Below are 72,089 nucleotides of genomic sequence, written 5' to 3' on the forward strand. Positions count from 1 at the left end.
AACTTTCAAAGGTATATGTTTGTAATAAAGAACATTGTTTCAAAACTTTTTTCTATTAGCTAAAGACCTTCGCCAAGAATTAATTCTTGAAATACCTTTTATTACACAATTATATCCTTTAACAATAACTGAAAAATGATTAGCAACGGATAAAAATTTGGAAAAGAATGGATTTTTGAATTTATCTCTCAAATTTTTCCTTATAAACTTTTAGAAATAAATGTTTTGAAAAGTGAACAAATAAAAAGAAAACAAAAACAAATTAATTCTCTAAAAGAAGAAATTGATTAAAAAGGATTGAAGAAAATTATTTGAAAGAATTTTCAATTCAAAATAGAATAAAAGAAATTCAATTAAAAATTGAAAAAGAAATTTGTTCCACTTTACCAAATGGATTTTAGAAAAGAAAAAAGCACATAGTTGATCTTTCATATTCCAAATAATTCAAAGAATTGGATATTCCAATAAAGGCTAGATCGATTCAAATGAATTCAGACTTGCTAACACACTGCTGCAAAAAAATTCAAGACTTATTAGATAAAAATCTAATAAGGCCCTCAAAAAGTCCATGGTCGTGTGCCACCTTTTACATCAGCAACACCGAAGAAAAAGAGCGTGGAGTTCCAAGGTTAATAATCAACTACAAACTTTAAACAAAGTTTTGGAATGGACTAGATATCCAATTCCTAATAAACAAGATTTACTCAAAAGAATTGCAAATGGAAAAATATTATCAAAATTTATATGAAATCCGGATTTTGGCAAATTCAAATTTTCAGAAAAGATAAATATAACACTGCTTTTAGTGTTCCGTTCAGACAATATGAATGAAATGTAATGTCTTTTGGACTAAAATGCCCTATCAGAATTTCAGAAAATCATGAATGATATTTTTAATGATTTTCAAAATTTTACAATTGTTTATATTGATGATATTTTGATCTTTTCTCCAAGTATGGAAAAACATTTTAAGCATATCAATATTTTTATAGATATTCTAAAAAGAAATTGTTTGGTAGTCTCTCTCCCAAAAGTTAAATTATTTGAAACAAAAATAAGATTTTTGAGTTTTGAAATCCACCTAGGATAAATTAAGCCCATTCAAAGATCAATTGAGTTTGCTTCAAATTTTCCTTACTAAATCCTAGATAAAACCCAACATCAAAGGTTTTTGGGCTGTTTAAATTATGTATCTGATTTCATCCAAAACCTCGCGTCCATTTGCAAACCACTTTTCCAAAGGTTAAAGAAAAATCCAAAATCGTGATTTGACAAATATACCCAAATTGTTAAAAAAAATTATGTATTTGGTCAATTCAATCTCTTGCCTTAGTTTAATTAATTCAAAAGAAAACCTTATCATTGAAACTGATGCCTTTGATATGGGATATGGAGGAATCTTAAAATAATGTCTAGATAAGACCGAATCGATAATCCGATTCAATTTAGGAATTTGGAACGACACACAAAAAAATTACTCGACGATGAAAAAAGGATTACTTGCAATAATTCTATGTGTTAAAAAATTCCAAGGAGAACTAATAAAAAAAATCATTATCAAAATAGACTCAAGAGCTTCAAAATTTGTGTTAGAAAAATACGTAAAAAATCTTGTCTAAAAACAAATTTTTGCCAGATGGCAAGCCATACTATCTTACTTTGCTTTTGAGGTTACGCTTATGAAAGAAGAATGAAACCCTCTAGCTGATTACCTCTCAAGGGAGTTTCTAACTCTAAAATTCTCTTTTCTTTCTAAAAACTCACTCTCGAAAGAAAATGAGTTTGGAAAAGGGAAGTGCTAGAGGAAGAACAAACTCTACCCCTTCAAAAAGTAATCGCCTATCTTATTCTTCAAACTCTGCACCTTCACCTGTGAGTGCAGATCAATATGCGATGGTTTTAGGGTTCACTACGGTAACCCGATCCAGATGAATATCATCCGGCATGCGAATTGGATCTACGACGGACTCATCAACTCCACCTAGGCCTTTGGTCAATCTCATTTATTCTTCTAGATGAATATTGTTCAAATGAGGTCTCCTACCTCTCCTTGATCCAATAGGGAGTATTCTACTCATCCTACAATTTATTCTCAGGTTATCACTCCCGATAAATGATTTATGCCAAGACTCGAGATTAAAACTTATTTTTAAAAACCTATCGTTGTTTATGATCCTGAATATCAAAATCTCAATCTAGAAAAGACAATTTAAAATATCTTCCCTGAGAGCTTCAATTTCCTTCCAGAAGACCTCAGAAAAACAAGAAAATTTTATTAGTTTATTCTAGTATTGACACCAAGTCTGTAGAAATAACTCATGTTCCAGACAAAAAGAATCCTTCAAAAATCGCTTATTCAAAATTTAAAATTTTCAAAGCAATCAATCGAACTCATTGAAATCAAGGAATTGCAGAAAAATCCCCTTCAAAACCTTTTGTTCCTCAATTCTACTCCTACCAAGATTACATCAAAGCTTGGTTTAGAGGATTTTGGTTTTCAAAAAGGAACTACTCATGGTTAATTTCTTTTTTTCTTTTGCCAAAACTCGTACAAAATCAATTTTCCTTTATGGTTTATTCAATGATAGAATAATTTTGATCTTACGGACGATATTCTACCAACTCTAATTCAAGAATCATATTTTTATTTCTCAAGAACAACTCAAAAGAATTCTTTTCATAATTCGATGAGATTCTACCTTTATTTTCAAATCCCATGGATATTTTGTTGGAGCTATAACACAACATCATATCCTCTATACAAAATGTTGGTAAAAAATCTCTAGATCAAATGGTGGAAAAAATATAATTTTCAACATGTCACCATCAAACACATGAAAGAACGATTCGTAGACAATAGATATTTACAAGACCTTAACAAAAAAAAAAAAAAAAAAAAAAAAGAAGGCCGAGTTCTTTAATGACAAATGAAAGCTTCTTACAGCACTTTCTCTGGCCACAACTGATGCAGATTTCCAAATATTATTATCAATAGCAATAAATGCTTCTTCATCTTCAAAATCAGCATCTTCCTCCACAGGAAGACGAAGAGCAAGTCGATCCGAAATACGATCTAGAAGATCCATTGCTCGACTCACATCCTATGTAAGCTTCGAATCTAGGATTCTCGACTCACAACCTTTTTGAGCTCCGAATCCAAAAATCTGTTTCAAAAGAAAAATAGGTTCAATATAGAGTCTTCATATTATTTCTATCTAAAATTACTATATTAGTTTTATGTATAAAAAAATTTATTATAAAATAAACGAAAATTAAAAATATAAAAAAATTAAAAAAAAATGTAATGTATATTCTCATCACTAGTGTAATTGATCTTTAAACATTGTAAATATTTTAGTTTACTCTGTAAATATCGTTCTGTCATCCAGAAATGCAAGAAAAAATTACAGACAACAAGCACCAATAAAGACCAAGTCCAAGAGCTAAAACGAATTTGTTTATTTCATGTAGTGTTCGACTACGTTTAATGGTCCTGGTCGTATGTCACAATGATGAAGCACGATGAGTTTGTTGGTCAGTTAGTAATTCGTCGTAGGGAATACGATTAATGGTATACATGATTTACTACTTGTAAAAAATGACAACAAATATGGAAAAAAGCTTCAATTTCTTAATAGATCAATGGTCGACAAATCTTTATATATTTTCTCACTCATTATGTAGATAATAAACATGTATAATAAATATTTGTATAAATAAATATGCTTACTTATTAAAGTTAGGTAATAGGTTTTAATAAATATCCATTACGGATATTAAATATGTGTTGATAAGTTTAAGTTTTTCAAACTTCTTTTCCTGTTGCTTTTTGTATAAATAAATTTAATTTTTAGGATTTTAATATCAAAAAGAATCTTACCAGATAATAGGTCTTATTCAGTCTGATTCGATGTTATTTTTTTATTTTTTCTATTTCAATTGTGTTTGAAATCCGGGGTTTATAAATAGACTTTCAAGTTGTACTGCAAAGCACATCGCGAAATATTATCGAGCTCCTAAACACTAAGCTCCTAATATTCCAATTGCTTCATTCTTGTAAACTATCAATCCTACTTCTCTTTGCAGTTAGCATCAGAGGAATGAAATTATTGGATTTAGAGTTGGCGACAAACTGATCGATTACATTACGATAATATTTTTATCTGGAAGCATCAAATGCAAGCATTGCACGACAAATAATCTTTTCGCATCACTAAAGCTCCGACTGCTAGATTAGGCACCCGTAATATTAGGTTGACTAGTAAGAACTTATGAGGGTTATTTAGTCCCTACATCTTTAAGCTTATTGTTAAGAAATCAAGAGTTTTATGCTGTTATAACAAACCAAAAGTTTCCAAGTAAAAGCAAGTGAAGTATACTGTATTTTTGTCCTGAACTAGTGCATTTTTAGATTCATTTTGGATTAATCGAGTCATTTTTGTTAGTTTTGATGTTCTGTGTAAACTGTTAAGTCATTTTGGATGAAGAATCATCGTTTCATTTGTGTATTTCTCTTAATTTATTTAGGAAAGACAACTATTCTTCTTAGTTTAAGGCTTACATTCAACTTGTAATTTTGCATCTCTGGCACAATGATATCTTTACTACAATAATTTTGCTTAAAATCATATCATTGAGTTGCCTGTTTTCCATTCCCAATATTTTTTTTTTTAGAAAAATCCCATGTTGAATATGCCAATTAATATTTATATATTTTTTTCGAAGAATTGACGTTTGACAAAAAAAATAGTGAAACGCAATAAATACAATTATTGAGGGTTGGTTTTTGCTTTTGTAAAAGATAATCATAATATAAGACAAGAATAGTAGGCGTTCGATAAGACATTTAAGTCCAATCTTCTAATGATTTTGTTTTTAATTTTTATTATAAATATTAATACTGAATCCTATTAGGAAACTTTTATAAATGTAACGAACTTGCGTAACAAAATCCATAAATTTAGCTATTTTTTAAATATTCTAGATTTGCCCTTCCATCTTTTTCTTTTCTCAGCGCTTTTTTATCGTCTCCTGTACTATGCGATTTTTTTCATCTTTTTTTGTTTTTGTTTTTAGATTTGGTTTAGGGTTTTGTCTTCCTATTTCTTTCTATTGTCTAGGGTTTAGGTATGTGCATGTCTTTCTTCCTCTTTCTTCTTTTTCTTTTTTTTTTTTTCTTCATTCACTCCATGCATAGTATCGTCTTTCTTCTTTTCTTTTTTACGTTTAGATTAGGTAACCAAATCTAAATGATGGTGTATAAATAATTTGAAAAAATTGATTATGCATTTAAATTAGGGTAACCAAAACTAAAAGATGTGTATAAAGAATATTAAAAAAATCGTTTATACCAAATTTTGAAAAAAAAATTGTTTAGCCAAATCTAAACGATATTATAGTGAAATCTAAACGATTGTATAGCGAAATCTAAACGATCGTGTAGTCAAATCTAAACGATCGTGTAGTCAAATCTAAACGATCGTGTAGCCAAATCTGAACGACCGTATACCAAATTTTGAGAAAAATGGTTTAGATTTGGGGGTAGTCAAATCTAAACAATTGTGTAAACAAATCTAAATGATCGTGTAACCGAATTAATTAAACGATCGTGTAACCGAATTAAACGATAGAATTGAAAAAACAAATCTAAACGATCGTGTACCAAACAATAGTCAAATCTAAATGATCGTGTACCAAATCGTGTTATCAAATATATTACGCGCATTGATGATGGGGCACTTTTGGTATTTTACACGGTGGGCCGCTGGGATTTTTGCATTTTCGAAATTGTTCTATATAGTGTAAATATTTTGCCATTTTTTTATATTTTTGAAAAAACCCCATCCTATTATTATTATTATTATTATTATGCTTAGTTTCCATTATGAGTCATCTTCTTACTCATTCAACATCCTTGACATGTGTCTTGAAGACATAATCTTTTAGGGAGCCTTTAGGACATGAAGTGAGTTACTATAATCTATGGTCATTATAATCTGTAGGTTATAATTGTATGTGGGTTATTATAGTATGTGTTTGGAATGTAGATTATTATACTCTGTGTTATTATAAACTGTGTTTGAGTGCATATTATTATAATCTGTGTTTGTGGTGCAAATTATTATAACCCGAGTTATTTAAAAGTAGTTTTTTTTTTACTATTTTTTTGCAATACACATATTTTTCAAAGTTATTTTATTCAATCTTGTTAATTATGCTGTTCATTTAATAAATTTAATTATTATCTTCATAAAGTAATTTCCTCATTTGTTTAAGTGATCGTGTTTGAAATTATGAGGAAATGACTCAAATTTTGAGGAAATGAAGTTTGTCCCAATTTTTTAAAAACTAGTTTTTAGATTCTTATCTTACGTCAAATTTGTGTGAAATTACTAAAATAAACTTACGCAAAAGTTCCTTATCAAAATAAACTTACGCAAAAGTTCCTTATCAAAATAAACTTAAGCAAAAATTCATTTCACTCACTCTGTTTCCTTCTCTCTCTTGTTTATACTTTTTTACTTTTAGGGAATGTTCGGAGCGAATAGTGACTTATAATAGTTTAGGATATTATATAATAGTCTAGTATTATAATAGTACGTGGATTATTATAGTTTGCATTTCAGGTGTAAACTATTATAATATGAGTTTTCACTATCCTTTTTTTGTCTATAAAAAACACATTTTTTTCAATTCATTTTTTAAAAATTTGGTCATTTAGGATGTTCATTTAATAAATTTAGTTTCAAACTAGGTTTTTATCACTATCCATGAAGTACAATTTTTCTTACATGAAGTTAGTAGTTTTTCATTTCGTTATAACTATAGAACACAACAACAAACATAATCATATGGACCACACTACTTTTCCAATTACCATTGATCGATTACGTTTTCTCCAAAATAAACATGGTCTTAATTCATTTTTCATGTATAATAAAAAATGAGATACGTAAAGATGAATGCATCTTGAGATTTATCTAAGCATCCTTGTTTTTAATTTTGTCACAAAAATTACTAGAAGACCTATGTTACATCTAAACATCTTTTTCCTTTTTATTACAAACTAGCGTTAACTTTAAAGAAGTTTCATGACTATTAATGTAACTTCAAAAATATTTTTTAAACAAAATATAGTAGTACTAGCTTTTATAAAAAACTAAAATCCAAGATAATTTTTTACAATTTTGTTAGAAATCAAGACCTTTATTAGTTAAAATTAAAATATTTAGATAAGATTGATAGGAACTCAAAAGTTGGCATGCAGATTTTAGGTTTAAATTAAACTAATTTCAATAAAAATATTAAACTCAATTGAATAATTTAATAATAAAAAAAATACTCTACTTAATTAAACATAATTCAATATCAAAATTTCTTGAACGATTTTTTCATATCCCGCAATTGTTGAAGTTGAAGTAAAAGAAGAATATATTAAAATAGCAATTTTAATTTATTCCTTTTGCAAAACACTTTCTTATTATAGATCAATCTAATTGGAAAAAAGAAAAGAAAAAAAAGATTTGTTTGATGATGAATTATAGATTTCTTATTATAGGTTTTTAGAGTTTTCAATTAACAAATTTAAAACTGGAAAAGAATAAAAGATAAAAGAAAAAAGAAAGAATAGAGAGAGGGGAAGGAAGAAGAACAAAGGAGATGGAATGAGAAGGGGGATTACAAGGAGGAGAGAGAGGGATTACAAGGAGTATTAGAGAGTGTTTAAATAACCCAATTAATTAATTTAGTAGGTGGACCAAACATGGAGTGGACTAGTGGACTAATAGTCCACTCCACTAAACTCCTTAGGTCAAACAGACTCTTAGGGCCCGTTTGGTAACGTTCCTGTTTCTCGTTTCCTGTTTCTGTTTCTAATTTTTAAGAAACGAATTTGTTTGATAAAGTTTCCTGTTTCTTGTTCTCAAAATAATCAGGAACATTTCTATTTTATCTGAGAATTTGTGGGAACAAAAAAAAAACAAGTTTCTCTTGTTTCCTTCCCATCTTTATTTCTTTTTGTTTCTCTTTTCCTCTTCCACTCGTCTTCTCCATTCTCAATTTCGTCCTTCTCTCCGACTAGGCATCTCCCTTCTCCGTTTTGTCTTCTCTCCGGCTAGGTGTTCTCTTCGGTTTTGTCTTCTCTCCGGCTAGGTGTTCTCTTCGGTTTTGTCTTCTCTCCGGCTAGGTGTTCTCTTCTCCGACTACATCTTCATTCTCTGGCGAGGCGTTTCTTTTCGAATCTCCATTCTCCTTCTCCCTTCTCCGGTTCTTTGACTTAAGGTATGTATTTTTTCTCTATTTATTGATTCTCTAACAAGTCAAAATATGGCTCTGTTCGATCTCCATTTCCCTTAAAAATAGGGTTTCCATCACTTGCGTATTGTTTTTGTTGATGTGTTTTTTTTTTCTTTTCTTTTTGTTGTTGATGGATTGATTTAAAGAAAATCTAGAGGTTACCCACCGTTTGAATTTGAGGTATAATTGAATCAGGTGATCGTAGGTGAAGAAATTTATGCTTATTTGTTTTTTCTCTTTTTCTATTGAAAATTGAAGGTATATTGACTTGAAGTTTTTCATTCAAACATCACATATGAAATCTGTTTCGCCATTTTTGTTGGATAATTATTGTAATCTTAAGTTGAAGGGGTAAAAAAAGAGAAAACAGGGGATTTTTTTTATGGGTTTCTTGGGTTTTTCTGGAGAAGAGACGGGAAGGGGGGACAGAGTTCAGGGGTTGGTTTCTGCCAATTCTTCATCTTCTTCTTCATAAAGACATTATCAAGAGCTCAAAATCTCAGGACATATGAACCCCCCTACTATAGCATCAATGCAAAGAAATGGTTTTGAGCTGAAAATGACCAAAAATCTTGCTGGAGAAATTAAAGGCCATTGAGTCTCTGAGGAATTTGATTATATATTAATTCTATCATGTTTTCTTTTGCTTTTGCAATTAGCCATGTTTGAACTGAACTGATATATAGTTTTTATGTGTATTATTATGTAAATCCATAGCGTAATATATGTTGGTTTTGTGCTTGTTTATACGTACAAAGGAACCTTTTGTTGTTTAAAGCATAACAAGTATGTGAGCATAGTCTTTAAAAGTTGAAGGCTCTAAACTTCATACCCTATTTATTTGTACTAAAAAGAAATACTTATATCAATAGTGTCTTCTGTTGTTTAAATGTTCACAAATCTCAAAGGACCAAAGGAACAAGAATTAGAAGAAAAAAAACTTTGTTGTATTGTGTCTATACTATACATCGAAGTTTCCCAAATTGAAAAAATATCTTCAAGATTGTTAATTTTTTAAAAAATTATTTGATGGTAAAAACTTATTTCAATAGGTACTCATATTGTAATTCATGGTAAAAGAAAGCAGAAAACATCAAACCCTTTTTTGCTTCAGTACTGTTTATTTTCTCACATACTTTTCTTTCACTTGTCTTCTTCTCTTTGGTCCTTCTCTCAACTTTGGTTTTGACCTTATTCTTTATTATTTTAGCTCTTTTGTTTATTATAATATATATATATATATATATATATATATATATATATATATATATATATATATATATATATATATATATATATATAGTCAATATTATATTTTATGGTTTAATTGGGGATGGGACTCTGCCAATTTGGAATTTATAATTTGATCAAATAATACACTCTTTGTAATTTGATGTTTATGTTTGTTATAATTTCCATTTGTCCAACTTATTTGTACTATGAGTTATCTTTCGTGACAAACAAATTGTGTATTGATCTAATAAAATAACTCATAAGAATAATATGATTCTTCAAACGATACATAAATATTTACCTTTCAAAATATTAAAATTTATGGAATAAGTTCAAGAATCAAAATGAAATTGTACTTCCATTATTCGTTAGATTAAAACGACAATGTTTCTTTAGTGTGAGACAAAAGTGTGGGTGATATATGTGGTCCTTTACGAGCTCTTTCTAGGTCACCCTATGAGATTGTGTAGGTTAGCCCCCTCGGTGACAATTATCTCCTTTCTAATTAATTTGGAAGAGAAGCAATGTCAAAACCAAAAAGGTTCAACTTACTCTTTTAGATGTTATCGACGTTTAACTAATTAATTGTAGATATGTTGTGGGGTCTCATGTTAGGGGCGTATTGTTCTTTGCTCTCATATCGGCACACTGAGTGAGATATGGAAACATATGTAAAACTTAGCTTTTATTGTCAAAATTTCTTTTTTAGTTGTTCAAACTTTGGTTTGTAATGATTTAGTCATTTTTGTTCGAATTTTGCCATAGCCACAAAGGCTAATACAAGATTTTTAATTATGTAGAAAGGATGTGTAAACTATGAACATTCTGTTTGTTTATTTTAATTTTGCCACTAATTTTTGGATTTGTCATTATGTAGAAAGGATGTCACAAAAATCAACTGAACAACTTTGTGTCGATGACGTTGTTGAGATTGATGAATTAAAAGGTGAGGGACCATGGTCAAATAAAAGTGAAACTTTGTTTGTAGACTTAATGGATGAAGAGATTGCAAAAGGCAATCGACCAACTACAACATTTACAAAGACTAGTTGGAATTATATGAGAAGCCAACTAATTGCTAGTGCAGGATATAATTATTCTCATGATCAATTGAAAAATAAGTTTAACAAATTAAGACAAACGTACAAAGACTTCAAAAAGATATTGAGTGATATGACAGGAAATGGTTGGGATCCATTATTAGGTACCGTCAATCTTGAAAAGGAGCAATGGAATGAGCTTTTTAAGGTATAATAGTTGCAGTTTTTTTCAATTTCTAATCATCTTTAGGCGAATAAGAGAGCTAAACAGTTTTCATTTTCTATAGGTGAATAAGAGAGCTAAAAAGTTTAGAAAAAGTGGTTGCCCACATTATGAAAAGCTCATAAGGATTTTTGGAGATACTACTGCAACAGGTGTAAATGCTTGCCCATCAACAAGACTTATTTCAGATTCTGAAGATGAAAATGAAAATGATGTTGCAAGCAACACAAACGTTGGTGTTGAAGAGAATAATAAAGGAAAAAGCAAAAAACGATTTAGAAGAAAGAAAGACGAATTTGGCAGTTTCTTCTCATCATTCTTAGATGTATATGCGGAGAATGCAAAGAGAAAGAATGACATCCTTGAGAAAAGATCTTTTGGTTGTACATCTAGTTAAGTTGATGAGAGCAGAACATCAAATAAAAAAGATGATCTCCATGAAGAGTTGATGGAATGCTTAGACATTTTAAATACAATGGAGGATGTTGATGGAGAGGCTTATTCCAAAATACTGAAACTCTTGCACGGAGATCTTGTTTGGAGAAAGCTATTTTTGCGCATGCCCGATTCAAGGAAGAGAGATTTCATAAATAGTCTTTAGATGTCACTTAGGGATGTTTTAGGATTATGTCATTTACTTTTTAATATTAGACTTAAACATGGATTTTGTATGTTTGACTTTGAATTGATATGGACTTCAATTGACTTTATGGTTTGTGTTGTTTTTTAACATGGCTACGTTTGATGTATTGAGATGGATTATGTCATAAATAGTCTTTGATTTGTACGTTTTTTGTGTTTGATTTAGGGATATACTAGTGAATTGATATGGACTTGATTCAAGATAATCATTTTGATGACGGTTTTGATTCTGACGACGACGATGATGGTATTGCATCCTTTTTACTTTATTCTACATGAGCTTGCACAGGATACAATCTTCAAAACAACCATGTAGAACCTCTGCACTGAGAGGACATGATTATGTGATTGAGTTGTTAAATGGAAACGATAGTAGATGTTTTGATTGTTTTAGAATGAAAAGAATTACATTCATAAGGTTTTGTGAAGATTTAAAATCAAAGACAAATCTGAAATCATCTAGGTATCTTACCGTTCAAGAAAAAGTTGCTATATTCTTATTAATCATATCACATAATGAAAGCAATCGTATAGCAGCAGAAAGATTTCAACATTCGGGTCATACTATTTCTCTAGCTTTTAACAAGGTTTTGAGGAAAGTTTGCAAGCTTGGTGGAGAAATTATTCGTCCACCCAATATGGACACTGTAGCAACGAAGATCGTATCAAATTCAAAATATTACCCTTTCTTTAAGGTAATGCCTTAACGTTTTGATTTATTTTCAGAAATATAATGTTTTGAAATATATTTATGTTTTTTTATTATCCTTTATGATTGTATTGGTGCTATTGATGGCACTCATGTTGCTGCAAGCATTCCCCAAAATGAACAAATACCGTTTCGTGGAAGAAAAACTAACACAACATGGAATATAATGCGTGTTTGTTCATTTGATATGTTATTCACGTATGTTATGTCTGGTTGGGAAGGATCGGCCAATGATTCTCGTATACTTCAAGAATGTATCAAGAATCCCGAGAATAAATTTCCTATGCCTAAGAGAGGTAAGTAATTATGTGTTTTTCAAAACTTTAATTCCATATTTGAGTTTATGATAATTTTTTATTTGCTTTATTACATGCAGATCAAAGATATCATTTCCGAGATTTTAGAGAAAGGAGACATCGCCCTCGAGGTAGAGAAGAAGTGTTTAATTATCGACATTCTTCACTGCGAAATGTCATCGAACGTTGTTTTGGTGTGCTGAAGGCTCGATTTCCTATTCTTAAGCAAATGCCTCCGTACCCGATCAAGACACAAAAATATATACCGATAGCATGTTGCACAGTTCACAATTATATTAGATTGAATGATCGTCAAGATGATCTTTTCAATTACTTTAGCAATGAATTAATGATCGTTGAAGATACACATAATTTGTCGGCCAATTTGCAGAGTGATATAATTGAATTAGATGTGAGTCGACAGCATCTACGAGAAATGGCCCGAGCGAGAGATGATATTGCGAATCAAATTTGGGTAACATTTGAGGGATAGATACAATTTTATGTTTATGTTATTTCTTTTATTTGTGCACTAGGACTTTTTTGTATTAAATGATATAAAGTACTTTTGATAATTTTCATTTTTATGTTTAATGCAGGACATAAATTTTAATTTAATGTGTAATTGAATTACATGTGAATAAAATAAAAATAAATCTTGAAGATGAGCAATCAAACAAAACTATTAAATAATAAATAATAAAAATAGGAAACAAGAAACAGTTACCAAACACATTTTCTGTTTCTGTTTCTTTTTTAAAATAAACAAGAAACAGAAACAGTTATCAAACATGTTACTGTTTCTTGTTTTAAAGAAAGAAGAAACAGGGAACAAGAAACAGGAAACAGGAAACAGGAAACAGGGAACAGAAATGTTACCAAACACAACCTTAGTGACTAAGTACTTCGCTAACAATCCACAACTTGTTTATCATTTTTCCTATAAATAGAGGTCTTTAGTGGGTTTGTAGAAACAAACTCGTATTGGAGCAATTCCAAATAACTTAGAGAAAATGAGGAAATTTGAGTTTTTTCATTATCTTTATTTCTGTTATTTTTGTTATTTTCTGATTTTTGTTATTTATATATTATATTATATTTATTTTTAATATTATATTTCTTGATATTCGTGTTTTGGTTGCGCGTTGTTTGTACAACACGTTATCAGCACGAGCTCCAGTCATCTCTTTCTTCGACTAAATTGAAAGAAAGGTATTATTTCATGTCTTATTGTTGTCGAACAAAAAATAACGAGTTGTTCATGCAAAATCATGAATCCCGACCAACTAGAACAACACTATTTCCTGAAGCGAATTGTTGTGAATTTTAATCGAGGACAAGGTCGAGCTCGTGGTCATGGTCAAGGTAGAGATCGTGGAAGAGGAAGAAATAATTATTATTTTCGTGGTAGCCATTTTAATAATCCAAATTTCAAAAGAACCACACAAAATAATGATCATAAAGGGAAAGCTCCACAAAATAAGAATTCAAAAAGTGACGAAGAAATATGCTACCAATGTGGTATGGCTAGACATTTGTCATGTATTTATTTACATCAAAACACTTAGTTGATTTATATCAAACTTCCCTACAGAAGAAAAAAGGAGGAAAATGTAGAAGCCAATTGTACCTATCAAGATAATGATATATTCAATCTATCCAACCTAACTAATTTTGATGTTGTAGATTACTTTGAAACTTCTAAATAGAAGTTCATTACAGTTGATGGAACAACGAGTGTTTCTTTTGACTTTGAAAATATCTAAAATAATGTTGTTATTTTCTTATCTTCATGTTTTTTTTTAATTAATATTAAATCTTATACATTCTAAGTATATTTAACTTATTGTAATTATTTCCTTTAAAATGAAAAAATGTACGAATCATTTTCATACGTTGGGTGATTCATAAATGAAACAAAAAAAATCTATGTCTGGCAAATAGTGCAACCACACACATGAGGCTTACAAATAAAAAGTATTTGAAACATTGAAAACCGTTCCACAATCATTAAAATAAGAAACACATAACCCATGCTTTGAAACATATAGTCTTCTTATGTAAATCTCTTTTAAAACATTTATAATTTGAAGCCATTATTTCAAATCAATAAACAGTATATCTAAATAGTTTGAAATCATATCAATCATTTGGAAGAAACACTCACTCTACTTACCTAGTTGAAACTTCAAGGACTTTCCTTCTTCCTCTTCTCACGTAGGCAAAATGGTGGCACTTTAACCATTAAACTTTCCTTCTCAATTAGGCAGAATAACAACACTTGAAGGTCTGAGCTTCTTCCTCTATTTATACTTCTTCACAGTAGAGCTTAGTCATCCTTAAATCCATAATAACTTGTTGGCGCTCTTGCTTCTTAATGGTACATATGTAAACTTTAAAATTTAACCTAATCATGCTTAGCTAGATCTCTACACATGGTCCACTTTAACATTTAGGAAATTTCATAAATTTTCTTACTTCTTCTTGCCAAGTTCTTCTACTCGCGAAGAGTCTACTCGCCTAACCTTTTCTTCTCGCGTAATGGCTTAAACGCCAAAAAATCCTTATTGTGTAACTTCACTCAAAACACCTTCGTTGTCCAAAACACCTAATTTAGAACACTTGGACATTTTTTTTTTACTTCTTAACTCTGAAATCAAGTGCAGGTTTCACAGTTATCTCCGATGAACAATTGATATAGGAAGTTTTATTGAAACAAATCAAATTTTAACTTAGTTTTGTTTTGCAGATTCTTGTTATTTATCTGATCCACACAAAACTAGATTTGAAATATGTTATCTATTCACAAATGGAGGAACTCCAGCAACCCGAACTTTTGAGCTAAGTAAAGGTCATTACTCAAAGACAAATAACCATTTACACTGTCTTGAAAAGAGAACTAATTTTTTTTAGAAAATTAATTATCAAATAAATGCTCAAAAGACATAAAGTTTACAAAACAAATAAAAATAATTTTAAAACGTGCAAGTACTAACAATTTAGAGAAAGAAAAATACATAAATAAATAAGATAAATCTTTAAATAAAATGTCAAAATCAAAATACTAGAAAACTGATAAATAGACACGGAAGCTGAACTAAGTCCCCATATGGCATTTCATGAACCTTTCCTGTCTCTCGCCCATTATTAAACATAGAAAAGAGTGAGTATATAAAATATGCCCAATAAAGGACCCACTACTAGTTCCATTAGGTGATTTGTTAACTTCCCATTAGAAACATAATAATAGTGTCGTGTGTCCAATGGAGTACACCTAGGAGAGTGAGATTGCACGAACACCCTTAATCGTGTGAGTGATCTCGTAGGAACACCCCTAGCCGTACGAGTGATCGTAGATACACACTGAGCGAGTGAAACCGTATGAATACCTCTAATCGTGCGAGTGACACGTAGGAACGTTCCTAGTTGTGCGAGTGATCATAGGTACACACTCTTAAACATGTCTGTGATACGTAGGTACACTTCTAATCATGTAAGTGGTCTTGTCAAAATACTTCTAGTCGTGTGAGTGACCTTGTATGGATACAGTATAATTGTCCCCTGACCATGCATGTGATCTGTAGGTACATCCCTAATCATGCAAGTGATCCCGTAATAACACCCCTAATTGTGCGAATAACTCGATAAAATGAACACAATAAAAGAGGGGTATAACCTTAATAGCCAAGGCTAACAGACACACCACAATCGAAAAACATGTAATAACAATCAACATAAACATGACATGAATCATCAGTCACAACAGTTCATAAAGCAGAACATTCCATAAAGCATGGAATCCATAAATCATGCTTAATCATCATATTACATAAGTCAACATTTACTCAAACCAACCATGTATTTTAGCTATCCTCAATGCATAATCCATAAACACATGCAATCTCTTAAATTTAATTCGAAGGTCTAGTAGTAGAATCTCTTACCTCGAGATTAGTTAAAAGTTCAATCTTAGTTGACAATCAATCTTTCCAACTGGGAGATCCTAAACAGTAAAGGAAAAAATTAATAACTTGGTTAATAAAATTAATTGGCTATAATCTTCAAAGTTCGTCCAAATCAACTTACCCAAAGTTGAGATCGAAACCAATTCAACATTGATTAGGAAAAATTCCACAAATTAACTCTTAAAAAACATAACCAATTGAACCTTGAAGGAAAAAATTCCAAATTAGATCTAAAACTAACTTATTTAAAGTCCAAAAATTAACCTTCGATGGATATACCCAAAACCCATTTAAAACTCATCAATAAATGGATCAAAATAAGTGAAAAGAGCACTAAATTCTGCTGGACAACTTGGCAAAAGGGGACGACTCATTATAGCTTATTAAAGGTAGGAGGGGATGATGTGCCTGTGGCTCGCAGGTCAGCTTGAAGAGGACCGACTCAAAATCACTTGGAACGGGAAGCTGCCGCGTGACGACTGGATGAAACTCTAGTAGTGGGCTTCGATGGTGGCAAGATGAGGTATGGAGAGACAGCTCGCGCATGGAGGATTGAACGAAAGTTTAAAAAGATGGACAACTTTCTCAGATCGGAAAGCTTTGCAACTCAGCTCGGCTTTACCAGATATGACAAAGAGCAGCAGTGTAGCTCGAATCGATTGCGAGAAGGACAATCCGATGAAATGAAAAAGTTTGGACGATAGTGGGATTAGGTTTCTTCAATTAAGAAGAGAAACTTTTCTTCTTTGTTTGGTTGCACGTAAGCCGAAATCCAATATAAATAATAACAATGATAATAATAAATATTACTATTATTATAAATTCCTTTTTCCTTTTCCTTTTTATTCATTCATTTATTTTCCAAAAAAATCAAATCTTTCTCTTTTCTTAGTTAAATCCATCCATCCAATTTTATCTTTTTCCAAAATAATTTTCTTTCTCTCTATTTTTTAGAAAGAATAAAAAGGTTAAAAGACATTTTTTTTAGCATGACGATAAAAAAAGTAGCAAAAAAAAAGAAAATTTTCTTATGCAATTTTTCTTTCTCTTTACATTTATAAAAGAGAAGAACAAACATAAGGACTCAATCTCGAAGGAAATTGTTTGTTGTATGAGGTGCGGATCCTTGGAAATAAATCCCTACCTAATGTAACCTCCAACTAAGTTTTTCCTCTTTGGGATTAGATTTAGGGTAAAAAAAAAGACATGTAAATAAATAAAAATGAAAATAACGCATAAAAAAAAAAGCGAAAAGAAGTGATAACCCACCTTTTTTAGAGAAATATGTATCTTCAAAAAAAATTCTGCAAAGATTCTCTAAGCAATAAAAAAAGTTGTTCTCTTGTAGAGATTCTTCCTAATACACTTTTTTTTTCTGCCCCTTTTTCCAAATGACAAAGGACCCTATTTATAGACTCGGGTGTGCCACAAATTAGGAAAATTTAATAAGTATAAAATCAAATTAGATACTATATAATTTTATTAATTTTCTTTTTTATAAAATAGTAAAAATATGATATTAAAAGATTTTGTCCCAAAATAATACTTATTTGTTTTTCCTAAAATGATAAATCAGAAAATATTTTGTATTTATCTTTTTTCTAAAATGATAAGTAAAAAATGATTTGATTTTTTTTTAATAATAGATATTCTCATTAATGACTCTATTTTCTATTTTAATAAAAAGATTAAAAAACATAAGATTTTATATTATTACAAAAGATTTTACCCCCTTTTTTCTTAAAAAAAAATGAAATCTTAGCCAAAATTACAATTACTATATATTTTAAAGAATAAAAATAAATGTAGGATGAAATTAGGTGGCTACAATTACCTTTTACTTTTCCATAATAATTATATATGCATAAATATATAATTATCAAATTCCAAAAAAAAAAAATGTTTCTCGCCAATTTAATTAAATAAAACCCAAAATTATTTAATTAATTTCAATTTCCATAAATATAAATAATTCACACTTAAAAAATTCCAAAGAACACCCAACAATATAAACTTGATTAAATAAAACTAAGACAATTAACTCCAAAATTATCTTAATTTTTGGGGCGTTACACTATATCCCAACAATTAGTGAAACATACCATAATAGCTACCACCTCAAATCATGCTGAAATCCTTGCAAATCATGAGGCTAGCCGAGAATGTATATGGTTAAGATCAATAACTCAACACACTTGGAATCATGTGGTTTATCTTCTAGTAAACTCCTTCCAACAACATTATTCAAAGACAACACAATATGTATAGCCTAAATCAAAGAAGGATATATCAAAGGAGACAGAACAAAGCATATTTCACCAAAGCGTTTTTACACCCATATAATCTGGCGAACATATTTACAAAGGCTTTATCAACTACAAGTTTTGAAACATTTGTACACAACATAGGAATGTGGCAGTTTAGAGATTTCAAGTGATATTTCCATGAGGGGGAGTCAAATGTATTTTAGTAAGTGTACAATTATATGAAATATGTACTATTTTCCCTTTATTAGGATTTTTTTCCTATTAGGTTTTTTCCTAATAAAGTCTTGACGAGACATATTTAATATAACTAATAGGCATTTAAGGGAGAGTATTATAAATATTAATATAGATGTCAATTATTATGCTTAGTGTCGTCCATCATGTGTCACCCATTACTCATCCAACACCCACGACAAGTGTCTGGAAGACATCATCTCTTAGTGGTTAAGTGATCCATAACCTACTTACCATTTTTCCTATAAATAGAGGCCTTTAGTGGGTTTGTAAATAACTTGGAGTAAGTGGGGAAATTTGAGATTTTTCATTTTCTTTATTTTTCTTAATTATTTATTTATATATTTTATTTTATTTATTTTTAATATTATATTTCTCGATACCTGTGTTTTGATTGCTTCTCGTTTTTACAACAATTTTTAAATTTATAACGACCTTTTCCAGTAGTTTTCATACATCATGAAAAAAAATACTTCGAAATTTTAATTAAATTCTGGATACAAGAATAAGTTTTAAAATTTTTCTTTTTGTCAAAATTTGACGTTGTTATTAAAAGCATTTGTAAAAATGGACAACAAAATAAGTAATGTCATGTCAAAAGCGTTTACAGGCTTAATTTTGAAATAGTAAAAAACTAAAAGTCAAATATTTTATACTTTAATTTTTTGTGTATGACTTTGGAAATACTAACCTTATGAGCACCACTTCAATATGGAAAATTTGCAAAAGTAATACACTTTTGGTTTTATATTTTTAAAAGAGTAGCACACTTTTAAAAAATCTTCTAACTTTGTTTTTCTCGATTAATTTCGATCGACCTCGACGCTAAGATTCTTTTTAAATTTCAAAAAATTGTTTTGATACAATCCATCTTGGCTGAACTCGGCACCAAGATTTTGGGTTCTGTTTTTTAATTTCAAAATAAAGGATATTCTCAAATGACCAAAATACCCCTGGATGTCCAAAGGTTTGATATTCGTAAACGCTAAACCCTGTGCTCATTCCGACCAAGACATTACGTGTTTGCTAAAAAAATTAAAGAGATTTGATTGACCCAAATTTGAAGAACTCATCCTCATACTTGAATATGTGAAGGTAATTTACTTTAAATAATTTCATAGTTTAAAGCTAGATTTTAATTTCTATTATAATGTTTTTGGTGAAATCTAAGGTAGACGAGAAAATATGTAGTTGGTTTTCTATTGTAGTCGAATATAGAACTATATTTTAAGTTAATGCAGGTGGTTTTGTTTGATGAATCTCGACAATTTCATCAATTTGGACTTATGTACGTAGATGAAGAATCTTAGTTGAGATTGATGAAATTGCCTCGAGATTTGTTTAATGAGTTTCAAGATTTGTTGCATTTCATATGATTTTATGGGGTAATAAAATCCTTAACAGTTGCAATGTTGCCTGAGTTCCTTTGTTAATCATGTTATTCTCGATCGAGATTACCTTGAGTTTTAGAATCGGTTGTTGATTTTGTTTTGTTTTGTGAGTTTTCTCATTGGCAGATGCCTCTTGTCACCAAAATCCACATTGACTTCTTACTTGCAAACTTGACAGATTTTCCCACCTAACGAAGACCGTCCTTAAACGTTAATAAAAGGTTAACACCTAAGTATATGTATATGTTTAGGAAAACCAAGTTTGGACACTATTTAATGTTAAGTTTGTTTTCAATTTACCCCCGTGAGATTATATCTTGCGTAGAGAGGTTGAAATAAACGAGAGGATGTTATTAGCCTTAAATTACTAGCGAGAAGGTCTTCTTTGGGTGAGAAGATTTTGACATATATCACGAGGTTGAGGTATAGGTCAAGACGTGCATTTTGAACTTGATAAAGCCCTTAGACTGCGACGGTAATATTTGGGCGATATGACAAATATGAATGGTGCTGAATTGGATAAAGATTACCAACCTTGAATTTTAAGAGTGACAAGGATGCGGTGAAGATAACTCTATTTTATTTTTCAAGCTGGCGATGATGGGGAGGAGAGGAAGCAACACATTGATTGGACCATGTTGGGCCTCACAAATGAATTGGAGGACTTCATTAGTTACATTTGGGGTGAGATGATATGAGTTAAGTCCCTTGGTATGTAGCTTGAAAGGTGCACTAAATGGAAAATAAGAAGTCCTTATAGTCCTATAGCCTATATGGATTTTCCATCACCTTTCAGGTTAGTAATTTTATGGTTTTCCACGTTTTTATTTTTTAATAGTCGATAATTTTGTGCTTATTTATTCTTTTGTTAACGTTGTTGTTGCATTTTAAGGTTTTGTCATACGCGAGAGTGTCGTCCATAAGTGAATGGGTAGCCAATAAGGGACTTATTATTTGTAAGTTTTTTCTTATGCATGAAACCTTTTCCATTTAGTGCCCTTTTCAAGCTACCCAGGGTCTTAACCTGTATCAACTCACCCTAGTTTTATCTGACGAAGTCCTCCAAATTGTCTATGATGCCTTACATGGTCTAGTCCATGTGCTGCCTCTTCTCCGTCCCCATCATCACCAACTCGATGAAATTAAAAAGGGATATCTTTATGGCATCCTCGCCACTCTTAAAATTCATGGTCAGGTAATATTTATCCAACTCAGCATCGTTCATATTCTTCCTCTCACCCAAATATATAATTGTCGCAGTCTAAGGGCATTATCCTGTTTAAATTCAGCACGTCTCGACCTATACCTAAACCTATAATAATGTCAAAATCTTTCCGCCCGAAGGAGACCTTCTTACCTTGTAACTCAAAGCTAATAATGTCCTCCCATTCATCCTCAAACTCCCTAAGCAAGATGCAATGGCACAGGGGTCTATTGAAAACCAACTTAACGTCCAATAGATGTCCAAATATGGGTTTCTACATATATATCTACCTAGGGGTTAACTTTTTTTTTTTTTTTTTTAATGTTTGAGACGGTCTTCACTAAGTGTAAACAATAGGTCTTAAGTTTGCAAGGACGAAGTCTGCAGTACGAATTTTGGTGACAAAAGGCATCTGCCAATCACAAAACATACATAACAAAACAAAATCAATAATTTGTCCTAAAACTCGAGGCAATCACAAGACGCTCACGACTGAGAATACCATGAATTAAAAATGGATTTTGTGATATATCCCGACCCAATCTCAGGTGAAATCGTCTCCGAGATAATCCAAAATGCATATGAAACGCAACAAATCTCTGGACTCATATAATAAATCTTTGGATAATTTCATCAATTTTAGCCGAGATTCTTCATCTACATAAGCCCAGATTTATGAGTTTTTGACAATTTGAGAAGAGTCTTCGTTTCGTGGTCGTCTAAAATTGATCGAGAAAACAAGTTTATGTGCTTTTTGAAAGTGTGGTACTTTTGAAATGTAAAACCAAAAGTGTGCTACTTTTTCCAGTTTCCCCTTCTATATCTATTAAGGTTCTTTATTATATTTTTCATCCACTTTTTAGAAATATTTTAAAAGACCAATGCAAGTTTTTTAAATTGAAAAAAAAAAAGAATACGTAATGTTAAAAACTTATATTTTCCTTTAATTTAACTTCTAATACATAAGAGGTTTGGCTTACCGAGTGAAGTTCAAGTCAGGAGACTAGAGTTAATATATTACTAGCAGTAGTAGTTTTAACTATCAACTCAACTTTATTTATCAGTTTAACAAAACACAACTTATTTTATTCAAAGTTATATTAAGTTTGTGTTTAAGGTGTATAGTTGTATGATGAAGTTTTTCAGTTCTTATAGAACGTAGATTCAGAGGAAAAAATGGAGTTTCTTAATAAATACGAAAATATAAATATGAAAAAGTAAAATAATTACTTGATAGATTTTGTTGATGCACTTCGGTAGAGCTAAACTTTTTGGTGAGAAAATATGCAAAACAGAAGCACGTTAAAACAGGGCGAGTCCTGGATCTCGCTCTCTTTAAGTTATTTTACGGATCTGCTACAATGTGAATACAGAATTTCACGTGCCCTGTTGTCCACGAGATAAAACAACCTCTGTTTTTGTCGGTATGAACTACACTGGAACCATACAAGAACCCCAACACTCGATACATACTTTTATGCTTGATAACCAAAAATAAAAAACAAAAATAAAGACAGAAAATTTGGCCGATAGAGAGGGCTAGTAGACGAAGAGAGACAAGAGAGAATTTGAGAGGAGAAAAATGTTTGTTGTGTGAAATGAGAAATGAAATGGGGCATAAATATAGTAGATGAGGAGTGAGGATCCAACGGTCAATTAATGACAAAAGAAAACCGTTCAATGGTTAATTCTTTTTATGACAGTCAATATAACAGTTCAACGATAATGTAACAGTGAAAATGATCGACATTATGGTTCATAAAAAACCCAACGGTTTTTGGAAATATTTTTAACATAAAAAGCGGTTTTGAAAATTTAGAATAAATTTTAGCAAAATATATTATATTATTATTTTACTTCCACGCCATGTCCGACTAACCGGATGAATGACAGTGGCAGCGTGCGCGTATGGAGATATCGTCAAGCCCACTTTTGCCTATCTCCTCTCCCCTTCCAAAACTTACGTACCCCTTAGAGCCTAAATCCATGAGTGAATGTATGGTTTTATAAAGGGAATTTATAGCAATGTGGAAATGCATGTTTGTAATAAAATAATAATGTATATGCTTTCTCAAATTTTCCATTTAACAATTCCCCACTTGAAAATTTTTACTTACATAGTGCCCCACTCGAGCAATATCTATCTGTGTAACACTTTGCTTAAGCAAAGGTGTCTGACGACTTGAACCTTTACTTACTAACAATGATTTAGAATATTGTAGAGTAACCTTTGGTTTTGAACTTTAGCCCTAACAACATTGAACACACGATATTATTCACGTGAAGTTCTAAATGACTATGCTTTAAGGCCCTGCACATATATCTCAGTTTAGTGGATGCTTTAAAGAATTTGACTAGAATTCCATAAGATGCGACCCTCACTTCCACATCCACAATGGTGAATCTATCAAGAGTACTTTTATCGCTAGGTACCCTACTTGATATCAAGTATAGAATTCATTAAGAAAAAAGTTCAACCTTTTCATTCGCCTTAGAATATTATGCTAATCACTCAATCATAAGAATGGAAGTCATAGGTATTTTAACATGATTCTTTTCATGTCACTTGTGATAATTTATTATCCATTGAACTTGCTTCTTGGGATCTCAAGTTTTCAAGTTGCGTTTACCTTACCAGTGATCCAGTTTTCTAAAGTTTTGAGTCTCATTCTTTCTGAGGTTTTAAAAACCTTCTCTCCAGCTAGTCCTTTCCTCAAAGGATCAACAAAGTTATCATCAGATCGTACATTATCCACTATCACTGCACCAGTAGTGAGAAATTCTCTAATGGTACTATATTTACGACGTATCTAACGTATCTTGCCATTGTAATAACGGTTCTGAACTTTTGCGATATCTCCAGTACTAATGCAATGGATCAATATGGCTGGAATCAGTTTTTCCCATGTTGAAATCTCTTATAACAAGCTTCGAAGCCAACTAGCTTCTTCACTAGTAGTAGACAATGCTATCATTTCTAACTCCATCATTGACTAGGCTAAAATGGTCAGTTTCTTGGATTTTCAAGCAACAGCTCTTTTTGCTATATTAAAAATATAGCCACTTGTAACTTTTGAGTCATATGAGAAAGAGTTCAAATTAGCACCATTATAACCTTCTAGTATAACTGGAAACTTTTGGTAATTTAATCCTATGTTTTGGGTTTTCATAAGATATCTCATTACTCTTTCTAAAACATTCTAGCGTTCTAGACTAACTCTGCTAGTATACCTACATAGTAACCTTACAACATAAGCCATGTCTGGTCTAGTGCAGTCAGCAACATATCTAAGACTTTGTATGATGCTTTCATATTCAAATTGATTAACACTATCACCAATTTTATTGAACAACTTAACACTATAATCTTAGGGTGTACAGGCTGGTTTGCTATCAAAATAGTTGTATTTCTTTAGGATCTTCTCTGATTAAATGGATTGATATAAAAAAAAACTTCCTTTTTAATTCTAGTAATTTTGATACCTAGGATTACATTAGCTTTTCTTAAGTCTTTCTTGTCAAAATTTGCATTTAGCATTGGTTTTACATCGTTTATGACGTGCACGTTTGATCTAAAGATTAACATGTCATCGACATATAAGCATATGATAGTGCATAAGTCATTTGCAGTCTTATAGTAGATTCATTTATCACACTTATTTACTTTGAATCCTTTAGACATGATTAGATTATCAAACTTTTTGTGCTATTGCTTAGAAGCTTGTTTTAAGTCATACAGGGATTTATCTTATTTTCAGACTTTAGATTCTTGACCACGAACTATGAAACCTTCAGGTTGTTCCATATAAATCTCTTATTTTAAATCACCGTTTAGGAAGATAATCTTAACATCCATTTGATGTACTAAGAGATTGTTCAAGAAAGCTGCATAAATTAACATTCTAATTGAGGTGATTCTAGTAATTGGAGAGAACGTGTCGAAAAAACTTTTATACTTATTTATTAATCTATCAAGTTTGAGTTTATTCCTTAAAATCCATTTATAGCCTATTGCTTTGTAGCCAGGGGGTAAGTCAACTAGGTTCCAAGGCCTGCTTGATTCAAGAGAGTCCATTTCATCATTGATAGCTTATTTCCATAAGTTGACATCTACTGAGGGTAAAACTTATGTTAGATCTTTATAATCTTCTTCTACATTGTACAGTTCAAAGTCTTCTAAAAAGTCTTTGATTGTTTTCATTATTTTGCTTCTTATTGGTTCAAGATCTACTTCCTTATCTTGGGGTTGGATCCTAACTGAAAGTAAGCTACTAGAACTTGAGCCTCAATTAGTTTGAGTATTTAGGCCCCAACTATTTCTAGATTTGTAAGGAAATCTATCTTAAAAAAAAAAAAAATCGACATCGTTTCATTCTATGATTACCATATTGTAAACCTTGAATGTTAGGAAAAACCTAAGTCTTTTGAAGAGCTTGAAAGAATAAGAGTTGAATGGGATGAAGGTTAAAAAGTAACTTAAAAGTATCATTAAAGGTGTGTCGTGGTTGTTGGAAACCAAGGAAATTTTGGCTGAGTGTCAAAGGTTTTTATACTAGGCGCTTAGAGGTTATTTAGTCGTGTGTATACCACCAAAAGGAAAATAAATAACCTCTAAAGAGGTTATTAGGTATTTGGACATGTCTAGGCAGGCAACACTTGTTGGGAGGACACTAGACGAGAAGAACCTCCAAATGATTAGTGTCATGAGCGGCCAAACTTGAGTGTGTGCTTGGCTAGGCGAGGAAAGCTTGTCAATTAAAGGTTATTAGGTGTTAAAAGCCTAGGTGAAAAGGCTAAGACATCATGGTGTTGGTCGAGGAAGTGACACTGATGTAGAAAATCAAAGGAAAATAATAAAAAATCTAAAGTGCTCATCTATGGAAAATTTTAGATGGTATAAAGATATGTTCTTAGTAAGAATTTATATCTTCAAAGATTGCAATGTTAGACACTGGAAAGAAATGTTCATTGATGGACTTTCTAGCTTTATGGCAGAACGTGTCTACAACACTCTTAACAAAGCATAATCCGAGCAAATACCTTGGAAAAACCTTACTTATGCTCAATTAACCTCTAAAATTATAGAGTGTGGTTTAGATATCTGCAACGAGATAAAAATTCAAACCAAAGTTCAAAAGCATTCAAATCTTCATAAGAAAGAAATGAAGACTTTGTGCTCTCAATATGGATTTGAGAAAGTCAAAGAACTAGGTTCATCTTAAAAAAAATCGTCCAAAATACTATAATATGAAACCCACATATTATAGAAAATCTCGAAGGTATAACAAACCGTACACTCCAAAGAGATATCACAAATATTCAAATTATAAAAAAACTGTTGAAAAACAGCAAAAGGAAACTAAAAAAGGAGCCAAATCAAATAGAAAGATTTTTTGCTACAAATGCATAAAAAAAGGACATTATGCCAACAAATGTCCCCCAAAGAGGAATCCATGAGATAAATGAAGAAGAATATTCTTCAAATTCAACCGATATTTCTGACTTTAATTTGCAGGAAATTGTAGATGAAACTGATTCAGAAGTTTCAAGCCAATCCTCCTCAGATGAAGGACCAAGACCATGCGGTTGTATCAAAGACCCATGTAAATGTGTTTTGAATGAAATAAATGTTTTAACTTCCAAACAGGATTTGTTATTTCAAACTATTAACCATGTTTCAAATGAAGAATTAAAAAGAAATATTTTAGAAACACTCGGAGACTCTCTAACAAATGAGTCATCTTCAAAACCATTTCCAAAAAGGAAAACAATTCCTGAAAAAAGTCTTTTTGAAATTTTAAAAGCTCTAAAAGAAGAAACACCAGTTTTTATTGATGATTTAAAATTTGAAATCAATTGCTTAAAAAGAGAAATTTCTCAACATAAGTATGAAATTTTAGAAATAAAAAAAGAGATTTCTCAAATGAAACAAAATGATAATCTAAGAGATTTAGATGTAGGAAAATATTTCTTAAGTAATTTAAATTCTGAAATCAATTTAATTTCAAGAATAAGTTTTAAAAAATGTTATTGTCTAATTACATTAAAAATTAAAGATTTGAAAATAACTTTAAAGGCATTAGTAGACTCAGGTGCTGATCAAAATTGTGTTTAAGAAGGTTTAATTCCTACAAAATATTTTGAAAAAACCACAGAGGTTATTATCGGAGCAAATGGAAAAGGATTAAATATTAAATTTAAACATTAAAAAGTACATGTTTGTAATAAAGAACATTTTTTCAAAACTTCTTTTCTTTTTGTAAAAGATCTTCACCAAGAATTAATTCTTGGAACACCTTTTATTACACAATTATATCATTTAACAATAACAGAAAAAGGTTTAGTAACAAAGAAATTTGGAGATGAATTAATTTTTGAATTTACCCTCCAATTTTACCTCATAAACTTTTAGAAATTAATGTTTTGAAAAGTGAGCAAATAAAAAGAAAACGAAAACAAATTAGTTTTCTAAAGGAAGAAATTGATTACAAAAGAATTGAAGAAAATTTGAAAGAATTTTCAATACAAAATAGAATAAAAGAAACTCAATTAAAAATTGAAAAAGAAATTTGTTCCAATTTACCAAATGCATTTTGGGAAAGAAAAAACACATAGTTAATCTTCCATATTCAAAAGAGTTTAAAGAATCGGATATCCCAACAAAGGTTAGACCAATTCAAATGAATTCAGACTTACTAACACATTGCAGGAAGGAAATTTTCAAGACTTATTAGATGAAAATCTAATAAGGCCTTCAAAAAGTCCATGGTCAAAGTCAATGGTCATGTGCTGCCTTTTATGTTAACAACGTCGCAGAAAAGGACCGTGGAGTCCCAATGTTAGTAATCAACTACAAACCTTTAAACAAAGTTTTGGAATGGATTAGATATTCAATTCCTAATAAACAAGATTTACTCAAAAGAATTGCAAATGCAAAAATATTTTCGAAATTTGATATGAAATCTGGATTTTGGCAAATTCAAATTTTCGAAAAAGATAAATATAAAACGACCTTTAATGTTCCGTTTGGACAATATGAATGGAATGTGATGCCTTTTGGGTTAAAAAATGCACCATCTAAATTTCAAAAAATTATGAATGATATTTTTAATAATTTTCAAGATTTTACAATTGTTTATATTGATGATCTTTTAGTTTTTTCTCCAAGCATTGAAAAACATTTCAAGCATATCAATATTTTTATAGATATTACAAAAAGAAATGGTTTGGTAGTCTCTCTACCAAAAGTCAAATTATTTGAAACAAAAATAAGATTGAGTTTGAAATTCATCTAGGTAAAATTAAGCCCATTCAAATATCAATTGAGTTTGCTTCAAATTTTCCTAATCAAATTTTAGATAAAACCCAACTTCAAAGGTTTTTGGGCTGTCTAAATTATGTATCTGATTTTATTCAAAACATCAGGCCCATTTGCAAACAATTATATCTAAGGCTAAAGAAAAATCCAAAACCGTGGTCTGACAAACATACACAAACTGTTCAAAAAATTAAGTCTTTAGTCAAATCAATACCTTGCCTCAGTTTAATTAATTCAAAAGCAAATCTTATTGTTGAAACTGATTCCTCTGATATCGCATATGGAGGAATCCTAAAACAGTGTCTAGATAAGACCGAATCAATCATTTGATTTCATTCAGGAATTTGGAATGACACAAAAAAATTACTCAACAGTAAAAAAGAAATTACTTGCAATAGTTCTTTGTGTTAAAAAATTGCAAAGTGAATTAATTAATAAAAAAATTCATCATCAAAACTGATTCGAGAGCCTCAAAATTTGTATTAGAAAAAGATGTAAAAAATCTTGTCTCAAAACAAATTTTTGTGAGATGGCAGACCATACTGTCTTGCTTTGATTTTGAAGTTGTGCCTATAAAAGGAGAACAAAACCCTTTAGCTGATTATCTCTCAAGGGAGTTTCTAACTCCTAAAATTTCTCTCCTTTCTAAAAACTCTCTCTCAAAAGAAAAATGAGTTCAGAAAAGGGAAGTGCTAGAGGAAGAACAAACTCTACCTCTCTTCAAAGGGCAATCGCCCATCTTCTTCTTCTAATTCTACACTCTCACCTATGAGTGCAGATCAATATGCAATGGATTTAGGGTTTACCACAGTAACCCGATCCAGATCAAGATCGTCCAGCATACGGATTGAGTCTTCCACAGAGTCATCAACTCCACCTAGGCCTTCGGCCAATCTTATCCGTCCTTTTGGCGGAGCCGTTCAAATGAGGCCTCCTGCCTCTCCTTCATCCAATAGGGAGTCTTCTACTCCTCCTACAACTTATTCTCAAACTGTCACCCCCGATAAACGGTTTGTGCCAAGACCCGAAATCAAATCTTATTTTCAAAAGTCTATCGTTGTTTATGATCTTATCATAGAACCTGAGTATCAAAGTATCACTTTAGAAAAGACAGTTTCTAAAATCTTTCTAGACAACTTTAATCTTCTTCCTGAAGACCTCAGAAAAACAAGAAATTTTATGAGTTTATTTTAGTAGACACAAAGTCTGTAGAAATAACTCATGTTCCAGACAAAAACGATCCTTCAAAAATTGCTTATTCAAAATTCAAAATTTTTAAAGCAATCAATCCAACTCATTGGAAACAAGGAATTTTTACAGATCTAAACCTTTTGTTCCTCAATCCTTCTCATACCAAGATTATATCAAAGCTTGGTATAGAGTATTTTGGTTTTCAAATAGAAACCACTCATGGTTTATTTCTTTTTTGCCAAAACGCCTACAAAATTAATTTTCCATTGTGGTTTATTCAATGGTGGACTAATTTTGGTCTTACAGACGACATTCTACCAACTCCAATTCAAGAATCATATTTCTATTTCTCAAGAACAATTCAAAAGAATTCTTTTCATAATTCAATGAGATTTTGCCTCTACTTTCAATTTCCATGGATATTTTGTTGGAGCTACAATACGGCATCATATCCTTAATACAAGATGTTGGTTAAAAATCTAAAAATCAAATGGTGGAAAAAATATAATTTTCAGCATGCCACCATTAAACACATAAAGGAATGGTTCGCAGAAAATGGATATCTACAAGACATTGATCAAAGAAGAATGTCGAGTTCTTAAATGACAAATCAAAACTCCTTACCGCACTTGCACAATCCACAACTGATGCAGATTTTTAGAGATTATTATCAACAACAGTAAATGCTTCTTCTTCTTCTAAGTCACCATCTTCTTCCATATAGAAAGACGAAGAACAAGTAGATCCAGAATATGATATAGACGATCCATTTCTCAACTCACAACCTATGTGAGCTCCAAATCAAAAACTTGTTTAAAAAAAAAATAGGTTCAATATAGAGTCTTCTGAAAGAAGATTTCTATTCAAAATTACTATAATTACTTTCTGTATATATTATATCTACGAAAAAAAAACGAAAACGTAAATTCTCATCCTTAGTGTAATTAATGAGTAAACTTTTGTAAAAATTCTAGTTTACTCTGTAAATATTGTTCTGTCATCTAGAAATCCAAGAAAAAATTAAAGACAACAAGCGCCAATAAAGACCAAGTTCATGAGCTAAAATGAAATTATGTATTTCATGGAGTGTTCGATTATGTTTGATGGTCTCGACCGTAAGTTCGCAATTAAGAAGTGCGATGAGTCCGTTGGTCAATCAATAATCTTACATAGGGAATACAATTAATGGATACATGATTTACTACTTGCAAGAAAGGACAACAAATATGAAAAAAAAATTATTTAATTTTTCCATGAATCAATGGCCAACACAAAAGCTTATATGTATTCTTCACTCATTATATAGATATTTAATATGTATAATTAATTGATGTATAAATATTTCTTACTTATTAAAATTTGGTAATAGATTTTAATAAGTATCCATTATGGATATTAATGTATGGATAAACATTAGCTTTGCTTTAGTTTTGCAACGACTTTTCATTTTCTCTTTTTGTATAAATTTAGTTTTAAGTATTTTAGAAAAAAAATTATATCGAATAAGGGGTCCTGTTCTATCTGATTCGATCTTATCTTCTTTAAAAAATCTTATTAGATAAGGGGTCCTATCCTGTCTGATTCAATTTTATCTTTTAATTTTTCAAATTTCAATTGTGTTTCAAATCTGGGGTTTATAAATAGACTTCCAAGTTGTAATACAAAGGCACATCGCAAAATATTATCGAGCTCTAAAATACTAAGCTCCTAATATTTCGATTGATTTCTTCTTGTAATCTATCGATCCTGATTCTCTTTGCAGTATGCATTGAGCAATTGATATCAGAGCCACAATAAAAGTTTAATTTCCTTTCAATTTGTTTTCAAATTTCATTTTTGGGGGAGAAGAGTTTGAAACAGTAAAAAACGTTATAACGTAAAAGTGACTATTTCATGGTTCTGTCTTATGTAAACCTTTTACATAAGATACCCCCACTTTCATATATCTACATGAACGATTCAGGATTCATCGTTTGTATTAACTACAAAGCGGGCCGGATCCATAGTATCTCTGAATAAGGCGTCCAACCTTTATTTATATACTATAGACTATTTAGGCTATTTACTCGAACGTAGTCCATATTTATGTCTTTACATAAAGTTCAAGTTTACTCAAAATAACCTTGAAATCTTAGTTTATTGGATTTAAGATTATAGTATTCAATTTCTCAATAACGACTTTATTGAATAGAATATGATTACAAACTACGAATTTTATGACATAAATTCCAACACTGAGCACATTTATTTCTGGGAACATAGGTACTAAGTCCTCTTCTACCAGGTTCGCCTAGATAGCAGGACGATTTCATTTCTACAATTTCTAGCTAAATTCTAGCTTTATTACAATTATAACACACAAGTTGTATCGTACTTGTGGACTAGGGTTTTTTTAGAGTATTTCTAGTTGTTGGGACCTCTGTTCTGAAGCTTCATTTTGTTTCCTTTCGGTTTCAGGTCTGGCTTCATAACAATAGTGGAATTCTTCTTAGAAAATAGCATTCACCTCCTCCTTTTGGTCATGCTTTCGGGCCTCTTCCTCAATCCTTAATCGAGTGACTAGACTCTCCAATGAGAACTCCTTCGTCTTGTGTCTTAGAGTGCTCTTAAAATCCTTCCATAGAGAAGGGAAATGGGGTGCATATGTAGTAGATGGGGAGGGGGGCTCCAACAGTAACATAATTATCCAACAGTTAATTATTTTTATGACAGTCAATATAACAGTTCAATGGTAATGTAATGGTGAAAATGGTTGATGTTACGATTTGTAATGAACTCAACAGTCGGTTACGGTTCATAATAAACCTAGCGATTTTTTGAAATGTTTTTAACATAAAAAACAAGATTTTGAAATTTTGAAAAAAATGTAGAAAAAAATATTATATTATTATTTTAATTCCACGCCACATCACGCCACACCTAACTGACCGAAAGAACGATAGAGACTGGGCAAATATGAAGATATCGGCAAATCTACTTTTGCCTATCTCCGATTTTCAATTTCAATAGTTTTTAGTTGCCTATCCCAGCTCAAAAAAATTGGTGGGAGAAATGACAACTGAAAGGTTTTACTAATTATGGAAAAGACAACACTATCACAATCTATAAAATAAATTATTACACTTAAAAAAATCAAAAGAATATCAACTAGACGTTAAAGTCGATAACTTTCCACTAGCTACGTCCAATATCGTCTTCAAAATCCCCAATAAATGATTCTTATAAAGCTTGTGAGGAAGGATCTTATACATATCTTCGTAAAACGAAAAGAGGTAGAGAGAAAAAGAAAAATGTCATTTCAAACAATTGCATCAGAATCCGAGGCACCAAATAAACTTACTTTAAGCGACAATGGTGTTCTTCGTCGCACTGAATACCATCAACCAAGTGCTTGGGGAGATTATTTCCTTTCCAATCTTTCCAACATTTTGGTATATTTTCGTCGTTTAATTACTGTTATTGTTTCAATTGCAATTTCTGTATTATATGTCTTGTTGTTATATGTTACATCAAGGTTATGAATATTCAGGAAGAAGATTCGGTCCTGAAAAAACTTGAAGAACTTAAAGAAGCAGCGAGAAGCATGTTTGTAGCTGCTGAAAAGCATTCAGACAAATTATGTTTGATTGATTCAATCCAATGTTTAGGTTTGTCATATCACTTTGAAGATGAAATTAATGAAATACTTGATCAAATTCAAAATTCTGCCCATGTTGATGAAGAAGATGAGGAGGATCTTTACATCATCGCTCTTAAATTCCGATTGCTTAGACAACAAGGTTTCCCTGTTTCTTGTGGTAAATCTCTCTCATTCAATTAATTTTACCATCTACTAATGTTAATAAAAGATTGTGACATTTAAACTCAATTTAAATTAATTACTTTTTTATAAGATTTTATAACGTTGAAATTAGTTTAAAAGAGGTATTCCTAGAGATAAAATGTATGGTTAAGAAAGAATCAAAAGAATTTATATAACCAATATCTATACCAACAAGATGCATTATTGGTGCACTATTTTTCTCTATGTTTAATTATATAAAATCTTTTATAATTTTTATTAATATTTTTCATAATTTCTGTAAACCATTTACTTAAGAATTAATGTTTTAATCTTTTATTTGTATAGTTATACTTATCGAAGTGCATGGACTATAATTTTCTAAAAGAGGTTATAACATAACATTGTAAATTTCAATAGAGATATTCAATAAGTTTACAACTGAAAGTGGAGATTTCAAAGAATCGATTACAAAAGATGAAAAAGGTTTATTAAGTTTGTATGAGGCATCTCACTTGAGAATGAAGGGAGAAAGTATAATGGATGAAGCATTAGAATTCACAACAACTCAACTTGAAGCAATGGCCATGGATTCCACTTCTCCATTCTCACAGGAAGCTAAATATGCATTAAAATGGCCAATCTATAAAACTTTGTCAAGGTTCATGACTAGGCACTATATCTCTCTCTATCACAACAATCCAACGAAGAATGATAATAATATTTTGCTCACTTTTGCAAAGTTAGACTACAATTCTCTTCAAAAGCTCTACCAGAGAGAGCTTGGTGAACTTTCAAGGTATCTTTTTTCAATAAACTTCCTATACTCTCTTTGAACTTTTTTATTTTTTTTAATGTTCTTATAATTATGGATGTATATGTAAATATACAGGTGGTGGAATGATTCGAAGTTAAAAGAGAAATTACCATTTGCAAGAGATAGAGTGGTGGAGAGCTATATTTGGGCATTGGGAATATACTATGAACCAAAGTACTCTAGTGCTAGAACACTATTAGCCAAAATTATTGCTCTCATAACACTTATTGATGATATGTATGATTGTTATGGCACACTTGAAGAACTTCAACTATTCACCAATACAATTGGAAGGTTTGGCTCTTCAAAACTCTTAGTTTTACCATTTATTAATTTAAAAAATATATATTAATTAAAATAATCAACTTTATATATCTCAATTAATATTGATTTTCCATCTAATAGTTTGAAATTTTTTTTATTAAATTTAAAGGTGGGATATGAATTGCATTGAGGAGCTCCCAAATTACATGAAAGTTTTGTATGAAGCTATACTTAAAATTTATGAAGGGACTATACAAGATATGTGCATGGATAACAATATTCCATATGCATTTGATTATGCAAAAGAAGGGGTAAAACATTTCTATGATATTGTAATAATATGGTTTCATGAAAAGAGGACCCCACTTTCTAATATGTTATAGGGTTTTGGGGACAGATAATAAGGCAATGCAAACTTTATATGGTGGAAGCTAAATGGTTCAATGAAGATTATGTGCCAACAATAGAAGAGTACATGAAAGTTAGTGCCACTTCCATTGGCTTGTATGCTGTGGCTTCAATTGCCTTCCTATCTATAGGAAATATTGTTTCAGAAGAGATTTTCCAATGGGTTCAAGGTAACCCTATGCTTCATAAAGCTAGTGAAGTTGCTAGTAGACTTGTGAATGACATAGTTTCCCACAAGGTACGCAGACAAATGTCGAATTGTGTTTTAAATTCAAAAATAAAACGAAAATTTGAAAATATTATTGTAGAAAGTAGATAACTAACCATCAAAATTAGTTATTATATTAAATGATAAAAAAAAAAACTTATAACTAAATGGTTTCCAAAGGATTAGGACGGAATTAATAAATTTTTGTTTTCAGTTTTGAAAATCAAGTCTACTTTTAAATTTATTCTTTAAAAGAATCAGTAACATGTCTTTATTTTTAGTTTGGACAAGAGAGATGCCATGTTACTTGTTCGATTGAATGCTACATGGAACAATATGGAGTATCAAAAGAGGTAGCCATAGCTGAACTAAAAAAGCAAGTGGATGAAGCACGGAAAGAAATAATAGAAGATTACATAAAACGTGGCAAGTTTCCAAGAGTGATTCATGATTATGGGCCGAATTTTGCTCGAGTTACAGACTTCTATTATAAGGAACGAGATGGTTTCACTTTTGCTAATACAGAAACTAAACATCTTATCGCCCTAATACTTACAGATCCTATGCCAATTTGAACCTATCTACAGTCTACTTATTTAACTTGTAATGCCTTTAATGTATAAAAGGTATAAGAATGCTTTGCAATTAGAAGTTAAAATGTTTTCATGTACTTTTTTATGTGTGTTCTATCGAATGAAAATATATATCTTTTTATATTTCAAGATTATGGGATTAGGACTGCATGTGTTGGATCTTGGAGATGGATATAATTTATTCTATTATTATAAGACCAATGTAGGATTTGTGTATGGATGTAAGCTAAAATTACCACTATATTAATGATGGAAATTAGTGGCTCTTAGAAATTTGAGTTTAATAATAATTTGTAAATTTGTCGCACATCTTCTCCATTTTGTAAAAAACGCAAAATATGAGTCCATTCCAAGTGATATACCTAATATGTATTTAATGCATTTGATGCACCGACCAATACACATACTTATATGTATAAATATTGAAAACGACAAAATACTAAAGATATGTAAGTTAATCGCAATTAAGTGAAAGGTAAATTATAGTTGGTAACTTTTTTTAGAATAATATATATATGGTTTTAAATTTTGTAAATGCCGCAAAATTCTCACTTTTTAAAATATTTTTCATCTTAAATTTGTTATTATTCTCTAACTACCCATCAATAATATATTTTTTCTCCAACTTTTTAAACGAAAATTTTATTGGCTAGTTTTTGTAGAATAGTATATAGAAAATATGGCGCTCAATTTCATTTTTTAAAATATTTTTCTTCTTAAATTTGTTATTATTCCCAAACTATTCATTCAAGGTATTTCTTCTCCCACTTTTTTAAGAGTATTCCTTCTCCCACGTTCACTTACTATTAACGCCTTAAAAAATAAGATAATTTTGAAGTTAATAATCTTCATTTTGTTTAATTAGATTTAATTTATTGGACGTTATTTTAAATTAATTTAATGAGAATTATTTGGTTTTGTGGGAATTGGAATTAATTAAATATTTGTTGGATGAATATTTAATTAATTATAGGTTTTCGAATGGTGTTTGTTGAGATTTGGATTAAATGGTAAGTTAGGAGAATTAAGTAAAGTTGTGAATTTTCAGTGTTGTTGAAGTTGAATTAAATTAAATAATTATGGATGTTATTTAATTAAATTTTAGAGTAGAAAGCTTGCTGGAGATTTGATAATTATATGTGTATGTGGAAATATATATATAATTATTATGTGAAAGGAAAAGATATTTATATTTGTTGAAATAAAATTATTTAAAGAAAAAATAATTGTATTTTGAAGAAAGGATTTTTATTAAGGGAGAAAGGATTTTGAAAAAATATAATTATTCGTAAAAGGATAATTATTTTCGATAAAGATAAATAATAATTAATTATTATGAAAGATAATTAATTATTTTCAATAAAGATAAATAATAATTAATTATTATGGAGGATAATTAATTATTTTCGATAAAGATAAATAATAATTGATTATTGTGGAAGATAATTAATTATTTTGCAGAAAGATAAATCCTGATTTTGAAGTAGAGTTTATGGTTGGGTTAAGAAAATTTAGTTTCCCTCTTTTCAAGAAAGTGTCTATTGTTATTGTTTCTTTTTAGTAATGACCTCAGCTTAGTATAAAGAGTTGTGTCGTTACACTTACGTTCTCCACAATTCGTTCTTTATCGTTTTTCCTCATTGATAGATTTCAATTGGTTTATAAAATTGGTAAAGGCATCTTCATTTGGGAATCGTCTGTCAAGTCGTTTAAAGCACATAAGAAGATGAATTTCTGATTTTGATTTCACCCTTCATTATTATTGATTTTAATTTTGTCCTTGTGGTCTTAGGAGTTCAATTTTTGTATTTTCAACATTTGAACAAATTTTATAAAGTTTTATTTATGGTTCTTCTCTCTCTTATGGTTTTGAAGTAGATGTATAGCCATTAAGCATCTACAAATTCTTCTCTTTTCTATTGTATTAATATTGATTTTAGGTCATCAATGGTATTTGGATATCAATAGTACATTAATTAGAATATGGTTATTTGTTTGCGGAATTTAACTTCGTATATATGTGATTATTTTATACTAATGAAGAGATTTTGACTCTAACAAGTCCCTTTCTCTATAACTAACTCGAGTAGCAAACTCTTCATATACATATATATGGTTGTTCAAAAGAAATTCAGAGAGTTTGTGATAAATTTGTAAAGAGAGAAAACATATCTTACTTAGCCTTCAAAGGGATAAAATTCTTCTTTCCCGTAGATGTAGGCCATTGTTTTGCCAAACCATCCATGTACGTAGCTGTGTTCCTCTTGTTCTTCTTCTGCTTCTTCAATTTGTGCATGTATCATTCTTCTTGCAAACTCATAAAGTCATTACAAAGAATTCATTATTCAGAAGAGATGGTCTGAAGCTCTGAGATAGAAGAAAGAAAAAGATTAAAGTCCGAGAAGAATAAGAGAAACAATTTGTCAAAATAACTTTTTCTTTCAAAACCAATTTTACTTTTTGTTTCCCTTTTCTCTCACGCACATGTTACAGGTGCCAAAAATAGAAGTGGTTATTTCTTCTCCACTTATTTCACCCAACCCCAACATTTGGGCTTTCTCTCGTTTTGATTCTTTCAAGTTTTTTGGGCTGAATTTAAATCGCATCTCAACAAAAGTGGTGTCAGAGTAGAAAAGATATTCAAGAGAGTAGTTGTCAAAGAATCAAGATTTAAACTCAGATTATCAATGGCAGTATCAAGGTTAAAATAAAGAAATTTAATGGAAATGGTGATTTTAGCTTCTTGGAAGCTAAAATCAAAGTCATTATTGTTGAAAGCAATTAACAACAACCCGAGACTTACGTGGAATTCCGAGAACCGGGAGAAAAACCACGATACTTTAGTTTTTATTATTTTTCTTATGAACGAATACAATACGTACAAAGGGAGAGAATAAATAGAGTACAATAGGAGTAAGAAAGGAAAAGATCTAGAAAATATTTATGAAATAAAATCTTATATATTATTCTTTCCAAAAATACTCCAAGGGCAAAACCCTACTAATTCTAACACTCTCCCTCAAGTTGGAACGTAAATATCAATGAGTCCCAAGTTGCTAATGCAAAGGTCGAAATGTGGTATGAGAAGCCCCTTGGTGAGAACATCAGCAACCTGTGTTGGCTTGAAGGAATGTACGAAATGCATATGCTTCCATTGTCAAGTCTTTCTTGATGAAATGTCAATCAATCTCAACATGTTTAGTTCTATCATGTTGAACTGGGTTGTTAGCAATACTAATTGCGGCTTTATTATCACAAAAAAGCTTCAATGGTGTCTCACATACCTGATGAAGATCTGACAAGACTTTCTGGAGCCAAATTTCCTCACATATTCCCAAACTCATAGCTTTGTATTTAGCCTCAACACTGCTCCTGGCCACATCACTGTGCTCCTTACTCCTCCAAGTTACAAGATTGCTCCAAACAAAGGTACAATAACCGGAGGTAGACTTTCTGTCAATAACAGATCCTACCCAATCTCAGTCAGTATATGCCTCAATAGTCTTTCTATTTGTTTTTCTAAACATCAACCTTTTACCAGGTGTATTTTTCAAGTATTTCTGGATTCTGTTAACAGCTTCCATATGTTTCTCATAGGGAGCTTGCATAATATGGCTGACAACACTCAAAGCAAAGGAAATATCAGGACATGTATGGGATAAGTAAATTATTTTACCTACAAGGCTCTGATATCGTTCTTTATCAACTGGAACTTGATCATCAGAGTTTCCTAGTTTACAGTTAAATTCAATAGGAGTATCAGCAGGACGACATCCCACCATACCTGTCTCGATTAGCAAATCAAGGGTGTACTTTCTATGAGACACAGAGATACCTTCTTTAGATCTAGTCACCTCCATTCCAAGTAAATATTTCAGATTTTCAAAATCCTTGATTTCAAATTCATCACCATTTCTCTGCTTTAGTTGACTGATTTTTGTTTGATCATCTCCAGTCAAAACAATTTCATCCACATAAACTATTAGAATAGCAATCTTCCATGTCTTGGAAACCTTTATAAATAAAGTATGGTCAGAGTGCCCTTGACTGTTCCCTTAGGACTTGACAAAGGTAGTGAATCTGTTGAACCATGCTCTCGGAGACTGTTTCAAATCATATAGGGTTTTTTGGAGTTTACACACCTGCTGACCAAATTGGTCTTCAAATCCTGGCGGGGGCTCATGTAGACTTCCTCTACAAGGTCTCCATTCAAAAAAGCATTCTTAACATCCAGCTGGTATAGAAGCCAATCTTTGTTCACAGTAACAGATAGCAGGACTCTAACAGTATTCAACTTAGCAACTGTCGAAAAGGTTTCTGAATAGTCAATACCATAAATCTGAGTGAATCCCTTCGCAACTAACCTTGCCTTGTATCTATCAAGCGTACCATCTGTTTTGTATTTGAGAGAGAATACCCATTTGCATCCTACATTTTTATGTCCCTTGGGTAGAGCACATATCTCCCAAGTTCAATTCTTTTCAAGAGCCTTCATCTCTTCTGTAATAGCATTCTTCCATTCAAGACACTCTAGAGCAGTGTAGATATTTTTTGGTATTATGGTAGAGTCAAGGCTTGCTGTAAACGCTCTAAACTGTGGAGAGAGATTATCATACGAAACATAGTTGCAAATGGGATATTTAGTGTAGGATCTTGTACCTTTTCTCAATGCAATGGGAATGTCAAGAGAGGGATCATACTCATCAAGTTTTCTTGTATGACCCTGTTCAGCTTCATTGTTACTGGTTTCTATTCTAACCTTAGTCTCATCACCACGGTTGTTTTTTTTTTTTCCATATTTTCAAGAATAACAACAGTCAGACCTATCATTCGCACTCATTGTATTATTAGTACAAGGTTATGTAGGGTTTTCCATACCTTGGGAGGAGGTTCCAAATCTTGGACTGGAGTCGGTGGTTGACTAGTAGGGGACCCAACTTCCTTTCTGAGATTCCTCCTGTAATATGATTTTCCAGGAAACTTGGTTTGTGGGTAAGATTATGGGATGAGGATCAATGTCTGATACGGTACTAGGAGTAGGTTCAATAAATTCAAAGGTGCTGTTAGACTTTTCACTCACACTCTCCCCCTGAAGATGGCTAACGGGAAAGTAGGGTCGATTCTCACAGAAAGTAACGTCCATAGTGACAAATTATTTCCTAGACGGCAGGTGAAAAAATTTATAACTGCTCTAGTGAAGGGGATACCCAACAAACACACAAGCCTAAGCCCGATAGGTAAATTTGGTCTGATTAGGTCCAAAATTATGGACATAAGCGGTACACCTAAACACACGAAGAGGAACCTCAGAAACAAGGCGAGTAGAGGGGAAAGACTCTTTAAGACAATCTAAGGGAGTCTGAAGGTGGAGGATACGAAAAGCCATTCTATTGATTAAGTGAGCAATTGTAAGAATAGCATCTCCCCACAAGTATGATAGAAGGAAAGTGGAAGGCATAAGTGAACGGGCTACTTCCACAAGGTGAGGGTTTTTTCGTTCGACCACTCCATTTTGTTGAGGAGTGTAGGCACACGAGGTTTTGTGAACAATCCCCTTAGAGGATAGAAATTCACTAAGGTTCTGGTTTTAGAATTCCCGACCATTATCACTCTGAAGAATTACAAATTTTGTATGAAATTGTATTTTAATAGTCTGATAGAAGTTTTAGAAGATGGATGGAACCTCGGATTTATCTGTGATAAGGTAGACCCAGGTAATACGGGTATGGTGATTGATGAAAATTACAAACCACCGCTTTCCCAAGGAGGTGGTGACCTTGGAAGGACCCCAAACTTCACTATGGATTAGGGTAAACGATTGTGTAGGTTTATATGGTTGTGAGGGAAAAGAGACCTGATCTTGTTTAGCCCAGATACACATATCACAAGATAGAGAAGAGACATCAAGTTTATAAAAAAGGTGAAGTAAATATTAAATATATGTAAAGTTTGGGTGGCCCAGTCGAAAATGCCACAATATACAGTCTTGTTCAGAAGTGCTAAAGTAGGATGACAATAAACTAACCTTAGACAAACTATTACAGGAGGTATCATCATCAAGGATGTAAAGTCCCCTACTATGCCGGACAGTGCCAATCGTCCTCCCCAAGCTCATGTCCTGAAAATAAACTGATTCAGTTAAGAAGATAGCTTTACAATGCAACTCACGAGTGATCTTGCTTCTAGATAACAAATTGTAAGATAATTTAAGGACATGTAAAACATTCTGGAGAGCAAAACCGTCAAAGGGAACTATTTATCCTTTTCCAGCGATCAGAGCTAGAGAGCCATCAGCTATTCGGATTTTTTCATTACCGGCACACGGAGCATATGACATAAAATGTTTCGAAGAATCTGTCAAGTGATTTATAGCCCCCGAGTCTAAGATCCAGGGATTCTTGCCATCAACCCTAATAAGCCCAAGGGACTGAGGCATACCTGACTGAGCAATGGCATCCAGAGTCGGAGTCTTAGTCTGGCTCGCAGTAGGATCAGTTGATTGAGAAGTGCTTGCACGTCCTGCGTTTTGTTTCTCGTTGGACGACTGTTTCTTACCTCCTTGGGGACGACCGTGGAGTTTCCAGTACTCATCTTTGGTGTGCCATTTTTTCTTGCAGTGCTTACACACAGGACTTGACTTCCCATTATTCTTGTCATTGTCATGATTTGAAGACCGAGTGCTAAAGGCAGCGGAGTCAATGGTAGGGGTAGTCATTCCACCCATGGCATTAGTGCGATCCTCTTCCAGGTAGACTTCAAAACAAACTTCCATTATAGAGGGAAGAGGTCTTTGTTCGAGTATACGACCACACACAGTGTCAAATTTGGGATTAAATTCTGCAAGGAAGTCGTATTCACGGTCAACCTTTTCAAGTTTAGCATATTGTGTACTGTCATTTGGTGTGTCCCAAACTGTCTCTTTGCACAAATCCATCTCTTGCCAGAGGAGAGAGGGCTTGTTAAAATAGGTAGTCACGTCCAGGATCCCTTGTTTGCAATTATGGACCTATTTTTGCAGTGTATACAACCGAGAGGCATTCTGTCATTTCGAGTAAAGGGTCTGAGTTATATCCCACAAATCTTTTGTTGTGGCTGCATATAGTAGAGGCTTGTCGATCTGTGCTTCCATACTATGAATCAGCATGGACCAAATAAATGAATCCTCCCCTTTCCAGAGTCGTTCCAAGGCATCTCCTGGTGGGAAGACGTAACGCCTCTCCAGTTAAGAAGTCGAACTGGTGGCGACCTTCGAAGAACATCTTTATTGATTAGGACCAAGAAAAATAATTTTGTCCATTTAATTTTTCACCTGAAAAATTCCCTGTAGACAAACCGAAAGAGCCAGTTATATAATTTGAAGGTAAATTAGGGAACAGAGTTACCGAGTTCTTGGAATACATCGGCAACTCGATTGATTTAGAATGCATCAAAGACTCACACGCTTTAGTGTCCGATCTGTTCTGGGGTTGATCAATTCCGTTACCAGAAAATAACGATTGTTGTAAACAGTCAACGTACAGTGGATGCTTACTGTACAGATTTGGCAGATTTATGGTTGAGGGTTACTGTCCGGAGCTCATAGGCGGTATGTGAGGATGCGGATGGCCGAAAGGGTTTGACGGTTGGACATTCGATGGTGCGTAGAAGGGAATGAGTTGGGCGGTGAGATGAAAAGACGACGGCGCGTGGGTCCACACACCGGATAGAGGCAGCACGTGAGGCATCTTCTTGTCAGACAGCGGCGCGTACGGTTGCGAAACCACTCTCCTTGGATAGATCGGCGGTTTCTGTAGGTTATGGAGTAGTTTCTCCATGGTAGTGGCGACGATCCCGACGGCGGCGACGATGACAGTGACGGGTTCAACTTTAAACTGGGTTTCTCCTAGGTTATTTTCTAGGGTTTCGTTATTGCTTTGCTCTGATACCATATTGAAAGCAATTAACAACAACCCGAGACTTACGTGGAAACCCGAGAATCGAGAGAAAAACCATGGTACTTTAGTTCTTATTATTTTTCTTATGAACGAATACAATAGGTACAAAGGAAGAGAATAAATAGAGTACAATAGGAGTAAGAAAGGAAAAGATCTAGAAAATATTTAGGAAATACAATCATATATATTATTCTTTCCAAAAATACTCTAAGGGCAAAGCCCTAATAATTCTAACAATTATGGCAGCAAAAGGCAGCCAAGCCCCTATTAGATCCATCAATACTTCCTGACATAGTTGTAGCACAAGGGAAAGAAAACTCGGAGCTAACTACATACGATACCTTAGTTTGGAATCTCAGTGATAATGTACTTAGTCAAGTTAGTGATCAAGATACAATTTTCAAGATATTGACTAAAATATGGAAAAGTTATTTGCCACTAAAAATCTTCCAACAAGATGTACACAAGGGAGAAGTTTTTTACATTTAACATGGATCCATCAAGATCTTTGTCTGAAAATCTTGATATATTCAAGAAGATTGTTTATAAATTAAAGAAACTAGGTGATGACAATGGAGCATATATGCTTCTTAACCCTTTATTAGAATCCTACAAAAGAAGTAAAAAAATGCATTAAAGTGTGAGAGAGATTCCATATCCACATATGCTTTAATTTCAACCTTGAGAACCCAAAGAAAACTGAATTACAATCCACTAAGAAAGAACAATCTAGTAGTAAGTGATTGTTTGTGAAAGGAAATTTTAAACCTATCTACTTAAGAGGCGGAAAACAATAACACAATGATGAGAATAAGCCTAAACAGAAGCTGAAGGAAAAAAAAAAAGAGAAGGAAGCCAAAGGAATACAGGCTGAATTATCAATTATAGAAGGTTTCGTTGTGCTTTCTATTGCACTAGCCTCAACTCAAGACAGGGTCAATAACATTAATCCCCTCGAAAAACATGATTGGGTGTTGGACTCCGGATGCATCTACTACATGACACTTATGAAACATTTGTTTATCACCTACAAGGAGATTGGTGGAGAAATGGTCTACATGGGCAATAATCAAGCCTACCAGATAGTTAGGATTGGATCCTTTTACATGAAGCTAAAGGATGAGATTGTGAAGCTCCTAAGAAATTTTTGACATATGCCACTTCTCAAAAGAAACTTGACCTCTTTGGGTATGCTAGATGTATTGTGTGTGCATACAAAGGTAAGGGAGAATCATTTGAAGTCATTAAGACTGTTAGGTAGTTAGAGGAGTCGAGATGATAATGGAGCCTATGCAGTAACTTATAATGACTTGACAGAAGTATATATTTGGCAAAAGAGCCTCTCTCACAGTCTAGAAATTCTATCAAAACAGGGTATTTTACCTAAAAGCATTTGTGATCAGTTTTCATTTTGTGAATAATGTGGCAAAGCCACAAGGCACAGTACTTTCTCTAAAGTGCAACATTCAACAAAGGAAATACTTGATTGCATATATATTTTGATCTGAGGCCAGTTCCAACTCCATGCTTAAGTGACTCAAGATATCTCCTATCTTTTACTGATGATTACTCAATAAAAGTTGGGTCACTTCCTTAAAACTAAAGATCAGATGCTAGAAAAGCGTTTAATGAATAGAAATTAATAATAGAGATGCAAACCTTTAAGGACATTAAATACCTAAGAACTGATAATGGGCTGGAATTTTGTAGTGAAAAGTTCAATCAATATTCTATAGAGAATGGGATCACTCGACACAAAACAATGAGATATACACCTTAAAAAAATAGGGTACCTAAGAGACTAAACAGAACTATCATGGAAAGAGTTATATGCCCATTGTTTGATGCCATTCTAAACGAGAAATATTGGGCTGAAGTTGCTACCTATACTATCTATATTTTAAATAGATGCCTTCACACTTTCCTAGTCTACCTAACTCCTGAAGAAAAACGATCTAAACATCAACCAAACCTAGATAACCTAAGGGTATTTGGTTGTATTGGATATAGACATCAAAGTCAAGGTAAGCTTAAACCTAGGGCAGGGTAGTAAAATGTACGTTTGTAGGTTTTTCAGATGGTGTGAAGGATTTTACGATCGGGGCACCCTTTTGAAAAGCGATTCATAATGAACAAGGATGTTACATTTAGAGAAAATGAAATGTTCATGCAGAAAAAAGAAGGGATGGTGGAAATTTCTAAGACTCCTACCACTAGAATAGAGATGGAGAATTTTAAAGATTCATCAACAAATTATAATCCCAAAGTAGAAACATAAGAAGAAGAGGTTACAACAAGTAAGCAAGTTGAAAATGTTGAAGTTCAACTGATTTGAGTGATTACTCATTACTTAGGGATAGGCAAAGAAGGGTGATTGTTCCTCCAAATAACTACACTGAGACTAAATACATAAACCTAGTTCTTAATGCTACTGTGGTCCCAAATGACCCATAGCCAACTACATTTGAAGAAACAATGAGCTGCTCTAAAGCTAGAAGTTGGATAGAAGCAATGAATGCAAAAATGAAATCACTAAGTGTGAATAACACATAAACTGTAGCTGCTTTTCCTAAAGGATGCAAGCCAATAGGATCCAAGTGGATCTACAAGTTGAAAGAGGGGGATTTCTAATAAATAAAAACCTAGATATAAGGTTAGGTTGTGGCCAAGGGCTATGCTTAAAGACAGGGGATTAACTACTCTTAAATTTTCCTTGAAGTGATTAAGCAAACATCTATAAGATTGTGAGACCCAAGTCCGGAATAGAATGGTCATTTTGAAGTAAGAATTTTTGGAAGACAAGTGTTTTGAAGTGGGTGTTCTAAGTAATAGTTCGCATTAAAGTTAGGCAACGCGATGAAGGAAATTTTGATCAAGAGTAATTAGGCATTTTGGAGTTTAACATGAGATGAAGCCAGACGATGAGAGTTAGGAATTTTCAAGTCGCATTCGCGTGAGCCACACAAGATACAAGATGTGTGGCGAGGTTGGGCATGACGAAGACTCTTGCTATCCCTAGTTGCTAAAAATAACTTAAAGTTGGATCAACTTGATGTCAAAACAGCCTTCTTACATGGATATTTAAAAGAGACTATCTATATGTACAACCTAAGGGGTATGAAGAAAAGGGAAAGAAGACATATCGTTTGTTAACAAGTTCATCTATGGACTGAAACTATCTCCACAATGTTAATGTAGGAGGTTTAATGAATATATACCAGCCAATGAGTTCAAATGAAGTACTTACTGTAATTGTGTGGATGTGAATTCTAAGTCCTAAAGGGATAATGTCTTTCGACTTCTCTATGTTGATGGCATGTTGTTAGCTGGGAGATCTAAAGAAGACCTAACTCAAGTAAAAAAATCTTCTAAAGAAAGAATTTGACATGAAGAATTTGGGTGATTCTAAAAAGAAACTTGGGATTGACATCACTAGGAATAGAGAATAATCACTACTATACGTCAATCCAACAACCTTACTGTGAGAAAGTAATCAAGAAGTTTCACCTAAGTGAAGCTAAACCAATGGCTACTCCTATTTCTAATCGTTTTAAACTTTCAGTAGCCAACTCTTCTAAAGACTTACATTGAGTATAACAATCAAATGGTATCTACTAGACCAGACTTGTCGTACACAACTAGCTTGGTAAGTAGATACATGGCGAATCCTAGAAAGAGAAATTGGAAAGAGCCTAAATGGGTACTAGTGTATCTAAAGGAATCAAGTCTATCTGCATAATTGTCCTAACTCAGAAACAAAGCTATATTGCTATGCGGATTCCTACTATGCTAGAGATGATCTAGACAAACGAAGGTCCCTATTAGGCTATTGCTTCCTAAATGGTTCTAATCTTCTAAGTTGGGAAGCAAATCTACAATTAGTAATTGCTTTATCCACCATATAAGCTAAATTCATAGCACTATCAAAGGCAATCAAAGTAGGCTTATGGCTAAAAGGTCAATTATTAGATTTTGGTGTACAATAGAAAATTTATAAAATATAATGTGATAATCAGAGTACCATACATTTATCAAAGAATCCTCAATTTCATAACAGGACTAAGCATATAGACATAAAATTTCACTTCATTCGTGAGATGATAGAAAAGGAAGAAGTGGAAGTTCTAAAAACTCATACTTTGAATAACGCAGTTGACATGATGACAAAGCCTTTGCCTAAGCTCAAATTTCAAAAACGCTTTGAGCTAATGGGGTTTGACTTACTTGTAAAAGGTCGAAAAAATGTTAGATTTAGAAGTTAAAAGTTTGTCGTCGTTGGACTCAAGGAGGAGATTTGAATAAATTTTTACTCCAATAACTACCTTTCTCTATAACTATCTCTATAACAAACTCTTCATATACATATCTATGGTTGTTCAAAATTAAATTCAGAGAGTGTGTGAGAAATATGCTAAGAGAGAAAATTTATCTTTATTAGCCTTCAAAAGTAAAATTCTTGTTTCCCGTAGATGTAGGCTATAGTTTTGTCGAACCACAAAAATATAGTTGTGTTCCTTTTCTTTTCCTCCTTCTTCAATTTATGCATGTATCATTCTTTTTGCAAATTCATAAAGCCCTTAAAAGAAGTTTTCAAAGTCAAAAAGAGAGTTCGACAGTCCGAGAAAGAAGAAAGAAAAAGATTAAAGTCTGAGAAGAAGAGAGAAAAATGATTTGACAAAATAACTTTTTATTTCAAAACCAATTTTACTTTTTGTTTCACTTTTCTCTCACCCACGTTTTTCAACTTCTAAAAATAGATGTGGCCATACTCTCATTTTGATTCCTTAAGTTTTAAGGCTAGAATTTAAATCACATCTCAACATATACATATATTTCCATGTGAGTTAACTAGTTTTATTCTGAGCTCCATATGCTCTTAATTGATGAGTATATGCTTCTTATAAATGTAAATTATACTGCAATTATGAGTACTTACATATTTCTCTTTATTTACTTGTATCGGTTTGTATATTTATCTTTTCATACTTCTCATGGATAATATAGATTAAAAGATATCAATAAAATATTCTTCACATGGTGTCGGAGCCTAAAAATTTAACCTAGCTTCCCCCATGACACCGTCAACTTTATGCCAAATTTGTATCAGTCGTTGTCGATTAACACTGTACTAGATTTTGTTGACCAGTCATGCCATGCACATCGTTGGCCAGTCATCTCTCGCATCCATCAGACACTACCGGCTAGTCCTCTCCTAGATCAATTAGACACAGTCTGGCCAAACTTCTCTAACCTGCTCAGATTTGCTCCTTTCGACCTGCACCTATACCCACTCCGGCCAAGCTTCTCCGATTGGCTCAAATTTGAACATCAAACGCTTAGTTCCTTACATCCTTAGACCCATAATTATACAAATTTTGGCCAAGCTCCTCGGATCTAACATTATCCTCGATTGCTTCTTTAATGTGACTCTTTGATTCCCTTCGGTCCATTCTAGCTTAGTCGCTTCATGGTTTTTCCATAGATCTATAGTACCTCTTTGCTCGAATTCAAATTTTTTCTTCGTGGAATTTAGCTTTTAAGTCCTAAACCACTAAGACAGCTCTAGCTTCAATGGAGAAAGACCATATTGTTCGTCCTATTAGCATAATTCTTGATAGGACTAATTATCTCACTTGAGCAAATTAAATGAAAAGCTTTCTAATTGGACTAAAACTATTGTGTATTGTCAATAGCAATATTATCAAACCAACAAAATCTGATAAGAAAGATGATAGTAAATTTATCGAACTTCACAAAGAATGGGACATTAAAATTCACCAAATTATCACCTAGCTTGGTAAGGCATCGATCCTTGCTATTCATACATAATTTGATGCATTTGATAGTGCTAAAAAGTTTTGTGATTTTTTCTCTATATGCTTTAAATCTATGGGATTAGCTAATTACTATCAATTGCAAAGTACCATCGTCAATCTTAATTAAGATGTTGGTTAGTCTGCTAATGAATATCTAACAGTTATTCAACCTATCTAAACTATGCTTAATCAAGCCAAAATCAGTACAAACCATCTTCTACATCGCAGTCCCTTGTCCTCATTAGGTATGAGTTATCCAAGAGATTTTATTTCAGAAAAAACATCTTGGCATCATTCCTTTTTACAATCAAATGTTGTTCTTGCAAGCACTTATCCACTTAAGGGAGCGATAACCACATTCTGTAAGTGCTCTTGTCCTAAGTTTATTAATTGATTGTCCTTAAATGTAGTGCAAGTACTGCCATACCATGGTCATATTGTGGATAATTGTCCCACATAACCACCTCGACCTGAAGTTTATCCTACAAAAGCAAGGAACTTTAATAAATCAAATACCTCATATGTTGTTGCTGCTACTGCCTCAGATGATTCATCCTCCTTCAATCTTCAAATACGTGATCATCAGACCTTATTAAATCAATTAATTTCATCATCTTTCTATGCTCTTGCATTCTAACTAGTAATCGATGGCTTCTTGACTCTACTTTTTGCAACAGTATGACATCTGATATTTCTCTTATGACTATTTCTAGTTCTTCAAAATCTTGATCTCTAATTTATGTTGTTGATGACAACTGTATGAAAATCTTTCATATTGCCACCAATAATACTCCCAGTCTGAGTCTTCCTCATACTTACTGTCCCAAACTTAACCTTTAATCGTGTGTCTGTTGGTCAATTGTGTGATCTTGATTTAACTGTTTCTTTTTTCTCCCAATGTTTGTTCGGTTCAGGATCCATAGATGAGACAAACAATTGGCACGGTTGCAAAGTGGGAAGATTGTTTGATCTCATATCACTCCAACTTCCTTCTCCTTCATCTATCTCTGCTCCTGTCACTAACTCTAATACATATCAGTGGCATTTTTGTCTTGGTCATGCTTCTTCTGAAAAAGTTCGTCATTTGATTTTCGTTAACAATTTGAATTAATGCTACTAAGTTTGTTACTTTTAATTGTTTAAATTGCAAACTCATTTAACAACCTACTTTATCTTTTTCTCAATCCACTTCTATATATGATAAACCATTTGATTTAATTCGTTATGACATTTGGGGTCTTGCCCCTACTACTAGTGTCCATGGTTATTGCTATTATGTTTTGTTCATTAATGATTACTCTTGTTTTACATGGATTTATTTTCTAAAACATCGCTAGGAATTATCTTGCATTTATATTGAGTTTGCTAACATGATCCACACTCAATTCCCTCGTCTTATCAGCACTGATAATGCCTTGAAGCATAAAGACTTCACTCTTATTTAGTGCTCTTATCCCCACACCTCTCAACAAAATGGGCATGTTGAGCATAAATATCACCACATTCTTGACTCAGTTTGTGTCCTACTTCTTTCTGCCTTTTTGTCTTGAGAAATTTTTGGGTGAGGTTGTTCCTACTTTAGTCTATACTATCAACTTTCTTCCTTTTTCTATTCTTTATTGTCACGTCCCGCCCGACATCCATTCTTCAACTAGTCGTATGAAAGGAAACGTGATTTAAATACTTTGAACCATTAACCATATTACCATGTAAACTTAACAGTAATAACGACATCTTAAGTAATGAAACATAACTCTTATTTATTTAAATCCAGAAATCACTACAACAGTACAAAACAATATACCACTACTACAAAAATTGGATTACTTGACGTTAAGACAGTGTCAAGTAAACGTTTACTTGACGTTTTTAAAAGCGTCAAGTAATTGACTGTCAAGTATAGTCCGATTACTTGACACTAAAAAACCGTCAAGTATATGTATACTTGACACTACAAAACCGTCAAGTATAAGTATACTTGACACTTAAACACCATCAAGTATACGTTTACTTGACACTAAAACACCGTCAAATATACATTTACTTGACACTAAAACACCGTCAAGTATCCGTTTACTTGACACTAAAAACCATCAAGTATACGTTTACTTGACACTGTATTAACGTCAAGTAATCCATCAAAGTTCACCTTTTATGTGTCAAGTAATCTTGTATAGTTGACGCCTTTTACGTGTCAAGTAAACATATACTTGACGTTTTTTAATGTAAAGGAATATCGTATACTTAACATATATTTAAACGTTATGTATAGTATTGTTTATTAATATATATTAAATATACAAATTTTTCATTTTCTGGTTCTTGCATTAGGTACATTTGTTTCAATAAAACATATCCATCAACAAAATAAACTTTTCAAAACCAGTATAGTTACACAACAAGAAAATGACAAAATAATTAAGTAAACCAACAATAATTTCATTTGTTTTCATCAATGTCATCAACGATTACAGAATTCCAATCCAAATATAGCCAACTAAAATATCCTATCTGTGGCCTATTCCAAAATCAACAATAATAATAGCTACCTCTTATATAACCAATAATAATAGATATCTTGTATACCAAAACTAATGCAAGTTTAAATTGATAAAAATTATACTTACCCAGGATTATAAGGAGCAACAACCAATTGATCTTGTTTGGAAGTCATTAATCTACTACAAAAGTTTCGAGCTCTAATCTCTCGTGTACTATGGCCAGCTGAAATAAGAGATGGATCTACAAAAACGTACTTTGAAACCTTCTTTAAATCAATAATGAGTGAGTATAAGTACCTACAATAAATTGTGAATATATATATATCATGAAGTAACATTTAATTGCATACATCAACTTACTACTAACTAAAAAGTGTGAATATATATATCATGAAGAAGTAACATTTACTTACGCTTCACTTACAAGCCTTATAGAGCTTCTCTTTTAAGGGTGACAACTTCTTGACCCCATATGCCCATACTTGTTCTCCTTTTTGGACACGAATGATTGAAGTTATCTCGTCAAGGTGAAGTTTGTGTTCAAACTTCTCCTTGCGCGCGTTATCCATATCTTTCCTACTTGCCCTCTGTGTAGCTTATGATATACACATGCCATGTGATGAAAATAACTCAGCTAACGCGATAAGAAATATAAGTCAACCTTCTTATCAAGAACTTATCATAAATCTAAAACTATATATAACACAAGGACTAATTAAAAGAAAGAGATTGAGGATTAAAACTGGTATAAATATGCAATGTACAATATGAACAAGTACATTACAAAGAAATACAAAGAATAGAAATGAAATTACACGGTAGGAGAAGATGGGGATCGGATTTTCTTTACTCATCCTCAAGCTTTCACTCTTAGACTAATCGAAGAACATGAAGAAATGCTTTACGGACCTTGAAAAGGTTATTCCTTCCTACCACTCTCTAGGGTTTGGTCCCTTTCAACACCTTGGTCCATTTAGACCTCATTTTCTTCATGGAGATGGAGTCCTTTATGTAGGCATATTAAGGCAGAAAATTTAATTTTCTGAACATGTCGGCGCTGAAAGCAGCCTTTGTGTCAAGTCACATCAACTCCAACTACCACTTCTGTCTTCTAGCGAACCTTTTCTTGCCTACTGATATGGTCTTCTCGCCTAGTCTTTCCACAAGTTCCTCTACGATTCTCTAGCATCTTTTTTTGTTCATAATCCTTCTTTAAGACACTAAAAACAGGGTGAAACAGGCATAAATCCTTATGTAAAGTGTATTTTCAAATATTTATGAATTTACAACATAAGCTACGTGTTTTAACACATTTCTTATGTGTTTTGGTCTCATTATTCTATCTAAAAGACTACAATAACTTGTATTTCTACAAGTTATTAGTGAAGACAAAGCATGTTGAAATAACGTTGAGTCTGAATAGATGTAAGAGAATGTCGAGACTCATTAGTTGTCAAATTTGAATTCTGGATCTTGGGATTAGAGTGCTTTACATATGGTATTAAAGTGAAATCGTTTCTAGTATGATGTGGTCTGGGGACGACTGTTCGCACGATATTTCTAAAGAAATTTAATTTATGGAGTTGAACTTGTGTTGATGTTGTCTTTATGTTGATTTTATGCGATATGATTCAATCTCTAGTATTTGATCCTCTGATTTTCTCTCGGTTGGATGCCTACACTTGATTTGAGGAAGCAGAGCATTTGATGTTCTTGAAGTAGGAGTGTTAGAAGAAAGCTTGTATATTCAATGGAATTTCAGTCTTTGAAGGTGGTTGACTTTATGATTTAAAGAGTTTTCTGGTTCTTGGGAGAATTCTCTCTAAGACCTTCTGGAGTAAAAAATTTCTTTCCCCCACAAATAAAGAGAATTACTCTATTTATAGAGTTCTTTGGTAGGCTTTATAGGCTTGGACCAAAATTATTAACTTGATGCAACAAGCATAATGAAAAGATCTCATCAAAATTAGCCAATTTATGCCTTCAATTTTAATTTGGAACACATGTAAACTTTTAATTAGTCCCAAATTCAATTATTTGTATTTTTTCATCATTAATTTAGTATATGACGTGGAAATTTGTGATTGGTTCAAAAATTTATTATTCAACGACAGACTAAACGAACGTTGGTGAATATGTAACACTGATAACTTATAGAAATACATGTTATTGTGGCATTTTAAGTAGAATAATGGAGTCAGAATGCGGGATAAAAGTGTTAAAACATGTAGCATTCGTCGCAAATTTATAAAGATAAGAGAATAAATCTTACATAAGTCTCAATGTATGTTTTACCATGCCTTTTGTGTTTTATCGCAAGATTTTAAAGAAAAGAAGAAATATAGTGAATCGAAAGAGGAACCCATGCAAAAGCTTGTGCGATAGGAAGATTGCCTAGCGATTAACATCATGAGGCGAGATGCCACATTATCACGCGAAGAGATTCACTAAAAAACAAGAATGGTAGTTGGGGTTGATGTCACTTGTCAAGGCAGCATTTGGCACTGACATGTACAAAAGAAATAGAAGTTTTCTGTCTAAAGTAACCTATATAGAGCCTCCATCCCTACCATGTAAAAGCGGTAAGGTCTGAATGGACCAAATCCTAGAGAGTTCCATAAGAGCCGGTGGAAAGGAATAGCCTTTCCACCTTCTGTAGAAATTCTTCTTTTCCACCTCTTTTCCAGTTAACATTCTAAGTTAGAGCTTAATGAGAGATTAGAGAGAGAAGCCTCCTTCCATCTCCTCTAACTTTATGCGGTTAAGATACGCGGTAGGCCTTGATACGAAAGTGTAATGACCCAACTCCTTATACTAATCCGAGGTCATTATTAATTAAAAGATAAATAAAATTTCTTAAACTAAAAATAGAATATAAAACAAAACCTCAAACTATTCATTAAAATCATAAACAAATGTATGTAGAAATAAATTTAAGTGAAATCCTAACTAATTTTAAAAGGATAAAGTAATAAAAACAAACTCATAAATACTGAAATATGAACAATTAACATAAGGAGGAAGCAAAAGTGTTTCCTATGGCTTTCCACGGTCACTTCTTGTCATTTGCCAACGTCCCTCTGCTCTTACCTCTACCTCTACCTGTAAAGATAAGTAAGAAATAGTGAGTATAAAAATATACTTAGTAAGGGACCCATTACTAGTCCCGCTAGGTGCCTGTTAACTTCCTATTAGAGTCCTGTAAAGTGGTACCCTTAAACTGGCACGTTCCCGAACACATACAATCTGTGATATCGTAGGAACATCTCTGGTCTTTGGTAAACCCAAAGGAATACCTAGGACAAACTGGTCTTTGGTATACCTGGGGGAAATACTAAGACAATTGGGCTATGATGATCTTGTCAAATCACTCATAATCATGTCTATGTCATACTGGACTGGTGATCCCGTCAGACTACACAGTCATAAAAATGTGGCAATCCCGAGGGACACCTATTTAGGTACGACTCTAATAGCCAAAGATAATAGTACACCCTATACATAGCATGAACATATCATCATCTCATCATAAACATGACATAAGTATCAATCATAACATTCGTATTCAAATATTATCATCATAACATATGTCAATCAGGTCTACCAATCATCATAACTATGGAATAATCCTGACTATCAATCACCATACACACAATCATATTATGCATACCAGCTACATCACAACATAATAGAAGAATTTCATACAAGCTCTCACTTCAATACGAAGGTCTAGTAGGAAAATCTCTTACCTAATTATCTTAATAGTCACGGTCAAACTTTTCAAATAGTCCAGTCCTATAAAACAAGGGAACCCAATAACTAAAGTAAATAAATTACTTAACAGTTGCTTAAGGATCAAATTTCAATTATTTCAACTTACCCAAAGTTAAGGATGAATTCAAATTTATCCTTGGTTTAGGAAAATTCTACAGTACAACTCTCACTTGATCTATCATGAAAAATAATTTAATTAAATCCATAATTAAATTATTTAGGGCCAAAAATTGATTTTTATCGAGAATTAACCAAAACCCAGTCAAACTTACCAAAAATATAGGTGAAAAGGCCAAAATAAGCTTGGCGGCTAAAAAATGTTAGGCGACTCGGCTCAGCTCAGGCTAAGACTAGAAGCGGTTCAGATGGCTTGCACGTAGCTGAAGGGAAAGAGTGGCTTTGGTGGCTGGGAGACGTGACTTGCATACACGCATGCACGGCTCGGGTGGCTGGGGGATGGCTCGCTATCGGGTCGACTCGAATCTACGGCACCTGACAGTTCGTTGACGAAGAAGACGAAACGAAAAAGACGGCGATCAACGAACGGGAAAGGCCAACAACAGACAAATGCGGTGGCTTGCATGGCTTGGCTGTCGTTCGACGATCGATGGACAAACTGAACGACGACGACGGTGCTTTACGAACAACGGAGGCGGAGACAAACGGAGACGGAGACGGACAGAGGCGGACAGAGGCAAACACAACTCAAGTGAGGGTCGACGATCGGCTGGCTTACAAACACACAACGAAGAGGATGGTTGTCGGCTCGATGCTCTTTGTGGCGATCGCCGGATAAGTCAGACGGTAGAAACGGCGAAAAGAATGACTAGGGTTTCTTGGTGGTGGATTAGGGTTTCTTTGAGAAAGATGATGAATGGTGATGTTCCCAAGGCCTAATTAATAATAATAATAAATTATTATTCTTTTTCTTTTTCTTTTTCTTTTTTTTATTTTCCCAATTAAACCAACCAAATTTTCTTTTACTTCATTTAAAATCTATCAATCCCCCCTTTTAAAACAAATATTCTCCCTCTCTCCAATCACATCAGTTTATCTTCCCAAAAATATAATAACCTTAAATAATTACATTATCTTTATAATATAATTATTTTATCCTCAATTCACTTCATTATACCCTTAAATAATTATATTATCCTTATAATATAATTATTTTAACTTCACAATCAATTAATTATACAATCAATGTACAATTAATCAAATTTCCACAAATACCACAATTGGATATTTTCCATAATATCTAATAAGTTCCCATTTCTACCAATCAAATATTTCAAGAATTAAATAACACCCAAAAATTCAAAGATTAAACTTAAGATAATTATAAATAAATTACCTTAAATTTGTGGCGCTACAGAAAGAGAGTAGTTAACTATCTTTTAATTAAGGCAAACACCTCTCAGTGCTTTAAACGACACACTTGCTCGCCTCTCGGGATGAAAATGATAAAGCTTAGTTAATTGACAATTATCTATAAGTTGTTACTTATAAGACTCATTGTGTCTCTTTTAAGGGTGACAACCTCTCATCGCTAAGTTACCACACTCATTCTCTTTTTGGGACACAAATGATGGAGGTCTAATCGCCAAGGTGGAGTTTGTCTCCAAACTCCCTCTTGAGCAAGTTAGCTCTGTCTTTGCTACTTACTTTTTCAAGTAGTTGGCGAAAAACGTTGGCCAAGTGGTGGAGTATAATTCAACTAACTCGATAAACCTTATGAGTTAGACTTCTTATCAAGAACTCATCACAAGTCTGGACTATTAATAACACTTTGGCAGATGAATAGTAAAGACATGATGAATTGAAAAGGAATAAATCTGTAATGTATTAAAGAATGTAAGACTTCGACCACTGTACAATATGAACTCACACATTACAATGAAATACAAAAATGGAAAGTAAGAAAGGAGATGAGTTGAGCCGCTGAATGCCTAAGCATTCCTTGTTTCTCTTACAAGTTAGGAAGAAGAAGATGGTGGTTCTCTTTCTAATCTCTATCTAAGCTATTACTTACAAGATTGACTGGAGAAGAGGATGCAATTCTTTACAGAAAGTGGAAAAGACGACAATTCCACATGCTCCAATAAAGCTCTCTGGGTTTTTGTCCATTCAGACTTGACAATGTACATGGTAAGGATGAAGGCTTTATATAGACTACTTTTGGTGAGAACTTTTATTCTTCTAATCATGTCAATGTCAACTGCAGCCTTGTCAAGTCACATCAACTCCAACTAATACTCTTGCCTTTTAGTGAATCTTCATTGTGTGCTAATGTTGCTCCTCGCCTAGGGATGTTTATTCGCCAGACGAGCTTCTTATCGCGTAGCACGTGCTCTTCTACGAATCGCTATATTTCTTCTTTTCTTTATAAACCTACGATAAAACACTGAAAACAAGGTAAAATAGGTAAGGAAACTTATACTAGTTGTATTTTCTTATATTTATGAATTTACAATAGAAGCTACACGTTTTGACCCTTTTAACCCCGCTTTGGCTCCATTGTTCTACCTAAAAGGGCATAATAACTTGTATTTCTACAAGTTATCAGTTAGTAGCTCTAGACGTTTCTCAATCTTTTAAGATTGAAACCGACGAATTCGATTTTAGTGTTTGTGTTGTTCTTCTTCAATCAAATTAAAACATCCTTTAGCTTATTTCAGTCGTGTTTTATCATTGCAAGATCATGTGAAACACATTTATGAAAGAGAACTTATGACTATTATTTTTAGCAGTTCAACGATGGCGTCCATATTTGCTCGGCCAGAAGTTTATTTTTCAAACTGATTAACTTGTTTTAAAGTTCTTATTAGAACAACGCGTAATTTAACCACAACACCAGAAATGGATTGCCAAATTATTGGGTTATGATTTTGGAGTTTGCTATAAGCCTGGCCCGGAGAATAAAGTATTTGATGCTTTATCTCGAATTCCTTCATTGGTTCACTCAGTCCATTTGTTAGCTTCTTCCGTCTTTATGTGGACATTATTAAACGAGAATTTCTATCGATCCAAAGTTACAGGATGTTATTCAAAAGTTGCGAGACAATGAGTTTAGTGTTTCGTGCTTTTCTTTTTACACAAGGGGTTCTCAAGTTCAAAGGGTGGTTAGTTTTATCGAAATCTTCTTCCTTCGTACATACTACTTTACATACATACCATGATTATATTTTTGGTGGCCACTCTGGGTTTTTGAGGACTTATAAACGACTTAATGGGGAGTTGTATTAGGAAGGGATGAATAATGAGGTTAAAAAATATGTGGCGAAATGCTTAATCTGTCAACGTAATAAAACTTTAGCCCTCAATCTAGCAAATTTACTTCTTCCTTCAAATATTCCAGAGGTTGTTAGGATGACATTAGTATGGATGTTATCGAAGGGTTTCCCAAGGTTCATTGTTTCAATGTGATTTTGGTGGTTGTGGATCGTTTAAGTAAGTATGGTCATTTTATGGCATTAAAGCATCCTTTTACAACTCGTTTTATAGTCAAGTTTTTGCCAAATAGATTGCTCTATTGCATGGTCTTCCAAAGTCCATTGTATTCGATCGTGATTAGGTTTTTATGAGTCATTTTTTGGCAAGAGTTATTCCTTGCTGCGAGTATATGTTTACACCATAGTTCAGCTTATCATCCTCAACCTGATGGTCAAATAGAAGTTGTTAACCGTTGTTTTGAAGCTTATTTGCATTGTTTTTGTAGTGAGCGCCCTAAGGAGTGTTTGATTGCATTTGGCGAAATATTAGTATAATACCACATACCATATTTCTACAGGGTTGACTTCATTCCAAGCGGTTTATGGATCGTCACCTCCTTTGGTTTCTTATGGTGTATCAGCCACTTCTGATTTGACTTTAGATCAACAACTTTTGGATCGTGATGTGGCTTTATCAGCTCTTAAGGCAGACCAGAAATGACGTGATGTTGAGTTTGTTGTGAGGGATTGGGTGTTTTTTAAATTACAACCTTATCAACGGCATTCTTCACGCAAGAAGCGAAATGAAACCTTTTCACTAAACTATTTCGGACCTTATGAAATTGCTATAAAGGTGGGTCTATTGGCTTATTCACTTTTATTACATCCAGAAGCTTCTTTTCATCTTGTTTTCCATGTCTCTCAATTAAAGAAATTGTCAGGTTTTACATCAGATTCTTCATCCTTCACCCTCTAGTTTTTCTGATATGCATGAATGAGTAACTGAACCTATATGGGGGCTTATGGTATCATAAAAAAATCCTTCAACTAATATTTGGGAGGTGTTGGTAGTGTGGAAAGGTCTTCCTTAACATGAAGCTACTTGGGAGGTGATAGATGATTTGCAACAACAGTTTCCAACATTCCAACTCGTGGACAAGTCAAGTTTAGAAGGGGTAGGTAACGATAAGCCTCTAATTATATTTTAATATTATCATAAGGGTAAAAAGGGGAATGTCTATAATTATGAAAAAAGGGAGTCGTCTAATATAGTAGTATGGATAGAGATACCTAGTAGTTAGGAGGAGTTAAGAAGGTCTTGGAAATTATCTACAGTTATTTGAGTGGTTATTTAATACAAGTTATATATATGCGTTAAATGTGGTGTAAGGGTTTGGGAGTACAATCTTGGTTCTCTCAAGAGTGGGAGGACGGGTATTGTATATTGTAATTTACTGTCATATAACCATGTTAAATAAATAAAAGAATATCTTAATCTTTTGGTTCCTATCATTTGCACTTCAAATACATAATATAATAATCTAGACTACAATACTGTGCACCCCAAACACAAATTATAATAATCTAGACTATAATACTCTACATCCAAACACAGACTATAATAATTCACAGATTATTATAACACAAAGACTATATAATAACCACAAATTATAATAATTCATTTTGCGTCCCAAACACCTCATCAATGTCTATCAGTATCTATCATGATGAAATATAAATTTCATTGTATTTCGTAGATATTTTGTTTGATTACACTATATTTAAAAATGATATTTTTATTTTTCTATAATTTAACATTTATATTACCAATTTTGTAGAGCGAAGTGTTGGAATATATTGTCTACCACGTGCCATAGGTAACGTACGCTGTCGTTTTGTTTTTTGTATGGCTGTAAAATTTCTGGAACTTTGAAATGTGAGCTCTCATAAATAATTCGTTGTTATTTTATTATTATAAAGAATAAAGTGTTGTATTTGTTTATTACATTTATGATTGACTTGAAACATCCCATTTCACTTCATTTAATTCATACATTATAAAATTAGTGATTCCTTTCTTACATCTCTTACAGTAAAGAGTAGTTGGATGTTCTTGAAATTCCCATTCTTATCTCTCAATTTGTCAAACCCCCCTTTCCCTTTCTACATCTTATTTCAATTATTCACTCTCTCAACATTGTCAATTTGATTTGATTTATATCCTTTCATTTTCAATCAATCTCATTAACCAAAAAAAAAACAAAAAACTTTCATTGATTCAACTCAATGATTACTCTAAAAGCCATGCTAATCTTAGTTGTATGTTCCAACAAGTTATTTATTTCACATTAATATTGTGATAAGACCATTACATTATTGAAATAAGCTCATTTTATCACAAGAATGAATAATTGGTTATTTAAAATATAATTACAGTTTAGAAATTGTTGTATCATACAGTAGACTTATTAAAGTATTGAAAGTTTCTGGTATAATAAGCAAAATTGCAATTGTACTGAAAAAAATTAGTGAATCATAAGACATAACAAATGCTAATCTATTCAATACATCAATCACACACACACTTACAAACAGGGACTGTGAGTTAATAACACAAACACCTCCTCTACATTATTTGCACATTTTTCCCCTAGAGACCATAATAGTGTGATGACACCGATAGGTTTGGAAATTTCTCCAAAACTTGCAAAGCTTCTTTCATGGATGGTCTCTTTTGTGGGGCAGGAGATGCACAACTATATCCTAATTTAAAGCAAGACAACAATGCTTCTTCTCTTCCCTCCACATCAGCTCGAATTGCCATGTCAGCCATTCTTAGGGTTCGGCTCTTGTCTTCCACAGCAAGCCCAAGGCCTTGCCCCAACTCATCCAACACTATGATCTTTCCTGTTAGTAGTTCAAGCAATATCACACCAAATGAATACACATCCCATTTCGAATTGGGCTTCAGACTTCGAAGTGACTCTGGTGCCAAGTACGGTGACACCCCACTGATCGAGCTCGGGCTAGGTCCTGGACTCGGTCCAGTGACGTAATCTTGGAAGCTATCTCGAGACGCAGTAGACCTTTTGCTTCCGAAAATTCTAGTGGAGCCACCTGGTTTGTAGCAGGAATCGCCTAAAAAGAGTTTGTCGAGGCCGAAATCGCCTATCTTAGGCTCCATATCGAAGCCCAAAAGAATGTTGGTGGGCCTTAAGTTGCCATGGACATGCTTCTTGTCGTGGAGATAAGAAAGGCCACGGGCCACTCCTTTTGCAATTCTCAATCGGGCTTCCCATGGAAGATGACAAGGCGAAGACCCCACTTTCCCTAAGAATACGTAAAAAAGGCAATAGCATAACATAACATTAAATTAGTAACTTAGTAACTTAGTAGCTCTATACCGACAAAGCTCGTGAATTTTCAAGAAAAATAAAATCTTTGCTACTAATAAATAATGTAAGAGTTTGTTCTCTGTATGAGTCATGCAATTTAATGATGTGTTACAACAGTCTAGAAAAATGGTTGACTTCCCAAAGTGTCATTAAAAACAAACACTTTCTGTTACACCTACTCCACCGTCAACCATTTACTTCCTCAATCAAACACCGTGGACGCCAAGTTTCTTAACCAAAAACAATATCAAAATTCACGAAAAATGCCAAAACTTTAGAAGAATTCTGATGACATTTCTAACAATTATGAACACTGAAAACTCATAAGAACAATACACAAACATAAAAAGAGTTAGAAACTTACTGTAACGAGCATTTGCAAGGCTACCATTAGGAACAAAATCATAAATAATGAGCTTTTCATCAACACCCCAATAAAATCCACGAACTCGAACCAAATTTGGATGAACTAATTTAGCCACACCACGAATCTGATTCTCGAAATCTTTATATTTTTCCACTCCGCCGTCCCCGATTCTTCTCACTGCAAACGCCGTCCCGTCTTCGAGCACCGCCTTGTACGTAATGCTCGATCCGGTGGCGCCGAGAATATACGCTGATGCTTTTAGGAGAGTATCGAGTTCGAGCTGCTTCTCTCCACCGTCAACTGTTACTAATGTTCCTCTTTTGTTGGCTTCTTCTCCTTCTTCCGCCGTATCATGGTGGCCGGAGAATGATAGGACACTCGCTTGGTCGGAATTTGCCTCTTCTGGATCCCCTGTTTTTCTCAAACAGGACCATCGGGAAAATCCTCTGGATTCCGATGAGGATGTGGACCAACTGTCTTTGGCTAAATTGGCTTCATTTTTCAAATGGGTTTCGACGGCTTTGTTTTTCTTCTTCAAATGGAAGACGTAGAAGAACAGGAGGCATAGAATTGCTAATCCGACGATGTCTCCTAAAACAATGGCAACGATTGTGGAAGGTTTAAACCCTGTTTCGCTCTGTTTTTCCGGCGAGGTTGTTTCTGGAGTACTTGGGTCTAATGGAATGGCGGCGATTGCTGGCGGGAGAGACGACGGCGATGAAGTAATTGGGCATGGGGTTTTCGTTAACTCACCGCAGAGTTGACGGTTTCCGGTGAAGGAGTTTGCTTCTTGATTCATGAACACGTCAGAAACAGGGACTTCACCTGTGAGATTGTTGAAGGAGAGATCAATTATGGCATTAGCCGGAATTTTATGGGCGAAATCCGGCGGAATTTGGCCGGTAAGTTTGTTGTATGAGATGTTGAAGTAATGTAAACTATCGCCACCAAAATCAGCCGGCAAAGACCCATTAATCAAATTGGAAGACAGATCTAAAACCTCCACCGTCTTAAAGTCACCGGGAATTTCACCGGAAATGTAATTGTTCTTCATAGACACTACCGTGAGATTCCCCAAATTCACGAAATCACTCGGAAACTTCCCGAACAGAGCATTGCCGGAAAGGTTAAGAACTTGAAGATTCGGAAGGCTACCCACCGGCGAAGGAACCTCACCGGAAATTAAATTATCCGACAAATCAAGAAAGCGGAGCATGGTGGCATTGAACAGAGACTGAGGGAGAGACCCATTAAAAGAATTATTCGAAAGATCAACCGTTTGAAGATTTTGAATCAAACCCAGATCAGAAGAAACAGATCCCATTAGCTGAGAATTGGGAAGGGACAAACCTGTAACTCTAGAACCACCGGAACCATTGTCGGAACATTGAACTCCTTGCCATAAACAAGGAGTTTCATCGGAGTAATTCCAATTCTGAAGAACAAACAGAGGATCATCCAAAACAGAATATTTAAATGAAAGTAAGAGAACCCCATCAAAATTGAGTCCATAGCAAGAAGAATGAAGAAGAAGAAGAAGAAGAAGAAGAAGAAGAAGAAAAGCAAAAATGGAGGTCATGATTCATTGCTGAAACTGAAACATAGAGAGAGAAAAAGGAAAGAGAAATGAGATTTTATTCAGAAGACATGTGAAAGAGAGAATATTAAGGAAAAGAAAATTGAAAAAAAGAGAAAAGGAAAGAGATTGATTCACAGCTAAACCAATATGCTCATGCTTACCGGATCTCTACAACCTATAAATTCTTCTTGTTCTATAATGATTCATAATGCACATTATATGCTCTTAATTAATAATTTTAATCAAAATTATACCTAATTAATTAAATATTTTTATATTTATATATATATATATATATATATATATATATATTAATCCTTGAATCCTCTTCACTTAGATTTAAGAAACATATTTAGAGAGATGGAAATGAAGAATAGGCATCTTTATGCTAAGTGACATATGATAAAGTCCAAAGGTGCAGTGAAGATGTTTTTTTTTTTTTTCTCTCTCTCTAAGCTTTTGACTTATGGAAGCAATTAAATTCTCTATGTTTTCAAAATCAATAATTAATTTGTGTTTTAGATATCAGTAATATATTGAATTTTGTATATTTTTTTGGTTTCAGATGTTGTTATTATTATTTTTTTAATATAGAAATGACAATACATGCATCATGAAACTGCTCTCTATTCCTCCTTTCATTATAGCTGCTTATTTGTACTCTTTTTTTTTTTTTTTCTTTTTTCTTTCTATTTCATGATTGCAAAAAAAAAAAAAAGTTCTTTTTTTTTATAATATATATATTGATTTTTTGTATGATAAGATGTGGGGAAATATATTGTTTAATGTTTAGTTCCATCAAATGGTAAGGAAAAAGACATCAATAAGTGTGGAAAATAACTTCAAATGTGTGGTGATGCCAATTGTAATAGCAGTGCCATAAAATATGATCTCAAATTTGGAACACTAGTTAATAATATATACCTAACAGGACCATTCAAATGGTTTGTTAGACAAATTTGAGTAGAATATGTGGAAAAGATTATCAATACATCTGCAAAAAAAAAAGAGAAAGATGAGAAGACAAAGTTTCTCGACAAATATACAAATTTTAATTAGGAATATTAGAATTAGTAAACTTTATTATTTAATTAAGATATTGCCGGATCAAACACCTTTTTAATATTACACAGTAAAATGTTTTTCTTTCATCAAATTCATGAGATAATAATCATCTTTCGTGAATATCTTCAAACAAATAAAAACAAAATAAAAAGGAATTTTAAGGTTATATAAATTAGAATTAAAGACATTACATGTGATGTAGAAAACCATTCATATGACATATATAGTTGAACATTTGGAGATGTTTGAGGATTCAAAATTATGATGTTTGTTTTGTAGTAATTGCTAATTAATTTCAATGAAGATAATTGAAAGAAGTTTGTTATTTATTTTTGTTGTATTTGTTAATGATGAAACAAACCCATCCATTACAATTATTTCAATAATATCTTTTTCATAAGTTTATTATTAATTAATTCGATAAATTTAAATCAACATTATATCTCTCATGAATCTTCTTAATGTGAATTATTTTAATAATGCTTCAAATAATCAACATTCACTTTCTTTCAAAGACTAATTTAACAATAATTGAGATTTCAAAGTATATAAGATATTGGATTAATGGAGTACCCAATAATGATTCAAAAAATAACATTCAAATCCAAATTTGTTTTTTCACTTCCAAAAGTGCTAAAGATGTAATTAATTAGTATTCAAATTATGTGAGAGAGTACTTTACAATTACTTAAAAGAGGGTTACTATTATGACTTTTAGGTCAGTTTCAAAGTTCAAAATTTGTTAACCTCTATCTAATGTTTTATAAAGCAAATAATAATAATAATAATAATAATAATAATAATTAAGCATTTAGTATGAAAGCATTGGATCCATAAAATTAGGTTTTACATTTCTATTTATAAACAATCTAAAAACATATGTATCACTTTCAAGGCAATTCTATTCTCATACAATCTTTTTTCATTCTCCAATTTTTTGTATTTAAATGCCAAAACTATTTAACAAATATATAAAATTTCATTTCCCTTTTCTAATAAACTATGCTATTTATGTATTGTGGTCCTTTTTATTTTTTATTTTTAATGTAATTTTCACATTTTAGTCCATTTATCATTTAAATAACTATCAATGATTAAGAAGCCTTAAGTTATTTATAAGAAATCATATATTGTCAACTATTTGCCAACTTTTTTTCATTTCATTTTATTTATTGAAGTGATTGATGTAGTTGAGAAATTGTAATGCATTAAGACCAAATTAAAGTAGTTACATAAAATGGTATGTCCTTTATTCATTCCTCATAATATAATATTCTAAAAAAAAATAAAAAATAAAATAAAAATCAATTCTCACTTCCATTCTAATAAGTTTTTGATTGAAAAGTTGTGAATTTTTGTATTCTTTTACAAAATATAGATGGTTAATTAGTTTATGAATAAATGAACCATTGTGTAAAACTTTATATTATTGAAAATAATGTGCTTTTACAGTATACCTTTTGTTAGAATTAGAAGATAAATTAGGGAAAAGTAAGTAGGGAGCAAAAACCACAACATTTGTGTAGGGTTCAGTTTGATTAAAATTGAAAATTTTATAATGAGAAGTAAAGGTTGATGTTAGTCTGTCATTAGGGCTAATCAAGGAAAGTTAAAGATATAAATTCAGACAAAAATTCTTACAACTTTTTCAGCTTAATCTATTTTTTAAAAAAGAAAGCACACAACACAACTGATGATAGAATATTTTAAAGAGAATCTAAATAGTTCCTTCTGAATCTAAAGCATATAGTGGAAGTATAAAACAAACATATTATAGATCAAGTGATCAGATCTAAGTATTTTAATATTTGATAAATATTCATTAATTACCTACTTTAATTTTTCAAGGAAAATTTGCATCTAATGTTAAGGCACATTTTAAAGTGAGCCCAATATAGAATATATAAGTCATGTCTGATGTTGTAACAAAATAATCAGCAAGAACCTACCTTGATGCCCTACAATCGTGGAAAATTTGCCAAAATGAGTTGGGAGATGAACTCTTGATGCCAAAAACGTCAATGGGAGTTTCGTTGGGAAATATTCTTTGTCGTAAGACTATATCTCCCAACCCTCTCAAACATCAACTGTTGGAAGCCTATATACGACATCGTGAGTTAAGGATATCCTGGCAGCTATTATACAAGCGTCGGATGGTCTTTGATCTTCTAACGATTGATAAAGGTTGTCGGGAGTTTGGTAAATTTTTTTTTAAAAGAAAATATTTCCATTATTACTTTTAATTTTTTTAATTTTGATATTTGTAACCTAAAATTTAGAACCCAAAATCAATAATAATGAACAAAATTGTTTTCATGCATTCAAAACAAATTGGTTAAAAATTTTGTAACAAAGCACTTACAGTTACCATTCAAGAAAGCACCTTATCAATCACGACTTTGCAAACACAATCAAGTCACCAAAATGTTATCAAATGGGAACGAAGAAACAAGCCAAATGGTATAAAGATTCTATCATTTAAAGGTATTCGTTATCGGTTAAAATCATAGAAAAATTCAAAGAAGAAGAGCATTTTCCTTTCCATTAAATCAAATCCGAGGAAGAGCAAATTTTCATAAAATGAGGAGCAAGCGAACATTCACAAGTGGTCGTCAACTCAACAGTATGTAGCTGCCAATCTCTAATATATAGAGCTGGCAAGTGCATAATTACAAAGTATGAGAAGAAAAAAAAAACACAATTTGTTAATAGTACCAACAAATCCTCACTCCTTTAAAGAAATCTCAGCTCAAAGATAAATTGCAAACAAGAAAACTCTTTGTAAAATATGCTTACATCACAATTTAGATCCAACTTAACATTGACGAATACCTTTTACAAAGCATAAAGCAATTAATAAAAGAAAACTCTAAACTAAAAATTAGACACAACCTAAATATGAAACTTAAATTGTTTCAAAGGTTAGAATTTTTACTAGAACAAGTCCAAAGCTAGATTGGATCTACAAACAAGAGTTTACAAATATTATGGACAATTATAAAACACTCAATTTAATCCAATAAGAATTTAGAACATTATTAGCTCAAAGTATTTAAATCCTTTCGATATGAAAATTTGCAAGGTAATAATGTAATTGATGTAACTAGAAATTAAAATGAAATTCATTCACTTAGCTATTATCAAAGTTTTATAAGAGAAAAATGATCATAATCATCTCGGCCGTGTAATAAACTCAAGGAATCACAACTATTGGATATTTACAGTGAAAGAGAAAAATGAAACTTTAATAAATTTTGAAACATAAAAAGTTGGCTTCATTTGTGTAAGTTAAATTCATTTTTTAGAAGTTTTGAATTGGATTGAAACTATCAAATTCATATGTTCCATTTACAAATTTAACATGTGAAAATTAAATTTGTTGTTTCTTCAATTTAAATAAGTTATGTTTGATTTTAGTCAAATAACAACTAAATTGAGTTAAATTTGACAAATGCTTCAACTATTATATTTATCTAATTTTAATTATTTCATATTTTCGAGAGTTATTAAGTTGCTAGCCTATAAATAACAATTTGTTCCAATTCATTCGTAGCATCCATTCCAAAATTGAAGAGTTCTCTACATTTTTCTTCTTTTGTTCTTGTGTTTAGTTGAGAGTAAGTTTTTGCTTGATCCAAGTAGCTCAAGGCTCCAGTTGTATCAAAGTTAGTTGTTGTATCCTACTAAGACGATTGTTCTAGTATGCTTGCAAGCTCATGCAGAGCGAATAATCGTCTTCAGAACCGTGCTTATCAAAAGCATGCCCTAATTACAGTTTGAGTGTACAATTAAAGGTTTTTAGGTGCTTTCAAGTATTTGTTTATTTTCATATTTAAGCCTTATTATATCATCTGGCTTAAATGTATTTGTTTTCAATTGAGTTATAATCAGTTTGCTAGTGTATTCAGTTCATATTATTATATTAAAACTTTGCTCCGACAACAACTACAAGCAAGAAAATACAACTCCATACTACTTCTATAATATAAGGTAAATACAAAATTTAACAATTACATTATGAATCTAACCACATTTATTCCTTTTAACTCAAAATGACATATTCATTGAAAACAAAAATAAAAGAGAATTTATTCATTGAAAGTAAAAGAGAGGAAAAGAATTCTTCCATTTACTAACATTGATGAGTTGCTTCAGCTTTGCAATTTCTCATTTGTTAAATTCCTATACCAAGTTTGATCGAAATCTAACAAAGGAAGATAAACATTAGTTCAACTAATGAATTCCTAAAGTATATTCATAAAATATACATTAAGAAAAAATCAAAGAACCTAAAAATCATATAATAGTTTCTCAAAGCAAAAGAACACGAGCCTACCTTACAATGATTAAGTCTTATCCTCAAGTTCTTTTGCTCAAAAAATCGTATTTGAATTTAAGCTTTTTGTACAATTTCAAATATGAACAAGAAAGCAAGTAGCATTAGAGAAAAACCATAAATGTGCGAATGAATAACAAAATGATCCTGGAAAAGGAACTTACAATTAGAATGAACATGAAAATCAAGTTCTGAAAGTGCACACAAGAAAATCAATGGCCAAATAAAACATGTAAAGGAAAAAAATGAAAAAGCAACAATACCACGGAGGAGAGCTCGTGCTGGAGACGAAGAGGGAGAGAGTGGTGGCGGCGAGAGGAATCTCGGTGATAGAGGAAGAGGTGAAATGGCAAGACATTGGTGTGCGAGCAAACGACAATAATGGCGTTTTGAGGAAGATGAAGAATGAAAATTTAGGGTTAAAGTGTAGGAAGGAAATGAGATTTGAAAGTTTTAGATCTATTTTGTAGGGAAACTCTCGAAGCCGTTAAGAAGGACGTCGGGAGTTCCCCTACAAAATCATTTTTTCTCAAATAACTCCCACCATCATACGATGTTGGATTTATGGCTTACTCCTGACACTTTCTATAGTCCGTCGCGAGATATCATTTCTCTCGATACACTATCTCACGACGGTTGTTTTGTGTGTCGAAAAATTACCTTTTTTTTTTTGTAGTAGTAGTAGATAGACCTGATATCATATATAATAAGAGTAGCAAGATAAATAAGGATGTTGATCAACCAGTTCAATACAAAATATCACATATTCTTTTGAGAAAATATAGCCAATTGAAGAGAAACTTCCCTATTTAAAGAGTTAACTAATTACAATTAACTAATTACTCATAATCTGTTATACCTCCTCTATGGTGACTTATGTACTACCTAGGCAAAACACCTAGATTAATAGTTTGATAGAATGTTTAGATTGTATAATTAGAATTTACAAAACAAAAACTTGTTAAACAAAGATTGAGTCATGGAACATGTTCTCTTTAAAATGTTTCATGACTTTACTCAAAATGCAAACAATTTTTGATGTTGTCATGTCGTATAGAATAAAAATTAGGAATTGGACTTTAGAAAATAGTAACCTAGAAGTTGTATTTCTCGTGTCCAACTAATTATAATAAAAAAGTTGAACCATAAATTACAACTTGTGAATGGGGTCTGATATGCAGGTAAAATTGGAGAAACCAAATATGCCAAAAGTTGGAAAAAGAGATCGGACATATATAGGCTATAAGTCTAGAGTCCCCTACTATTAATAATTCAATTAGATCTGATCTAATCCTAATTTATGTAAAACATCGATAAGATCCTTATCATTCTACGTATAGTCTAAGTCACTCTAGCTATAATTGTACGAAGTATCTTAACTTTAACTTCATATGAAACTATAAAACGTTTAGTTTCTCTTTCTTGTTTTATATTTCTTAATCATAATTGTGACATCAATATTTTTGTTTTCTTTGTTTTGCAAATCATCTCTTCTCCAAATTAAAAATTTATCATTGTCGTCACATGAAAATCAGTTGTATTTATTTTGTCCTTTTTTTGTTGCATCACACACAATAAGAAAAAAGTGAAGAGAAAACCCAAAGCCAAGTGAAGCTTTCTTCAAAGGGTAGTGAAGCTTTCTTCAAACTTATGCCTACTAGCTAGTGAGTAAGTCACTAGTAGAAAATATTAAAAGAAAAACGTTACATTTTCTTTTCTTAAGAACTAAATCATTATTTGAACAAAGATACAAACATACTACGGATAGCTATAGATCATGAATCATGATCTTAGCTAAATAGCACCACGACACAAATAATAACATGCACTATAGGTAGACAATAATCGCCCTAGTGATCAGTACTCATTAGGTACGTGTGTATGAGAGACACAAACCCAAAGGGACAAGAAAAGAAAAAGGAAAAGGAAAAAAGAAAGCAGTGGAAGCGTAGGGGAGAGGATTTAAGGTAAAAACATGTAACGCACACGAAGGGGACGGCTATATGGACGGTAGCGGAAGGCGAGGGGACA

General features: G+C 32.3%; 2 protein-coding genes across 2 annotated transcripts; one reads left to right on the forward strand and one right to left on the reverse strand.

The window, feature by feature from the left end:
* The first annotated feature begins 33,268 nt into the window (after positions 1-33,268).
* Positions 33,269-36,208, forward strand: LOC103501122 (probable terpene synthase 2). Its single transcript, XM_008464620.3, has 7 exons — positions 33,269-33,439; positions 33,538-33,805; positions 34,210-34,588; positions 34,682-34,900; positions 35,040-35,181; positions 35,268-35,516; positions 35,768-36,208. The coding sequence occupies exons 1-7, from the start codon at positions 33,299-33,301 to the stop codon at positions 36,059-36,061; spliced, it is 1,692 nt and encodes a 563-aa protein (XP_008462842.2). The 5' UTR covers positions 33,269-33,298; the 3' UTR covers positions 36,062-36,208.
* A 25,651-nt stretch (positions 36,209-61,859) lies between these two features.
* On the reverse strand, positions 61,860-64,961 carry LOC103501123 (probable LRR receptor-like serine/threonine-protein kinase At4g37250). The gene is made up of 2 exons (XM_008464622.3): positions 63,076-64,961; positions 61,860-62,646 (listed from the first exon to the last, which is right to left on the reverse strand). The coding sequence occupies exons 1-2, from the start codon at positions 64,655-64,657 to the stop codon at positions 61,967-61,969; spliced, it is 2,262 nt and encodes a 753-aa protein (XP_008462844.1). The 5' UTR covers positions 64,658-64,961; the 3' UTR covers positions 61,860-61,966.
* Between the last annotated feature and the right edge of the window lie 7,128 nt (positions 64,962-72,089).

Source organism: Cucumis melo, chromosome 11, assembly GCF_025177605.1.
Source record: "Cucumis melo cultivar AY chromosome 11, USDA_Cmelo_AY_1.0, whole genome shotgun sequence".
NCBI classification, from domain to species: domain Eukaryota; kingdom Viridiplantae; phylum Streptophyta; class Magnoliopsida; order Cucurbitales; family Cucurbitaceae; genus Cucumis; species Cucumis melo.

Excerpts from the sequence above, each read along its gene's own strand:
- LOC103501122 (XM_008464620.3), top strand. The coding sequence starts at position 33,299 with ATGTCATTTCAAACAATTGCATCAGAATCCGAGGCACCAAATAAACTT. Across the intron at positions 34,589-34,681 it reads GAGCTTGGTGAACTTTCAAG|GTGGTGGAATGATTCGAAGT; the intron begins GTATCTTTTTTC and ends GTAAATATACAG. Across the intron at positions 35,517-35,767 it reads ATGACATAGTTTCCCACAAG|TTTGGACAAGAGAGATGCCA; the intron begins GTACGCAGACAA and ends CTTTATTTTTAG.
- LOC103501123 (XM_008464622.3), bottom strand. The coding sequence starts at position 64,657 with ATGACCTCCATTTTTGCTTTTCTTCTTCTTCTTCTTCTTCTTCTTCTT. Across the intron at positions 62,647-63,075 it reads CCTTGCAAATGCTCGTTACA|GGAAAGTGGGGTCTTCGCCT; the intron begins GTAAGTTTCTAA and ends ACGTATTCTTAG.